Source organism: Anguilla anguilla, chromosome 4, assembly GCF_013347855.1.
Source record: "Anguilla anguilla isolate fAngAng1 chromosome 4, fAngAng1.pri, whole genome shotgun sequence".
Lineage (NCBI taxonomy): Eukaryota > Metazoa > Chordata > Actinopteri > Anguilliformes > Anguillidae > Anguilla > Anguilla anguilla.
This window is the reverse complement of record NC_049204.1, coordinates 36,631,725-36,703,813: the sequence shown is the minus strand read 5'-3', so window position 1 is coordinate 36,703,813 and position 72,089 is coordinate 36,631,725. Positions and strand designations below refer to the sequence as shown.

At 39.4% G+C, this 72,089-nt stretch overlaps 1 protein-coding gene and 3 long non-coding RNA genes across 8 annotated transcripts in view; 1 reads left to right on the top strand and 3 right to left on the bottom strand.

The window, feature by feature from the left end:
• LOC118225335 overlaps nt 1-12,851 on the bottom strand; it is a 19,463-nt gene extending 6,612 nt beyond the window's left edge. The window contains exons 1-2 of one of the 4 annotated variants that reach the window (XR_004764810.1): nt 12,679-12,851; nt 2,035-2,117 (exon numbers count right to left, since the gene is read on the bottom strand). This is a non-coding gene — a long non-coding RNA (uncharacterized LOC118225335). Of the gene's footprint in view, nt 1-622; nt 1,053-1,113; nt 1,270-2,034; nt 2,118-4,452; nt 4,666-12,678 lie in introns of those variants that run through there. The other 3 variants (XR_004764811.1, XR_004764807.1, XR_004764806.1) reach the window with 3 other exon arrangements.
• LOC118225336 lies at nt 6,425-10,533 on the top strand. 2 transcript variants are annotated; one of them, XR_004764813.1, is made up of 5 exons: nt 6,425-6,629; nt 8,932-9,034; nt 9,605-9,724; nt 10,156-10,239; nt 10,381-10,519. It is a non-coding gene; the product is annotated as an uncharacterized LOC118225336 (long non-coding RNA). The 2 variants fall into 2 exon arrangements; XR_004764812.1 differs by lacking the exon at nt 6,425-6,629 and having other exon boundaries at nt 8,741-9,034; nt 10,381-10,533.
• A 19,023-nt stretch (nt 12,852-31,874) lies between the features above and the next one.
• Nucleotides 31,875-36,992, bottom strand: LOC118225333 (eotaxin-like). Its single transcript, XM_035413539.1, has 5 exons — nt 36,918-36,992; nt 36,701-36,790; nt 34,995-35,115; nt 33,334-33,404; nt 31,875-32,777 (listed from the first exon to the last, which is right to left on the bottom strand). Exons 2-5 carry the CDS (start codon nt 36,771-36,773, stop codon nt 32,758-32,760), a joined length of 285 nt encoding a protein of 94 aa, XP_035269430.1. The 5' UTR covers nt 36,774-36,790; nt 36,918-36,992; the 3' UTR covers nt 31,875-32,757.
• An 18,135-nt stretch (nt 36,993-55,127) lies between these two features.
• LOC118225338 lies at nt 55,128-56,556 on the bottom strand. Its single transcript, XR_004764814.1, has 4 exons — nt 56,329-56,556; nt 55,822-55,933; nt 55,620-55,698; nt 55,128-55,328 (listed from the first exon to the last, which is right to left on the bottom strand). It is a non-coding gene; the product is annotated as an uncharacterized LOC118225338 (long non-coding RNA).
• Between the last annotated feature and the right edge of the window lie 15,533 nt (nt 56,557-72,089).

Here is a 72,089-nt window from a genome sequence, read left to right as displayed (position 1 = left end):
AAAACCAACGGTAAGATTGTATATTTATTCAATACTTAGTCCCAGATATTGACAGGTAGAATGACATGGTATCATTTTTTAAAACGTCTCGTTTATTTCGTTACTCAGTGAGCAGCGTTTTCACTGCCGTATTGGCATATCTTAGGGCTATTGTCGGGTTTATCTTGTTGCTATGACGGAATACGATTTTTTGAGTGGTGAAAGAATATTTTTATAAATGCCCAGATAGATAATATTGTCCATTATGAAGTTCAGACCCTCCCCTCACTGATAAAAACTAGGCCCAACGGTGTCGGATTACTATAGTTGCCTCGCCATGGATGTCTTCTAGCCGCTTGCCATAAAGGAGTTTACTAGATGGCGCAACACTTTAACTACTAACAAGTAATAAAAAAAGTCCAAATGGCAGGCAAACAATATGGCGGACATGGGTGGTCCCAATAGCAAAGTTGTAGAGCACATTCAGATGCATCGATCGATGACGTTTTATTAATTAATAATAAATTAATATTTCATATTAAATGTTGTTTTCAATTAAAATAAATATGTACAAAAACCATAAAACAGTGTGCAATTCTCATTTAAAATAAAATAAAATACAAAATAATGTAAACTCACATACCTGCCTTCAAATATCAAAAAGACAATGGTGAGCAATACAGGTCTCGCTCCCATACATGTGCTCCACCGCACATACCAACCACCAACACCACCACTTTCAATACATGACAGAGGTAGAAATCTCATGAACAGTGCATCTTCACCTACAGATCGACTGGGCGCTTGCTGGTGCGGCTAATACCGTTGATATTTTCTACAGGTTTAATCCATGAAAATAAACACACAGTGCGTGAAAATTGCAACACAAAACATACACGAGTTGCAGCGAATGTCAATACCAACGATGTTAAGAAAGAAATACAATTTACGTGGTAATAAAAATAAAAATAACAGAGCAGAGGAATGCGCACCTTCTCTCCCAAAGTCCAGAAACAGAATGAGGGCGAACTAGCACGGAGAAGAACTTCCGCCCACAACGGGGGAATCCATTACTTTAGTTTCTTCCTAACACAAAGTACTAACTTAGAATCATACTCCATGGATTCTACTTACCTTATATAAAGTACAGAAAATCGCTTTTGGCAAATAAACAACATAGCGCCTTGTAAAAAATAAATATAAAAACCAGGAAGTTCACCCCAACAATTGTGAAGTCAAACTTGCCCACTTTGCTCCTTCAGAATAAAGGTTCGCTGCCCATCCACTAGTTCAGGTCAAAACAACGGTCTCTGTTTATAATCTAGTGTAACAACATTTCACTGCTACATTTTTACAATATGTATTTTACATGCAGTATTTATTGTACGTAACAATAACTTGTACATGTACTCAAATTCAGTTCAGAAGTATAAACATATGTTTTCTGGAGAAATATGCTTCCTGTAGTTACTCAGCAGCAGTTTTGTACATTAATTTCAATGTGTTCCATGAGGCAATTCGAAATATTTGACTCTTTGATCTGATACAAAGTTTGCATGATATTGTTAAATGGTAAGATTACAAAACACAGGGCCAAGTGACTTGAAAGAATTGAGGAAATATTGGGTAGCATTGCTTTGAAATACATCTTATGTCATTTCGGTGAGGCAAGATAGCCTATATTGTTTGTAGTACCGTAACTTGGCGTCATTTTGATATCAATACTTTTGAGTAACTTGGCATTTTTGTACGTTGAAAACGTGTTTTTTATGAGATATAATTTCTTTTTGCAAAGCGTTTTATTATGAGAGTGAGTAATGCGAAGTGACCCTGTAAGAAACGGTTGTGGATTATGGCTATAATTGCTTCCTTGTATGACGACACATTGTTTTCTGCTATGAAGATAGGAATTGAACCAAAGTAAAGCATTACGTGCAAGACCAACAGCAGGGACATTAATTTTGATTTAATTGGGAATGGTGTTGAACTGAAGAATTAAGCTGTATAATTTAATTAAATTAAATCCAAGGGTGTTAAGGAGTTTCAGGGCCTCACAATCTTCTCCATGTACTGATGGCTGAGGTGGTGTCATCATCACTTCCTTGGAGTTCCTGTTCAGCATGTTTTGCTCCATGTGCCTTGGGGGGAGAAAAGGAAAGCGGGTGAAGATGAAAAGAAACCGGTCTGATGACTCAATCCTGGTGCTGAAACCATCTACCCAACCTCACCCGCCCACTGTACCATGCAGCTCTATCTGGAGCCAGAAAACGAGGACTTGGAACCGGAACTTCCAGCACTCTCTCTCAGGTCTCAAAGACCAGGCATATTACTTTTATTGCTTTAATGAATGTATACTGTATATCTGTATCAGTCATAATTAAATTACAGTATTTTACCTTGGATGTGGGTGTCTGCAGAGAATAGCAATGTAAACAAAAAAAAACAAAAAAATATCTTATCCCTCTTCTGATCTCTGATGGAAGAAACCCACAGATACACTACCGGTCAAAAGTTTTAGAACACCCCCATTTTTTCAGTTTTAATGAAATTTAAACTGAAATGGTACAAAGGTAAGTGGTAAACTGCCAGAGGTTAAAAAAAAAAAAAAGTTTAGGTTACCAAAAACTGAAAAATAATATCAATTTCAGAGTTATAAAAAAGGCATTTTTCAGGGAACAAGTAACAGGTTAACAACTTACAGCTTTTCTGCAGCAATGAAAATAAATTAAGCCTTGAAATTGATGCAAACAATTCCTACAGGTGTCCCAACATTTGTTGATCACTTACAAACCCTTTGTCTGAATAAAATCAGTGTCGGAACAGACTGTATTACTACACCCTCTGAAGGATTATTTGGACAATATTGTACTGCAGGAAGTAGTATACTGCCATCATAATGGCGAGAAAAAGGCCATTAACAAAGGAAGACAGACAGACCATTATAACCCTTAAAAGTGTAGGTCTTTCCTTTAGAGAAATTGCAAAGAAAGCCAAGGTGTCAGCGAGTACAGTTTCCTACACCATTGAAAGGCACTTGGAAACTGGAGGAAACTCTGACAGAAAGAGGTCCAACAGACCCAAAGCCACAACAGAATCAGAAGACAAGTTTCTGAGAGTCAACAGCTAGTGTGATAGGCGGCTCACAGGACAACAGCTTCAAGCACAGCTTAACTTAAAGGGGTTGATATAGGCAAGTCTCAGTTTCAACAAGAAGAGAAGACTTCGAGCTGCAGGTTTGACAGGTCGAATGGCAGTACGAGTATGAAAGCCATTGCTAAAATGGCTAAATAAAAAAAAGAGGCCTGCCTGGGCCATGAAGCACTGACAGTGGACTACTGAAGACTGTAAGAAGGTCTTATGGACCGATGAATCAAAATTTGAATCCTTCAGTTCATCACACAGGGTTTTTGTACGCCGTCAAGTAGGTGAAAAGATGGTTCCTCAGTGTGTGACACCAACTGTCAAACATGGAGGAGGAAGCGTGATGGTCTGGGGCTCTTTTGCTGGATCCAGAATTGGTGACTTGTACAGAGTGATTGGCACCCTGAACCAAAAGGACTACCACAGCATTTTGCAGTGCCATGCAATTTCCTCTGGTTGACTCCCAGTTGGTCAGGGGTTCATCCAACAGCAAGATAATGACCCAGAACATACCACCAGGTTATGTCAGAACTATCTTAGAAGAAAAGAACAAGATGGTAGGCCTCAAATCATGGAATGGCCAGCACAGTCTCCGGACTTAAACCCCATCAAGCTGGTTTGGGTTGAACTGGACTACAATTGAACTGGAATGTGCTTTTCTTTTTGATTTACTTTGTGCTGTTGAATTGAAATCTTGTTTACGTAACTTTACATGCCCCCATTCAAGCTGTATCAGTTGAATGTCAGAAGTTTGCCCATCACCATTTTTGTATAGATTGCTAGAATTAATGCTTACCTTGGGTTTGGTACCCCTTAGAAAACTTTCTTTTAGCACTCATTGTTATCATACCATGGATGAAGGTGAGGTTGTATGAAAGCAAGGCACTGCTATTGTACCTCCATCATGATCTGTATTTGTCAGAACTCCATGGAGCTACAGTCGCAGTCTTTTGCTTTCCAACCTTCGCCAGGTACTATGCCACTCCCTTTTGCCGAGTGATGGGTTTGTGGGTGTTGGACCCGACATGCCCATATAGCGGGATTGTCTGGGGCTGGGCTACCTTCATGGAGTTACAAGGTAATCATGGCCTTTTTAAGATCTAGTCAAACAGTAGCCCTCCAAGGGCAAGCATGTCCCTGGACCCGTCAATAGTTTGGTTGAACGTTTTGCATCACACACTAAAAAATACACAGAAAGATATATTGTGGATGTCTTATCACATGTCTTCAGACCATGTCCTTTCAGTATAAGCAGCACCTGTCGCTGACTGAGCACTGTCCCCGCGGATGCACAGACACAGAGCATGAACACCATCTGTTCTAGGAGTGTACCCTAGCCAGGTGGGTCTGGGCCCTGTTGTTTCTTCTGTCCCCCTCAACTGATTGCTGCCAAGGTCCTCCCTGACTGCTGAGGGCATCCTCCTCTACAGTCCCCCAGGAGGCTGTAAAACAACTGAGCTCCAGCGTTAGTGGAGGATCAACAACACCATAAAACAAGTCCTGTGGGAGACAAGGGACATCAAGGTCTATCAAAAAACATCTGTAGGCCTGGTCACTCTGTGGAGGAGAGTTCAAAATCTCCTCCAGGATGGCACTGTGGTGGACTTGGTGAGAGTTTTTTGTCTTTTGTAAAGAGACGCCAACACCAATATCACCAACAAGAGAGACACCCATGACACATCCACTATTAATTGATGAACCCAGCAAAGGTTTAGATTTTCATTTTGATTTGCATAAATTGATTTTAACCATTACTATGTTTTTTCTGATTTTAATGTTTTTGTAAATACAGTAACAGGCCACTGACAACAAGGCAATGTGAAAACAATGTGAATTCTCTTTTTCAACTGAACATCCTTTTATCCCCAGTCCAATTTCTTTCTCATATTATGTCACATTTGGATTGTCATGCATGCTTTCAAGCATGACTAATTTTTTTTATGCAAGGCCAAATTAATTTACTGTTGAATTCAGTGTAATAGTGTAGACATATAGTAATCACTTCTATGCTACTTACGCAAGTATTAAATGCCTCACAGAAAAGTAACTGAAAACCTCACTGAACTTCCGCTTTGTGGTCTGTTTTTAGACAGGCCTAAAAATAGACATTGCTAAAATTTGCACGCATCAGCATTGTTGTAAATACAGGAAGTACAGGTATATCTGTTTGACAGTTCAACGAGCTGAAGTCATGCCAGGACCTCTTCACAATGGACTGTAAAAGATTGTAAAGGAGGTGTGTTCTGGCGTAAGCTTCACGTTGATAGCAGTACCTCTATTGTTTGCACTGTGGACTGCTGTGTACTACCGTTGATAATAGAAAGGAAATTTCATGGATTTTCCAGACTTTGTAATATGACATTTCTTAAGTAGCACAATCAGAAATAAGCTGTGCATAGCCCAGCATTTTCAATATATTTAATTGTGTTTTTCAGTAGATGCAAATGCAGACACTCCCATTCAGGGGCATGCAGTCACAGGTGACAAAGGGTGCCATTGCACACCCACAAATCACCATCTCTCGCTTTTGAGTTACTTATTAGTTTTACCCAATAAGAATTAGCTGCTTTTAAAAAGTTGCTTTTAGAATATGCATCTATAACTTAACTCAACAAAATAAATGTTTTTAAAATGTATGTAGTTCTAGCCTCTCTGGCTAGAGTGGCCACAGGGCATGCACTGACATGTCAGCGGAGCCTGTCAGGGGTTACTTTCTCCTTTTTTGCTAGTGGGGGCACTATTATCCTATGAAAATCATTCACTTTTATTCTAGGTAGGTCCAGCAGACATTGAGTGAAAATGGCATTGAAGCAGTAACTATGGCTGTTAGCCTAATTAGTTGGGCTGTGACAACTGGCTGATGGACCCACTTCATGTTTGTAAAATTGTAAACAACCCTGGCGCAAAAAGTGTATCCCTGTTCACAGTAGCTTGCTTGCTCATATACAACCAGTGGTAAAGGCAGGTTAAGCAGCAGAAAGAGAATTCTGTACATTAACATCAAGATAAATAGCACCGTTATTTAACAGATGCACCATTATGTAATATCTAATGAATGTTGAATGAATTGTCACCAATTCAGTTTAGAGAAAAATGCTTTAATAAAAATGTGATGAGCATTTGTCCCTGTATATGCCAGTAGTATGCATTGGTTTCCTGTAGAGCCATAGCATCTTGTTGCATTTTTGGAAATTTGCAGTCCTTAGTCCTCATGGGGCGACATAGCTAAGGATGTAAGAGCGGTTGTCTGGCAGTCGAAGGGTTGCCGGTTCGATCCCCGCCCTGGGCGTGTCGAAGTGTCCCTGAGCAAGACACCTAACCTCTAACTGCTCTGGTGAATGAGAGGCATCAATTGTAAAGCGCTTTGGATAAAAGCGCTATATAAATGCAGTCCATTTACTATTCATAACTTTTCAACTTCAGCCAATTTATTTCCACCAAGGCAAAAGATACAAGGGATCATAAATTAAGGCACCAAAATGCATCAGAATGGATTACAGACCCACAGGGTGAGTAGTTAACTAGACTGAACAAAACAAACTATACCGTAGAGGTGTTATTGCACATGACAGTCAGGATTACGAGAACTAGGACCCAAACGCAGAGTGGGAAGACTCAAAACTCCAAAAGGCGAATCCAAACAAAGAACAAAAGCAGGGAACGAGAAATGAGGCCACGCAGGTCAAGTTACAGGAACACATTCTCCAAAAGATAAGTGGAACTTCCAAAATCAAAAAACACGCAGAACAAAACTCGGGCAGGACAGAACACAGGAAGGCAAAACAGGCAGGCAGAATAACAGACGAGCAGAAACGCACAAGTGGAAACACAAGGAACCTGTCGGGGATTCGGGGGGCTGGACCCCGGCGCCGAATGGAAGAGAACACGGGAGACTCAAAAGGAAAATTCAAACGAAGACTTTACTAAATTACAAACAGGAACAAACAAAAGGCCACGAGGGGCAAAAACACAAACTCCAAAATATGTAAGAACAGAAAACAAAAGTAACTCAAAACACGAGCAGAGCAGAACACAGGCAGGCAGAGTACACAGGCAGGACAACAGCAGAAAACAGGCGGAAACACAAGCACAAACACTCACATGAAAAGCACAAGCAGGACCAAAGCGAGCAGAAACATAGTCAGAAAAAGAACACAAAGTCAGAAACACAAAGGCAGAAAGACATCAAGAAACAAGCAGGTCAAACCACAGGCAGAAACACACATGAAACGCAAGGAACCAGCACCCAAGTCAGGAAACAAAGAACTTAAATAGACAAGGGTAACAAGACGCAGGTGAACTCAAAGAACAATCAAACCAGAAAAAGGAGGGGATAACAAGACACAGGTGAGAACAATGATAGAATAATTAAAACCAATAATACAATTAACACAGGGAGGGAGAACGAACTGAAACACAAAACTGAAGTGCCGCCATCTGGCAGCCCAACAAGGAAAAACAGACACAGAAACACAGAACCGTGACAGAACCAGCACCCGAGTCAGGGAAAGAGAGAATTTAAATAGGCAGGGCAACTAATAAGACACAGGTGAACTCAAAGAACAATCAATCCAAAATGGGAGGGGATAACAAGACAAGAACAGAAACAATAATTGAATAATTGAAAACCATAATACAATTAACCACAGGGGAACGAGCAGAACACAAAACAGAAGTGCCGCCATCTGGCGCCCCAAAAAAGGAACAACAGACACAAAGGCAGAATCCTGACAGACACACTTTCATTACATTGCATTACATTACATTACACGAACTTAGAAGCACCTAGCAAATGCATTTATCCAGAATGACTTACAGGATTGGACAACATCAGTGACAGTCTTAAAAAGTGCAATATCACCAACAAGGCACAGAAGTCCCTTTTGTAATCAGCAAGTTCAATGTTAACCTAACAAACAAAACAACAAAATTTGTATTGTAAAAAAAAAAAAAAAACACCACTGGAATGGTGGCTTTCAAACTGGGCCCTTGGGTACCCCTGTGTATGCTGGTTTCCATTCCAGCCACAATTTCAATCCCAGAATTTAATGAAATTTTCAGTTTAACTAAATTTTTCATGATTAGGTGATTCTAGAAAAATTGTTTGGGAATTTTAGCACAAGCACAATATGAACATGGTAATGTTATACTTCATCTCATGCAATTATTTCTTGCATATATTGGCTTAAGAGGGTAAATAATACCTCTAAACATGAAATTCACCTACCCATAATTAATTTAAAAAAAAACAAAACAAAGAGAGTTGATGAGGAAAAATTCTAAAAATATTATAAACAATAATATCAGATCAATAGCTTCATTGTAACATTAAAATAGCAATAATGTAACTGGGCAGGTGCTGTGAGCGGGAGGCACAGATATTGCGTTAATGATAACAATGTGTTATACTACGGTGTTACACTAGTAGTATGAACACTGCCCATTCAAATGTACTGTCAGTATTGCATGTCCTACATGGTTTGATGTGTACAGCTGCTAATTATTAAGGTGGGAAGCCCCTTGTGCTTCAACGTTTAACTTCCCCTACACTTGAACTCATTCCCTGCATTCATTTCCTGCAGCAGAATGCACCGTATGAGGGCCCCTGATCCACACACACACACACACAAACCCCCTGGCCTTCAGCCCACTTTCCAAATTTTTGGGCCCTGAAAAAACTGTTTTCAGAAGTCACAAGGTCATACCGGCCTGTTAATAAGTTTGGAATATGTGAAGGCAGGACCTGTTGGGTGTATTTAACACAGATTCGAAAGCATTCTGTTCTAATAGTTGAGCTTATGCTTGCACCAGACACAACGTCTCTGTGGCAGAATGAAGACCTGGGAAATTAGCCTGACTGGAGTCCTGTTACAGGCTCTGATTTGTGTCTCAGATAGCGCTACTGGTGTGGCAAGTAAGCTCACAATTATGATCTCTCTCTCTCTCTCTCTCTCTCACTGCTAACCAATTTTTAAAAATGAGTTGGGCAATTTTTTTTTACATTGGTAGCATTAATGAGCTTGTGTGGCCTACCGCTTTGCAGTTGAGCTACTAGATGTTTCCACTTGACAATAACAGCACTTACATTTTGCCGGGGCAGCTCTAGCAGGGCAGAAATTTGACAAATTGACTCGTTGGAAAGGTGACATCCTATGACAGTGCAATGTTGAAAGTCACTGAGGTCTATAAAGATTGCATGGCTGTATGCTTGATTTTATGCACCCGTTAGCAATGGCTTCGGTTGAAGTAGCCAAACTTGCTAGTTATAAGGGATGTTCACATACTTTTGCCCACGTAGTGTGTGTATGTATATACAAATATATTTTTCTCTGACTCATTAATGCTTTTGAATTTTGTGAATTTACTGTCGAGCAAGTCTCTCAGAAGTGGCTGACCCCAGATTTGAACCTGGAGTCACACGCCTAACTCTCCGCAATGCACAGTTTGATGGTCTGATGCATGACTCTCTTGTTTATTCTTCAAGGGTCGGTCACTGTTGCACACGCTACACCAGACCATCTCTCATTAAGAAGCTGCCATTGGAATACATCCAAGGTTACAGGAAACAGCACAACAGAGAAGTCTGCAAGATAGATGCTGTTGTGTGAGTCAAAAGCCTTCCATTTCATTGTGCTTCTCAGTGTTATGTGAGAAACACTTACATTTGGTGGTACCAACTGCCAAGTTATGCCTCTGTGAATGGAATTCCTGCAATATATTACATTTCACTTAAATATTTGTCAAACAATATTTAGTCAAGCTGCAGAAGTTAAGTGCCTTGCTCAGAGGTACAATGGCAGAGCCCAGGCTGGAGAATTGAGTACAAATTTCTGTAAGGACAAATGATGGGTGAATTAAAACCAAAGTGCAAAAGGTAAAATAATAGCCAGGGAGGGGTGGTTTGACATGTTGGCCCTGTACAATACGAAGGGGTTGTTGCCTGGATTTGAGTGGTGTCAGCCTTTTGTGTTTCAGGAATGATCCAATGTGATTGGGTCAGAGCTGCATGATAACATGTCACCTGATTTTCTGCAGGTTATTCATGACATACGGGCGGAGTTTCTGCTCAAATCCGAGTTCAAAGGCAGTGAGAGAAATACTCAGAGCCCTCAGGGACAGGTAAGCCCCCCTCCCCTTTCCCTATAAATTCTCTCGCAAACACCAGCCAATCAAAAATAATGTTCTCTCGACTGGTTGAATCTAGAAACACATTTGGGAAGGAAAAAAATGTATTGACTGCTATTGTTATTTGCTTTACAGAAAAAGAACAAAGAAGTCAATGCTTAATACGAAGTTTAATACAGGGACAATGTAGACCTGTTGTGTTTAGTGTGAAGACACCTTCAGCAAACTAAACTGGGTGTTGTTTTGTACAATTACAAAGTGCCTTACACAGTATGTCTAATGTCTGTCCTTGTTAGATAAATTACATTTCTTTAAATGAATTTCTGCATGAAAAATGGGTAATTTACCTTTAAGAAACTGCTCGTCCTTTTGATGAGTTACTTATTTGTACAGTCTGACTGTGATGAGGTAACGAATCTGGTGATGTCAGCAGAGGCATGCCATTGTTAAGTTCCATAGGTAGCAAGTGATATAAAACAGGATGTCAGACCAGTGAAGCAACAATTGGGGAAAACATACTTGCTTTACAACTCATACGCACAAGGTGCAAAATAAATATTATTCAAACCCACTCCTGGAGAAGTGGTGTCTTCTTGATAAGAATGCCTTTTCCCACAAAGTCATGGATATCTTTAGATCCACTCCACTGGCAAGTCCTTGAGACTTATGTTTTGGAAAAAAAATCCTTAGAAGGAGCTTTAGATACACCTCTTATAGCATTTTTGTGAAATTCACCTCTTAGAAATTTGCCTTAGAATTCCCACACTCACTTTCAACCAGTTTGACTCTTTGACTATAGCTTGGCAGCCTCTTTCTTTAAACAAATCAGGCTAAAAGGGAGGTGGCATACATTTATGCTGTTTTGGTACAATACAGACACACGCACACGCACACGCACACGCACACACACACACACACACAAAGACACATACACACAAACACACAGTTTCTCACAGTGACCACATGAAACTATCAAAGAAAGCAAAGAAAACTGACGTGGTTGATAGTTTTGGGAATATCTAAACACAGTATAGTGATGAGCAGGGGTTAAATTGGGATTTGGGAGGTGGGTGGACCCTGAGACCCAGTGGGATGTGGGTGAAAAAAGGTACAAACCAATGAATGTCTCAGCTCAAAATAGTTGTATCTTTAATGTATTGTGCCCATAATTGTAATTAAGGAAAACAATGTTTTAAAAAGAGTGTATACTATTGAAACAAAATAAAACCAGCGGTGACTGGTGAGCTGAAAATTGGTGATGCGCACAACATTCCTTTAAACTAATCATTGATCTCAAATTGTTTTTATTAATTTTCAGTGATTAACAAACATGCAAACGATCTGACTAAGCAATTGAAAAGGGACACACAGCTTCTTCACATTGTGTTAGGGAGATTAAATGATAAATGCGATTTAGAAAAATCCGTTTTAATCACTAAGCAGTGGCGGAATCTTCCCCTGATTTTGCAATTAATCCACAAAATAGGCTACTAAATAGCAATACTATCATATATAGCCAGCTCTCCCCAAATATGCAGTTTTAGCGAGTAGCCTAGGCCTTATAGCCTTCATTTATTTTCATTTGCAGTACAAAATTGTGCCCATTTTTAATCAACATTATTTGTGGATACATGCATTTCTTTCTCCGTACTCGAATTCATGGCGAATATCTGCAATGCATAGATTGTAAACAAAACTGAAGTCCAGGTTTTGTTTTTGGTGGTTATTTTGAAAGCTATCACGGTAGATAACAGACTGGTGTATCTTGTTTGTTAAGTGTAGACTACTTGGTGATTAAAACAGATTTTTAACTTATAAATTTAATTTATGATTTAATCCCCTTAACACGGTATGAAGACGCTGTGTGTTAGGCTACTTGCACTTTGATTAGTCCGATCGTTGGCACGCTTGATAATAAAGGAAAAATCACTAATGAAAACAGGTTGAGGTCAATGATTAGTTTAAAGGAAAGTTTTGCGCCACCCCAATTTTCAGCTCACCAGTCGCCGCTGAATAAAACGATATGTATGTGGGAAATATTAAATCCTAGCTTAGCTACTGACCAGCAACCTGCTGATTTTGCTCAAGCAATCAAAGTTGCTGTTAATAATAGCCGGCGTTCGTGGGGGCTGTTTATTCATCTCTCTTTAAAATGTTGCATAGATGAAATTACACGTTAATGAAATTACCTACCGTGTCCACTTCCAAACAATCAAGACAGTCAACAATATTTTTCATTCTCTTTTATTTTTGATTGGTTGAGCGAGTAACTGGCTAGAGGGAACACATAGACTGGAGCATATGAAAAATGGACTGGATTGTTATTTTATTTGTAAAACTGCCAGTCAAAATGATTTATTTATTTACCAAAGGTGGGTGGACGGCGTCCACCCGCGTCCGCCCCTAATTTAACCCCTGGTGATGAGACACTACATGTCTGAGCTCACTGCTGAGGTCCACTATAAATGGGCCATGTCCAAAAGATGTGGAAAATCAAGGTTCAGAAAGTCCTTCCTAGTATTTTCTTCTGATCACCTGGATTTGGTAAGTAGCACAATTCTTCAGCAAGGAGGTAGAACTAAATGGTGAAATCAGCTGGCTGAGTTCATGGGTAGAAGAAGCAAATTGCAGGACCTTTACTTTCTGACCCCTGATCTTCCACTGCTGATGACCAATAATGGTAACCTTGCAGACTACCAATCCTGTGCCCATATTCCAGGGGAGCGTAAGATCTGGGCCTGCCTGTAGGCCAGTGAACTGCTAAGCTGCAGAAAAATGTATTCAAGCATGCCAGTCAACTGACACCCTCTGACTTACGGAAGCAGTGCAAGCTATAGAATGACTAAACGGTGTTCACTTGCAGTGCTTTTCAGACACATGCATTGTGAGCTGCAACACAATACATGGGGTTAACAAAGCAACTCCTTGTTTACTGAAATGTTTAGTGACAATTGTCAACAAAATCTGACACTGTGGTATGGATTTCAAAAACCTTTATTTCAGTTTGTCATCACTTCACTAGTCGCAAGATGCAATATTATTTTATCTGAATGAAAAGTGGTTTGGTGACCTCATTTGTTAACCACACTTGTTGAAACCAACCCAATTTTATTTAAATCTGCCAAATTAATAACATTACTTCATGTGATACTGTTTACCAAGAAAAACAGTACATATAGGATATGTGCACATGTAATAATAATAAATAAATAAAAAATAATAAAAATAATAAAAAGATTTTTGAACCTCAAATATATTTTTATGGGGTAGGTTGGCGTTGGTCATGATCTGTAAATTTCTTCATTTGTTTTTTCTGCAAATGTATCCTTAGAAAGGAAATTAAAGTTTTAAAATTAAATTTTCAGAAGGTCTTTTGTTCATCACTGCAAAACCCTAAAACATCAAATTTAACATTCTGAATAAAACTGTCTTTCAACAACTTGTTTTTGTGCTTTGTCTTTTATTCAGATAAGATTCAACCTTAAATTGGATTCAAAATTAAATAGTAAAATGTGAAACTAAATTTATTCATTGAATCTGCTTTGTTGGTGAAGATAACAATTAAAAGTTACATTTAAATGTTAAAGTTGCAGACAATTGTTGATTGGCTATCATTAGAATTTTATACTGTCATATTTGTCAAATTAAATGGAATGAAGGTGGGCACACACTTGCTGACTTCAGGAGATGCTGGCTGATGGCGGTCAGATTATTAAACAAATAAAAGCTGCACACTACTTAAGCTCCAAAATACTATTTATTTACCAGATATTTATCAATGTTTCGGCACATAGTGCCTTCATTAGGGTGTGTAGTGTGAAATGCTGAGAAGTCTTTTTAAAGAGACAGGTAGGAGACAGGGGTAACTCAATGTAATTTGTGAGGATTAATAGATGAGAACTCAAAAGGATAAGTAGCAGGATAAGTAGCAGTTAAAACATACAATAGATAGTGATTTATAAACAACATGGTGCTGTAACTAGTAACATACATAAAAATATTTTTAAATAGTAATCGCTTTGGTTATTCAGCAATATAAGTTTAGGATACACATAATAGTTTTCTAATTGAATGGGCTAACAACAAAGCACATAGACTTACAAAAAAGACTGCATGTTGAAGTCAACATTTGATCCATCAGGAGTGAATGTTCTCAGTCTGAAAATCCAGTAAGCTTCCCTTTGAACTTCCCTTGGGAAGTTTGTTGAGCAAGCTGGCATTGTTTCATTTACGTGATATTCATCCGGGTGGTGTGAGGGCGTGAAACGGAGCCTGAAACCATGTGTCGCACACCCAAAGCGTGAGAATTGGCAACCCTGGACTGCAGATTATCTGTTACTCAATTACTTTGATTTCGCACTTCAATCCTGAAACACACCAAAGAGCAGCAGACACTGGCCCATTAGGACTGGATTTTTATTAGTGATGGGCATTTTGTTTATCCAGCCTGTCATGTATTTGCCTCCCCACTAGTTGTCCACATTGAGCTCAGTTATATGGACATTTGTAGAAACAATATAGCAAGAGTGCCATATAGCAGTACATTACAAGTAAAGTGCCAATAAGCTAAGGGCATTGATATGCAAAGTTATAATCAAAAAGAAAGTGGCATTCATGGTCAATGCCACAGACAGATGTATGAGGCCAGGAAACCAAGAACAAAAGACAAAGTCCATTTCACCCTGCAATAGGATGCCAGACCTGAAGTTTATTCTGATTATCAGTACATGGTTTTAAGCAATATAGCAGCATGTGAAAAATCTTTAGTCCACATAGCATATATGCTCCATTCTTAAAAGGAATATTGCCCCCAGGAAAAAAGTAGTTTACGTTTTGAACCAGCATATTTCATTAAATAATGGGTTTGAATATGATGTGTGTCCAAAGTGCCACAGTCTTACATAAAATATTTGTCTTCTACTATATAAATAAATAAATAAATAAATAAATAAATAAATAAATAAAATCAAGCTTTGTTGTATTTTTTGTTCAGCCAAAATCTAAGCCAATAGGCATTTGTTGTATGTTTAACGTCTCTCATACAATTTAATTTTTAAGTTGAATTTCTGTAAATAAAATGGGTCATTTAGCTTTAAGAAACTGCTCTTCCTTGTAATCAGTTACTTATTTGTACAGTATCCCAGTGATGACGTAACAGATATGGTGATGTCAGAGGCATGCCATTGTAAAGTGCTATAGGTAGGTAGCAGGTAAAACAGGAAGTTAGACCAGTTAAGCAACAAATGGGGAAAACCCAACGTCGATCTGCTAGTTCTGCAGGTCACAGGAGTGTGTGTCTTGTAAACTTCACAACTCACACGCACATTCCTATATGCGCACACATTTGCGTGCACACACAAAAAAAAACATACGCACGCATATATGCACACGCACAGACATATGTGCATATATAGGGCCTACACAAATAAGCATGCACACTCATGCACACACATACACGCACACATGAAAATGGCCACACACTTTTAACAGCGTCCTTTTAACATATTCTTTAAACCATGAAGATCAAATGATGTATTTTAAGTTCATTTCAGTATTTAAAGATTCAGTAAATTTGGGGAAAGTGTGTGATTGGGCCTGGAGAGTACGGGATCCTGACAAGACTTGGGCAGATTCATTCACTTTGCCTCCACACAGAACGGCCAGGATTCAAACCAAGGATCTTGCTGTGAGGCAACAGAGCTACCCACTGCACCACCCTTGTTGAATCCACTCCAAATTAATTCAAACCTACGAACGGTATCTTATGAACAGCATTACTCATTATCATCATGTGACACTGTTTACCAAGAAAAACAGAGCATGTACGATAACTGGACAATAACTGGGTAATAATAATAATAATAATAATAATAATAATAATAATAATAATAACACTGTGTCTCATATCAAACACTTCTCATTGATGATAGCTCCCACAGGCATATGTGTGCAAATGCTCAAATGTCACATTTATCAGGATCAATACAATACACTTTGTACAGAGGGTACATTATTTAAAATTGCTCTTTACCTTAAAAAATACAAACGATATATACAGTTATCACCGCCTCACCATTCTATGGGTTTAAATCTAAAAAAAAAAAAAATAAATGACACCATAAAATGCAAGATGTACTGTATATAGGCAAAATACTCTGAACCCTGTATGTAATACATGGTTGTAGTACTTTCCATTGAATGGAATGTGTTTTTTTCTGACTGACAGGGAAAAGGACCTTGTGAATGTCCCAGTATTTTAACTCCTAGAGTGCTACGGTGTCTGCAGATTTTTATTGTTAACTTTCAATCACCAGCCAATTTCGGCCTTGGAAACTTGGTGTGAGGGCTCTGTTATGTCAATTGCTTCAATTTAGCACTTAAATCCTGAAACACACCAAAAAGCTGTAGACACTGTAGTCCTCCAGGACAGGAATTTGCTGATATGCTGATAAAATTTTAAAACACTGCTGTGCAAATCCATGAGAATTGTCAGTAATCGGAGGATGATTTACTGATGTCTAAATAGTTAAAGTATTTTAAATGATTGCTTAACTCCGTACTGTTTGTGATGCAAACTCCACCCTTGATACGATGTAAGAATTATGGATTGTCATACAGTGAGGTCATTGGCACTCATAAAAATCTCACTGCAGGCGTGTAAGACTGGTTCTCAGTTGGGTTGGGGCAACAGCTGTTTCATCACATTAGATAAACTCTCTTGGAAGCCAATGATTCTGGCACACTTCTGCTTTTCTTATGACAGGAAAATTCCAGAAATGTTCCATATTTTCTTAGAGGAACCTGTTTGGTTTATCTTTATTTAAACACGAAGGAGCTAAATGAAAGTTCATCCTCCTTTGCTTCGGACTAATGTCCTCTTAAATAGACCCTGAATCCCACTGCTGCTTCAACATTCTTCCACCCATCTCCTCACTGCTTGCCACCTGCTGGTCAAACATGTTAGCATTCCTGATAACACCAAATGCAGTTTGTAACCATGAACCCTAATTTTAGGTCCAAAAGTCTGTCTGCTTTACTGTACAGACATCCTGTAATATGACAGAGAGAGAGAGAGAGAGAGAGAGAGAGAGAGAGAGAGAGAGGAATGGTAATTTAATTTAACATATTCTGAATTGGATCTGATTTGCTCTGTAATGGAAATATGTGATTTGTTTCCGCCCTCTTGTGGCCCTTTGGCTGTAGTACACCCTGTTCTTATGCTTTTGTGGACAATCATCTGAAATCAAAGCCTCCCAGCCTAGTCTCACGTTTTACTTTTGAGACTCACATATTTCTGCCCTGGCCACAAATGTGAAATGTCAGTGTGACGGTTTCACTACCCACCTAACAAAATGTACATTGTAGTTCATATTTGATATGCTTCTTTGCGACTCTTTCAGTCAGGAGTTTAAGAAATGATTATTAAATACATAAGGATAACCATTTGCTAGTTCTTCACTTCTGTTTTCCTTGAGCGCTCGCAATACCACATTAACTATGTGATTTTATTCCTAACCCTATGAATGATCTGGGGTATTACTTTGATAAAGGAGGATTGTTCAAAAAAATCTCTCTGGGGAGTATGCCCAGATGCAAGGCATGGTCCCGCTCCAATTTTGTAAAGGTGTTTTTGGGAAATTGTTTTCAAGCTTTGAAGAATCAAAACCAACAAAACAAAAAAATTGAAAGATTTTAAAATAAATAAATAAATAAATACATACATACATAGAAACTCCTGCATACTCTGGCAGACAGAGTTTGCAGTCTCACAGATTTCATGTCTGCTGACAATGACATTGACACTTCCTGATGCATTTTTTGGCTAAAAAAAGTGTGAGAATTACAATTTGTCTCTCACTGAAATGATCTGAGAACATCTGCAACAGAACATCTGACACATTTATGAAGAGAACACAGAACATTGTAGGTGTTGCTAATCTCTCTCTCTGATATTAGCTACTGTAGCTAATGTCTCAGCCATATTGATGGGTGTGTTGAAGGTTTGCTGTTCTGGGTGCCATATGGATGTACAGAATGCATACTGATGTTCTTTCTTTTGGCATCACTCATCTAGTTCCTTTGAATGTGAGTGTGAATGCAACCAGCAGTGCATCTTTGTAAATAGTGTAAATACCCATTGTAAATTCTACCTTGTAAACATTTTCACTTGCACTTTGTCACTAAACTTATTTCACGTACCAATTGTTGTCTAGTGTTTTCTGTCCTCCCACTGGTTCATCCACCCCAGATTACATCACAATAATCCTTTTATGTTAAATACCCCTTTCTCATATCCCCTTGCCTATTGGGATTGTAACAGTTATTGTATAATGAACCAAACTCTTTTAAAGTGGACCAAAAAGTGAACCAGCTGCAAATTCACATTGTAAGTGGACTTGAAAGAGAACTTGGCTCGTTTTCTGGTCCACTTAAGCATTTATACGATCTCAGACCACTTGCTGTGCACACAGCAGCTCCTTTAGAACACAGACCCCACTGCTGTAGCATTGGATTATGGACAGAGGTTGACATAAGCGGTACATAAGTATGCATTAATGGGAAAAAGATAAAAATACATGGCAATTTTATGTCCTAATGGAATGCACATTTAAAAATAGGCAGGCATTTGCACCGTTATGACATAAGATTGGCATGTATTTGAAACGTTTTGCCATTAATGTGCACTTGCTTACCACTTATGTCAGCCTCTGATTATGGGTCATTTTCTTCAAGGTGGCCTCTTCAGATGTGTTTATCATTTGGATGTGCCACAATTAGAGGACGCTGATGCAAGGAGAGCACAGGTTTCTTCTGACCACACAATCCCTCAAACACTGCAGCCTTTCTGCTATTTCTTTTTAGCCAGGTTGACTCAAAAGTCACTGAAGCTGTGTAGTATTTTCCAAAGAGTAAATTGATTTTGAATAGGGCTGCTCTCTTTGTAGACCTTTGTATTTCTAAACTCAATGAGACTAACCTGGTTAAATAAAGGTTAAATAAATAAAAATTTAAAAAAAATTATTGATAACTATGAATTACCCCCATTTTTATTTCATCTTGATTTTTAATTCCCGGTTATGTTTTAACAGGAGGAGCACGCTATCACTGCAACGTCCTCCATCTTTGAGAGCAGATGCAGCTCATGTTCCCCTCTAGAGGGCGTGCTGCTAGCCCCTTCTTTTTACTCACCAATGTGCTGCACCGTCTTCACATTTTCAGAAGTATGTGACAAGAACTGGTCACTGTTCTAGCCTGTTGAGATGGGAAGAGTAGGGCCCTAATAGTTTCAGCAATATCATGGGATTCCATAATTGATATGAAATCCAATCTGGAGCATAGGAGTGTCAGTTTGATTTGAAGGGACACTACATCAGACTGCAAATTACAATGTTTCCAAACGACAAAGTGTAGCGCTAAGCACCATAAACCGGAGAGAATTGTAACATCTGCCTCCTGGGTGAGTGAGGCTGTAGCAACATGCTGAAATGGCTGCCTGCTGTGATCTCTGCAAAGCCCTCAAAGCTTCCCACAGTACGAGACAACGCCAAGCCAACTCATTTTTACTGTTTTTCAGCTATCATTCCTTGAATTACAGAATGTTCTAGAAAATTGTGTGGCGCTCACTCTACCATGCTTGAACTACAAGGTGCAACGATGCATTCATGGGGGGGGGGGGGGTTATTTAAGACATGAATATTTATTACAACAATGAATAAAGTGAGAACAAAATTTTAGTGTAATGAATTTCAGTTAATGCATTTCCTGATTTAGGAAAAAAATTAAAAATAAAGAAAAAATAAAATGGGTTTTCCAGGGGCCTATAGGACAATCGTGTCAAGTGGAGCTAGGAATAAATGTTTTAAGGATTACTAGTCTCCTGGCAGCCCGAATTTAACATTTATAAGTAAAGGAAAGCAGAGAAGTTTGATGATGAAACAAACCAGTAAACAAAACAAAACATGTGCTTCTACAGAGGCAGTGGTCTATTCATGAATGTGCTGGTGTGTATGTGCATGTATGTGTTTGTGTGTGCCCACAAAGGGTGGGGGGTAGTTGGATTTTGACAGCTCTGATCTTGCTGCAAAGACAGGAAATCATGGTTTTCTTGGTATTTCACACTCAACAAGTGCTTCTGTGAATTCCCCTGCAGCTGAAGACCTGACCACCGAGGCAGTGACATCGACCACGATCAACATCATAAAGTAGCACTTGTGTGGCTCGGAAAAAGAGGGGACATTATAGATCTATGGGTGAATGCAACCACAAGGATAATGACAACAGGAAAATGAAAGATCACTTCTAGTGGAAGATAATTATTAATAATTAGTGAATCACCAGTGAGCCAAATATGACACCCACAGCACGTTCCCACTATGCTAAGCATTCAAAAAAATGTGCATAGATCAAATATGTGGTTTATGTCTAGCTTGTATGCTGTGAAGGGTATAATAAGTCAAAGTGTAGACCCAGGGCCACAAAACAAAACCATTTGGTAGATAATGAATTCAAATGATCAATGGAACAATGCTTTGTGCTAAACCGTTTAAGGTTAAATTTATTAAAGAAATTATGAAAGAACTTAAACACGTGTTAAACAACCTGTAGGCCAGTGAACTGCTATGCTGCAGAAAAATATATTCAAGCATGCCAGTTAATGAACACCCTCTGAATTACGGGAGCAATGCAAGCTACAGAATGAATAAACGGTGTTCACTTGCAGTGCTGTTCAGACTCATGCATTGTGAGCTGTATCATAATACGTGTGGTTAACAAAGCAGCTCCTTGTTTACTGAAATAGGTTTAGTGACAATTATCAACAAAATCCAACACCCGGTATGGATTTCAAAAACCTTTATCTCCGTTTATCACGTCACAAGAGGCAATATTATTTTCTCTGAAGAAAAAGAGGTTTGGTGACCTCATTTTTTAACCATCCATCCATCCATCCATCAATCCATTATCTATACTTTCCTATTCCTGGTCAGGGTCATGGAAGGTGCTGGAGCCTATCCCAGCATGCAAGAGGCAGGAATACACACTGGACAGTTTGACAGTCCATTGCAGGGCACATGCACCATTCGCTCACACACTCATACCTAGTGGCAATTAAGACTCTCCAATTAACATAACCTGCATGTCTTTGGAAAACGGAGCATCCAGACCCAGAAGAAACCCACGTGGGGAGAACAGGCAAACTCCACACAGAACGGCCAGGATTCAAACCAAGGATCTTGCTGTGAGGCAACAGAGCTACCCACTGCACCACCCTTGTTGAATCCACTCCAAATTAATTCAAACCTACGAATGGTATCTTATGAACAGCATTACTCATTATCATCATGTGACACTGTTTACCAAGAAAAACAGAGCATGTATGATAACTGGACAATAACTGGGTAATAATAATAATAATACTAATAATAACACTGTGTCTCATATCAAACACTTCTCATTGATGATAGCTCCCACAGGCATATGTGTGCACATTCTCAAATGTCACATTTTTCAGGATCAATACAATACACTTTGTACACAGGGTACATTATTTAAAATTGCTCTTTAAAAAAATACAAACGATATATACAGTTATCACCGCCTCACCATTCTATGGGTTTAAATCTAAAAAAAAAAAAAAAAAAATTACACCATAAAATGCAAGATGTACTGTATATAGGCAAAATACTCTGAACCCTGTATGTAATACATGGTTGTAGTACTTTCCATTGAATGGAATGTGTTTTTTTCTGACTGACAGGGAAAATGACCTTGTGAATGTCCCAGTACTTTAACTCCTGGAGTGCTACGGTGTCTGCAGATTTTTATTGTTAACTTTCAATCACCAGCCAATTTTGGCCTTGGAAACTTGGTGTGAGGGCTGTTATGTCAATTGCTTCAATTTAGCACTTAAATCCTGAAACACACCAAAAAGCTGTAGACACTGTAGTCCTCCAGGACAGGAATTTGCTGATATGCTGATAAAATGTTAAAACACTGCTGTGCAAATCCATGAGAGTTGTCATTAATCTGAAGATGATTTACTGGTGTCTAAATAGTTAAAGTATTTTAAATGATTGCTTAACTCTGGACTGTTTGTGATGCAAAATCCACCCTTGACATGACATAAGAATTATGGATAAAAATCTCACTGCAGGTGTGTAAGACTGGTTCTCAGTTGGGTTGGGGCAACAGCTCTTTCGTCACATTAGATAAACTCTTGGAAGCCAATGATTCTGGCACACTTCTGCTTTTCTTATGACAGGAAAATTCCAGAAATGTTCCATATTTTCTCAGAGGAAACTGTTTGGTTTATCTTTATTTAAACACGAAGGACTTAAATGAAAGTTCATCCTCCTTTGCTTCAGACTAATGTCCTCTTAAATAGACCCTGAATCCCACTGCTGCTTCAACATTCTTCCACCCATCTCCTCACTGCTTGCCACCTGCTGGTCAAACATGTTAGCACTCCTGATCACACCAAACACAGTGTGTACCCATGAACCATAATTTTAGGTCCAAAAGTCTGCCTGCTTTACTGTACAGACATCCTGTAATGAGAGAGAGAGAGAGAGAGAGAGAGAGAGAGAGGGGAATGGTTATTTAATTTAACATATTCTGAATTGAATCTGATTTGCTCTGTAATGGAAATACGTGATTTGTTTCCGCTCTCTTGTGGCCCTTTGGCTGTAGTACACCCTGCTCCTATGCTTTTGTGGACAATCATCTGAAATCAAAGCCTACCGGCCTAGTCTCACATTTTGCTTTTGAGACTCACATATTTCTGCCCTGGCCACTAATGTGAAATGTCAGTGTGACGGTTTCACTACCCACCTAACAAAATGTACATTGTAGTTAATATTTGATATGCTTCTTTGCGACTCTTTCAGTCAGGAGTTTAAGAAATGATTATTAAATACATAAGGATAACCATTTGCTAGTTCTTCACTTCTGTTTTCCTTGAGCGCTCGCAATACCACATTAACTATGTGACTCCTTATTTTATTCCTAGCCCTATGAATGATCTGGGGTATTACTTTGATAAAGGAGTATTGTTCAAAAAAAAAAAAAACCCTCGGGGGAGTATGCCCAGACGCAAGACATGGTCCTGCTCCAATTTTGTAAAGGTGTTTTTGGGAAATTATTTTCAAGCTTTGAAGAATCAAAACCAACAAAACAAAAAAATTGAAAGATTTTAAAATAAATAAATAAATAAATAAATAAATAAATAAATAAATAAATAAATAAATACATACATAGAAACTCCTGCATACTCTGGCAGACAGAGTTTGCAGTCTCACAGATTTCATGTCTGCTGACAATGACATGGACATGGACACTGAATTCTGAGAAGTAAAGGCTGATGCATTTTTTGGCTAAAAAAGGTGTGAGAATTACAATTAGTCTCTCACTGAAATGATCTGAGAACATCTGCAACAGAACAAGTGAAAATGTTCTACCTTGTAAACATTTTCACTTGCACTTTGTCACTAAACTTATTTCACGTACCAATTGTTGTCTAGTGTTTTCTGTCCTCCCACCGGTTCATCCACCCCAGATTACATCACAATAATCCTTTTATGTTAAATACCCCTTTCTCATATCCCCTTGCCTATTGGGGACGTAACAGTTATTGTATAATGAACCAAACTCTTTTAAAGTGGACCAAAAAGTGAACCAGCTGCAAATTCACATTGTAAGTGGACCTGAAAGAGAACTTGACTCGTTTTCTGGTCCACTTTAGCATTTATACGATCTCAGACCACTTGTTGTGCACACAACAGCTCCTTCAGAACACAGACCCCACTGCTGTAGCATTGGATTATGGACAGAGGTTGACATAAGCGGTACATAAGTATGCATTAATGGAAAAAAGATAAAAATACATGGCAATTTTATGTCCTAATGGAATGCACATTTAAAAATAGGCAGGCATTTGCACCGTTATGACATAAGATTGGCATGTATTTGAAACGTTTTGCCATTAATGTGCACTTGCTGGTTTAATTTTCCAAATACAGTACACAATTGCATGATCACTGAAGCAGTCAGACATAACCCCTGCTTTTAAAAATCTATTTGGGTGTGAAACCAGTATCCAGTCAAGCAGAGATTGTAGGTGTAGGTGTAACATGAGTGGGCTCACTAATTAACTAAGTTAGATTCAGATTTCCAAAAATGTTTTTTTCTTTACTAGAAGATTTAGCAATCCAATTCTTATTGAAGTCACCTAATATGATAATTTCAATAGAATTTATAGTCGAAATCATATAGTTAAAGGATTCAGCAGGTGCAGAGGGAAGTCTATAGATCCCTGATAGTTATAGTTATATACTTATTCTCATGCAGAGTTACCTTTACAAATATACAATCAAAATGTAAAGGGTCAACATGAGGGATAATTAGCTCAGAGACCAGATTAAAGGACACATATGTGGCTACGCCACCAGCCCTAGAGCTTCTGTCAGCTCTATACAAGACATAGTTTGTAAGTTTAATTTCATTGTTAGATATTCTGGTAGTGAGCCAAGTTTCTGATAAAGTAATAACATTAGGTTTGTATTGTTCAACCCATACTCGAAGTAAATCAATTCTTGGTAGAAGGCTTCTGATATTCAAATGAATTATTTTCAGTCCTTTAACACCATCCAATTTGACACTTGAAGTTTAAAAGGATACTATCACTGACCAAACTTAGCAAAGCAAAGCAGATCCAGAGAAATAGGTTGTAAGGCATAAAGATACCAAATACATAATCAGTTACAGCTAAACACACAGACAAAACACATAACACACACACACAAAAAAAAAAAAAAAAACCCAAGACCAGCCGATTGACCCTTGACCCCATAGGCCCAAGGATTTTGGCGAATAAGCCAAAACCACTTCCACTCTGAGCTTTTGTCTGTTTCAATGAAGAGAAATATATGTAGCTCAAAAAACTAGATTAGTAATTCATAAACAAAGTGCTAGTGCCTTAGATAGGAAATCATAAAGGCTGCTTCGTAGGCTATAACTAATGATAACAGAATTCATTAGAGAAGTGTTTGCAATACCTTGTTGGTTTAATTAAGGGGAAGCAAGAAAAGAATAAAGAAAGAAAGAAAATCGTTCACCATTGGAGAAAAGTATAATCTACCTCAAGAAGACGGAGGAAAAAAAATTCCTCACAGTACAGCCAGTACAACGTTTTGCGACACTAAACTTCCGCTTTATGGTAGCTATGCATAAACGAAACACGAACCTTGTTTTTCACTTACAAGAGCTTGTAAATCAAAACGTCACCAAGCCACTCCCCTCGTTCTCCCGCAAATTTGTCAATGGGAAAATGAATGGGGCAATTCTCAATAAGCGATATTTTTAGTTACAAGTCGGGAACCAGTTAGCTATTAGTATGCGGTACTCATGACATATATGACTCATGAAATATAATATCAGCAGCACGATTGACCTATGACAAGTACAAGGTACAACGTTGTGTACGTTTAGTACGCTTAGGAACTACACATACCGGTACTGTGCTCACGACGCACGCTTATATCGTCACGGCTCAGCAGGAACACGCTTGCACCCTTCTACTTCTAGTGTCACTTTGATATCGTATTTCAATTTAAAATTACTGGAAATAACAGATTTATTACTATTAAGTTATATTGTTTATTTCACATCATAATTGTACGGTCGTGATGACAACAGGTTTTCATTTCAGGGATCTATAAAGTACAACCATAGACCGTATAAAAGAGTACAAAAAAAAAAGTATTTTTTACAGTCTCTGGTACAACCTAACCTAAACTAACTTAAGAAATGATTTAAAATGGAGTCATATATATTTTTATCACAACACAACAACAATATAGCTAGCCAGCATGGTTTTCGATAAATTACCGACAATATGTTTACTACTTACTATGTTTTAATAAAACTGTTCATTAGAAATTGTCTACCTCTTGCCTACCGCAACTGTTGCACCTTTCTTGTCTAAGTGCAACTGCAGTCATTCTAATTTTCACAATGTATTCCTTCAGTGCTGTGAGCAGACTGAAAGTCTATTATTACACCCCTGTACGGTCTATGGTTACACCGAAGCCTTGCGAAACGAGGTTTAGTTGCATCGTGCACTGTACAGCAAATACGGTTTGTAAAGACAAATAAAACTGACTTTGACAGCTAGCTAGCTACCAGCTGATCCAGCCCTTCTTAACGTTAACGTTAGCTAACCGAAACTTCATAAACCATATCTTTCATGCTGGCGCTGACAGACCCGCTAATCTACCCTGGCTGTATATGACCAACTCTACATGGTTGGATTTGGAATGATTTTCTCACTTCTTAACATTATTGTCCTGACCATTGAAAAACTGCCTTAAGCTAACCAGTGACACCGCGTTTGTCGTAGGGATAGCTAACTAGCCATCGGTGTTGGGTGAAGTTGGCCCTAGCTGCTGGTCCAGCGTCAGTTATTTTCTACCCCTACTAATGGTTAAAGTTAGGACCTGGGAAGGGAAATCTGATCCCAGACCAGTAGTTAGGGGCAGCTTAGGCACCGCACTTGGCGGGTAGACTTACAAGCACACGTGGTTGTGACGTGTATTCTTGCGACTTTGATTTAGTGTAGTTCAGGACCACCAACAGATCGTAAATCGACATAAATCCGTTTTTTTCCCTCCAGAGATTGAAATAAATATAACCAAGCACATGCTATGGCAGAGATTGACGATTCCAAAAAAACGTGAGAAATCCTTTATTTTTAAATGCTATAGATATTTTACAATCAATGATTTTTAAAAAATCAATAGGATTTTAACGTTGGGCTGTGACGTCACGAACCAGTCGCCCCCTGGAGGCAATTTGACTTACAAGCTCAATTCACGGCAAACCATACCAGTGAACCGGCTGGATGTAAACACCCCAGCAGTAGCAGCCAAAATAACATAAAATTAGTAATTTCATCAGTTAATTTCGAAAGGTGCTCAACTGTATCTCGAGAGAGTGTCGTCATGGTTCATAATGGGCAGTCTTCCTAAACTTTGTGACGGATAGCTGGCTAAAGTTAGCCAATAGCCTCGGAAGGGACTTATGTTGGAGAATTCACGGAGGACATGAAGACAGCTTCAGCAGCTTTGTGGTCACTGAATAGTTGCTCATTGTCATCAACCAACACACTCAGTGTGCAGGGATAACGAAGGGAGTACTTTAGTTTAAGTTCCCGAAGTCTCCGTTTGACCGGGTCGAAGGGCCGACGTCTCTTCGTCAGGTCAGCGCTGTAATCGGGGTATATGAAGATTCGGTTCCCGTTGAAGATCAGCTCTTTTTTTCACGGGCAAGTCGAAGCATCTTTACCTTATCCTGAAAGTGTATTAGCTTTATCAAGATAGGCCTCGGACTGGATCTGTCATTCCGTCGGACAACAGGAGTGATGAGCCCTCTCTATAGCCGGCGGAGTTCGGAAGTTGTCTTGCCCAAGAAGCTGTGGAATCAAACGGGCCATAAACCTAAGCATGTCACGGCCTTCTGCGGATTCGGGTGCTCTGACAAAGCGGAGATTTGCAGACCTAGTCCTGTTCTCCAGGTCCTCAACTTTATCTATTAGGTAAGAGTTATCTTTTTCAAGTTGTTTGACCCGAGTGGAGAGATCATTCATGTGTCCTCATTTGCTCCTATACACGCTGTTCCAGTTGTGAAACATGTTCTCCCAGTGTAGATAAGGAGCCCTCAATACCATTTAAAGTGCAAAGAATGGGATCCACTTTAGTATCAAAGTAAGTCATCATACCCGTTTTAATCTGTTGGATGGCATCATATAGGGTTTTCATCTGGTCTTGATCCATTGTTTGGCGACTTGGCTTGGAAGTTGGTAAAAGTAGAAATAATCTGTCTTTTTGCCAAACAAAGTTAAACAGCTTTTAAGTAATTTAGAGCCACACGATTGTTAGATGTGACTTTAGCTCAAGTCAGCTCACTCACTCTGCGGCTATCTTGGGTTGCGGTGATTATTGTATCGACTGCTGCTTTCTTGACCAGGTCTCTCTTGAAAAAGAGATTTCTAATCTCAATGAGATTAACCTGGTTAAATAAAGGTTAAAGTTACAATCTCGAAGATTTCCGTTTCGTTCTCTTTGGCGGTACCAATGGCGAGAAGCGGCAATTGCAGGTGTGTTTTTGGACCTCACTTCCCATAGATCCAACCGGATCCAACCAGTGTCGCCTGTGTGACATCAGTCAGTTGACACCTGGGCCACGCCAACTATAACACTTACTATTTACTGAATAAAAAATGGTTGTTATAAAAGTAACGTTATGTACATACTCATTCATTGTCTATAGGCTAACTTAAGCTGTCTTTACACTGCTGATCCGGGTTAAAATGCTGTAGCAGACCTGGGGTAGAATTAGTGATGATCAATTTCCATAAACGTTCTTTATCCACCTTTTACCCGGTATGAACATCTTTACAGTGCAGAGAAGAATTCGCGGTGGCTCGTGCAATTATGTGTCTCGTGCACAATAAACAGTCTTTTTCGTGAATGATTGTTGTGTGATATTTTTGAAACAACTGCCTTGCAAAATGTTACCCCTGGTCTTTCTGATTTTGCTAGCTAAACTGTTCGAGGATAAAGCTGAACTGGGTGTTAAATTAGCAATCAGAACAAGAAAAATAAAACAAAAACAAAGGAGATTTCATCAAAAAGGGCATCACGGCTGAAGGAACATATAAGGAAGCGTAATAAAATAATAACAACGCTAATCCATACTGCCGTATTCTTTTATTTAGTTTTATTTAGACATCTTTACACAGAAATCAGACCCGGCTCTGCTCCACCTATACCCTGGCTTTATTCCGATCATTATAAAATGATGAACTTGATGGTAATGTAAATTACGGTAACCTTAAGGCCAGTTCAGATCAATGATTCCCAACGAGACGAAACGGTTTTAGAATGTTGCCAAGAAAATTGCAGCGGTGTGAACTGGTTAGTTGCAGAGCGTCTGAAGCCGTTGCCTGGGGTCTCAAAAGATCCACTTTGTCAAATCGCCAAGTGCAGTCTTGGAATTTTGCAAGTTGCATCCAGTCTCGTTGCGAATCATTGATCTGAACTGGCCTTTAGTTAGCTACATTGCAACGTTGTCATAAAATTCCCGACCGTGAAAACTGCCTGACTTGTTTACATTTTGGACAGATGTGGCTACAGAGTAAATCCATCATTGTTTCCGTCGTAGCACTTTAGACACGAGCAATATCGGAAAAATCCTAAAAATTCTTCTTATGGTGAAGAGTGCCTGACCGGCAACATGGTTAACACAGCGGCAAAATTAGGCTATATCTAGAAATACCTTTGGGGGAAAAAAACTACGGTTGAGGGTCATGGCACTCTTCACTGTAAGAAGAAATTTCAGGATTTTTTCGATATTGCTTGTGTCTTAAGTGCTGCAACGGAAACAACTATAGATTTACTCAGGACATGGTCCGGTAGCTAGCGTTAGCTGCTAGCGTTAGCTGCTGTGCAAATAGCTATGCAATTTAGTAATGTTAAAATGTCATCAAATGTAATATGAAATCTACATAAACAAATAATGACCTCTTATGTTACACATAAGAGGTTTAGCTGTTATTGTAACAATAGCAGACACCGGGAAAAACAGTACGCCGCTCACACACAAATGAGTTGAAGAGCGAGCCTGTTGCGTTAGCTCCGCCTACCCTCTCTGGCGGACCAACCACTGATGGGTGATGGAAAACGCGTCACTAACTATGCGCCGCTTGTGATTTTTTTCCCCGGGAATGTCGCCACAGACACCCAGTTCTTTAATCATAAATTATTATTATAATAATAATATAAATCAATATAATAATAGGCTCAATCACCATTGTGTTACCTAATTCGGCGATAGATAGTGACTTAACAGACATTTATTTTAATGAAAATCTTCGAGATTATTACTTTAAATTAAAAATAAAAATCATTAATAACTATGAATTACCCCCATTTTTATTTCATCTCGTTTTTGAATTCCCGGTTATGTTTTAACAGGAGGATCATGCTATCACTGCAGCGTCCTCCATCATTGAGAGCAGATGGAGCTTATGTTCCCCTCTAGAGGGCGTGCTGCTTGCCCCTTCTTTTTACTCACCAATATGCTGCACCGTCCTCACATTTTCAGAAGTATGTGACAAGAACTGGTCACTGTTCTAGCCTGTTGAGATGGGAAGAGTAGGGCCCTATAGTTTCAGCAATATAATGCATATCATGGGATTCCATAATTGATATGAAATCCAATCTGGAGCATAGGAGTGTCAGTTTGATTTGAAGGGACACTACATCAGACTGCAAATTACAATGTTTCCAAAAGACAAAGTGTAGCGCTAATCACCATAAACCGCAGAGAATTGTAACATCTGCCTCCTGGGTGAGTTAGGCTGTAGCAACATGCTGAAATGGCTGCCTGCTGTGATCGCTGCAAAGCCCTCAAAGCTTCCCACAGTACGAGACAACGCCAAGCCAACTCATTTTTACTGTTTTTCAGCTATCATTCCTTGAATTACAGAATGTTCTAGAAAATTGTGTGGCGCTCACTCTACCATGCTTGAACTACAAGGTGCAACGATGCATTCATAAGGGGGGGGGGGGGTTTATTTAAGACATGAATATTGAACAACAATGAATAAAGTGAAAACCAAATTTTAGTGTAATGAAATTCAGTCTATGCATTTCCTATTTTAGGAAAATATTTTTAAAAATAAAGCAAAAATAAAATGGGTTTTCCGGGGGCCTATAGGACAATCGTGTCAAGTGGAGCTAGGAATAAGTGTTTTAAGGATTAGGCTACTAGTCTCCTGGCAGCCCAAATTTAACATTTATAAGTAAAGGAAAGCAGAGAAGTTTGATGATGAAACAAACCAGTAAACAAAAGAAAACATGTGCTTCTGCAGAGAGGCAGTGGTATATTCATGAATGTGCTGGTTTGTATGTGCATGTAGGCTATGTGTTTGTGTGTGCCCACAAAGGGTGGGGGGTAGTTGGATTTTGACAGCTCTGATCTTGCTGCAAAGACAGGAAATCATGGTTTTCTAGGTATCTCACACTCAACAAGTGCTTCTGTGAATTCCCCTGCAGCTGAAGACCTGACCACCGAGGCGGTGTCATTGACCACGATCAACATCATTAAGTGGCACTTGTGTGGCTCGGAAAAAGAGGGGACATTATAGATCTATGGGTTAATGCAACCACATGGATAATGACAACAGGAAAATGAAAGATCACTTCTAGTGGAAGATAATTATTAATAATTAGTGAATCACCAGTGAGCCAAATATGACACCCACAGCACGCTTCCCACTATGCTAAGTATTCAAAAAAACGTGCATAGATCAAATATGTGGTTTATGTCTGTAGCTTGTATGCTGTGAAGGGTATAATAAGTCAAAGTGTGGACCCAGGGCCACAAAACAAAACCATTTGGTAGATAATGAATTCAAATGATCAATGTTAACAATGCTTTGTGCTAAAAAGTTTAAGGTAAAATGTATTAAAGAAATTATGAAAGAACTTAAACACGTGTTAAACAACCTAATTTTGTTACCTTTTTGTTATCCTTTTTATCAAATTGTTTGCAATATAACACAACAAGCACAATTTGAAAATGAGAGGTTTATTCAACATGGCATACACAGCTATTTATGATATAATGTGGCTCAAGAGGATACACAATTCCTGCAAAAATGAAAAGCATCTAATTAAGAAAAATAAACTGCTTGTTAAAATTCTAGGATTTCAACTATGGTCAGAACAAAAACCAGCATACACAGGGGGACCCCTGGACTGAGGTTCAGAACTACTGACCTAAAGTACCACAAGAAACTTTATATTGGGAGTTTAAGATCTAGACAAAGTGCTTCAGTTGCTGAAACCAAAAGTGATATACTAACAGATCAAACAGCGCATTGAGAAATTATATTTATCTATGTTCAGGATAAAAATGTTGACGAGTAAATAAAAATGACTTGTGAAGAACATGCAGCTGAACGCACACATGGAAGATGCTTAAATATGCAAAAAGAAATCAGCTTCAGTGAGGTGATGCTTACAAAACCTGGCAAGCCTGTTAATCGCACAAAGCCTGCACAGGATTTCAGTTGGGCTGTTATTAAGTCTTTAGCTTGCTCCGGTTAAATGTTATGTTTGCAAAGTCCCAACATAAAGCTAGTTCCAAGGATGTGAACAAGTACTTAGGATCAAAATTGAATCAACAGGCACATTTTGTTGATTGAAAAACTAAAAACTTGGGTTTTGCTTCACAGATGCTAGTAAAGAAATACAGTAAATAAATACAGTATAGTGTACAGTATAAGCACATATTGGCGTACAGCATAATCTAAGAAAAACAAATATAGAATTTAGTTTTTTCTTAAACTTAACTAATAGTCAGGGCTAAAGTAAGATGCAGTAATAATCAGGGAAAAGAAATTGCCTGGAAGAAAACCTTGAATCCATTCCAAAGCCCATTTCCACATTGTCCTCACGATTGTTTCTGCAATTCTGAGAAAAAGGAACCAAAATCACCATATAATTCCCATCGTGCTGACAGGGCACATCACCCAATCTCCCAGGTCCACTAAAATTCTCACACTGTTCCTGCATCAATTACTCAGTCACAACAAGGAATCTTCGAATGATGAAACAGAATATACATTTTAAAGTATGAAAGGTTATATTAAATAATTAAATACAAACCAATAAAAACTTCCTGGCAGCCCCAATTTAACATTTATAAGTAAAGGAAAGCAGAGAAGTTTGATGATAAAACAAACCAGCAAACAAAACAAAATATGTGCTTCTGCAGAGAGGTAGTGGTCTGTTCATTAATGTGTTTGTTTGTGTGTGTGCGTGCCTGTGTGTGTAAGTGTGTGTGTATATGTTTGTGTGTGTGTGTCGATGGTTGTACTGGTGTGGGTCTATATGTGCGTGCGTGTGTGTGTATGTACATGTACATTTTAAAGTATGAAAGGTTATATTAAATAATTAAATACAAACCAACACAAACTTCCAATTTTGCTAAATGGTGTCTATAAAATATACTGCATTATTATTGTACCTTCTAGTTTCTTTTGTACCCAGCGTGCCTTGGGGTCAGTGCAAAATTTTTTTTTGTTCTTTGCCTGAAATCTGGAGAGGTGAAAGCAGATGTCAAACAACTAAATTCAACAGTAATTCTAAATATATATGCATGTTTAGTAATAGTCATTGTTTGCACATTTTTCCAGCATGCGGCACAAATATTTTAGGACACTGTTTTTATGACATGGTTTTTTATAAAAATTATTATTATTAACGTTATTAATTGACATGACTTTATATTCCTAGATATTCCCCAAGGACTGAAGGGTAAAAACGTTAGGGATTGGATTGGTTGGCAGTGGCAAACTCAAAGTTTGGGAGCTTATAATATTAAAATATGATACATATTTAAATTACCTGGCACAAGTCAAAAGGACTTACAATATCATGGTATATTAATTGTACATGCATCACAGTGCAATAACTAACAATGAACTATATATGTGAATCGGTACAGGGCAGCCAGTAACAAATTAATGAGAAACAAGGTGAAATTCAGTAATTTGCAAGAATAAGTAGTGAATACGTAATGCATAAATATGTAAAAAATATGTTATACTTTTTTTATTCACAACTATCATTCCTGCTTTCAATGAAATAGATTTAAGAAGACATTACATTACATTAGAGGGATTTCGCAGACACTCTTATCCAGCAGAATGTATGCTGAAGCAATGCAGGTTAAGTACCTTGCTCAAGAGTACAACGGCAGTGACTGACCGGGGAATCGAACCTGTGACAGGTTACAAAACCAACTCCTTACCCAATATACACTGCCTGGCCAAAAAAAAAGATGCACACTAATATTTTGTTGGACCTCCTTTAGCTTTGATTGCACCACGCATTCGTTGTGGCATTGTTTCGACAACCTTATGCAACGTCACAACATTTATTTCCATCCAGAATTGCATAAACTTTTGGCCGAGATCTTGTATTGACGACGGGACAGTCAAACCACTCCGTAAAGTCACATCCCAAAGACTTTCAATGGGGTTAAAGTCAGGACTCTGTTCTGGCCAATTCATATGTGAAAATGATTCCTCATGCTCCCAGAACCACTCTTTCACAATTTGAGCCCGATGAATCTTAGCATTGTTGTCCTGGAATATGCCCAGGGTCAGGGAAGAAAAAATCCATTGATGGGATAACTGAATCCCAAACTCTACCATCTTTTTTATATTGAAATGTATTTTGAAATGAATTGTATACTACATTAATGATCCTGATAATCAGACAATCTGGTAATCTTGAAAAGTCTGAATCTGGATCAGGGTGATCCTATCCTGAATTGCTTTGAAATACCAGGACAAAATGTGGCTGAGTTGTCTGAACTTGGATCACAAAATATGGGATTTCAAAATCTGATCGGATCTGATTGAGATAAAAAGTTTTGAACTCCTGAGCCCATATCATAACACTGCCTCCAGAGGCTTGTACAGTGGGCACTGTCCAAACAAAAAATCCAAATGGCGACTTTTTTTTGGCCAGGCAGTGTACCACACTGCTGCCTCACTCAAGACCCGGCCCAGTCATGCATTTTTAGCATGATCGTGGGTGTGCCATTTTTGCGGTGCATGAAATATAAAATATAACTGTGGATAAGGACAATTAAGAAGCAAATAAATAATAAGAGCTCACATGATGGCATCCACGCAAGGACCCAAGGCGTTCTGGCGTGTGTAGCTGATAATCTTATGGGGGATTTCGCTCTTCGCCACTGACGTGCAGCACCGGGTGGTGATCTTAGACGGACGACGAGCTGAAAACAGATCAGAGAGTCAATATCAGTGGCTTTGAATTGAAAAGTTTTTAAATTCCAGCAAGGGGTCCAGAAAGCCAGTCCCCTGATTCTGTTTTATATACAGTACCAGAAACTAGCTTGCTCTGACAACCATCTGAACAACACAGAACCATGGGGCGGCTGAAACCGGTTAAAGAGTTTAAACATTACAGTCTGTGGTTTGATATTTTAACAGTGTAGTAAGATGCACATTGTATTGCCTGGATATGTCAGATTAAAAGGCCACTCCTCCACATGTACACACACACACACAGTACACTCACATATTTCCACAAACACATTCAAACTGTCCGGGATATAAGAAGCAGAATATCTGTTTTCAAAAGGAATCCTGTGTTTTACTATTTATAGTCCTGCTGTACATGATTGCTAGGCATGATACTTACAGTTGGTCAGCTATGCTGCAATGCCACACACAAGTGGAATAAGCCTTATTGCAAATCCCCAAAAGCCCTTCCTGTTTAAAAGGTACTGGAAGGATGGATGAACATATAGGCAAAAGATGTTTTGAGCTGAACACATTTCCCTTATCAGTACAAAAGTAGCAAAAGGCACTCACCCATCCCCCATCACACTACCCATCTTGCCATAAAACCACAGGGCAAGGGCAAAACATGCCCACACTGATAGGAAGAAAAAACTTGACTATTTGGTGAAGCCAGCATTAGGTGTGAGTGTGCATAGTTAATGAAAACCTATGTAATAATTATATATAATATATATAATCCTAATAGCCAATTTAATATAAAGCATGAATGAATATCCATGGAAAAAAGTCTTTCTTAGTTATTTTGGCTTAATAATGTAAGCTTGTTCTGGGTCTCATTATCTACAACTGTTCTTTGGTACAAGAACCTGCACTGATTGTGCAGTGGGATTTTATACCCTCTGAACCCTGTTAAATCTTTTTCAGTGAGTCAACAGTGTTGGCCTGCCTCTCCAAATGTCTGTGAAAATGAAACGACTGAAATTCAAATGAAACACTTGAGAGGGACTTGTATATGACCCCCACTTTGTGCTGTGAATTCAGTATCAATATTAATTCCCTCCATTGTAGGAAAGGCTTTCCAAAACCCGGTAGGATTTCTGTTCTAAAAGAAGAGTTGAATGAGATGACACGTCAGCCAGCTGGTGATCGTCACGACAGCCACGATCGGCATGCGCAGAAAGATGCTTGGGAAATTAAATTAAACACTTTGTCTGTGTACTGTAAAGCTGAACAAGGTATGAACTAAATGGACATATGGAAGACGCACTCTTCCAGGCTGACTACAGAAAGCATGTCTTGCATTTACAGGTCCATCGCCCTTACAGTTAGATATAAAAGCACTCCCGTAACGAGTACAATAAAAATCACGAATAATATTCTGTATATGCACAGAATGATCTATCGATGTTTTATGTCTCTAAATCAAATATATTCTTGTAAGAATAATGCATTTTAAATGCATTTAAATAAATTATTTGAAACTTAACTGCATGTTTGATTCAGGTGATAGAAGGAGTGGTACTTCAATCAATTGAAATAAATATGAATACTCACGGCTGGCTGAGGCCAGGCATCCAAAGATGACGAAGAGGGCAGCCAAAACGGCAAGCTTGCGGGAGTCAGACATTTTTTCTTTGATCTCAGCTGGCAGGAAGAGCAGACAAAGTGAGTTGCTCTTGATCAAATGTTTATGATGATTTATATAGGCCTATACGTATGCGCTCATTCAATTGCCAAGAGCTTATGATCAGGGTGGAAATGCGTCACCCACCGTGCCATGACACTGCGTATAACGCCTCCTCCCTTTGGCCCCAGCCCCCCCAACACCTCCACCCATATTCATCTAAAACCTACAATGGATAAATATAGTTGCCTCTGATGTGCCTGTGATAAGGCATCGCACATCGATGACCGCAGTATCGGTTGCACAAAAAAGCATTTTTTTCCATTAATTGCATAGGTTTACAAGTCAAATGGATGGTGTGGAGGAGAACCTCTTCTTAGGTTCTGTGGGAGTCGGCGATGTAAGAATAAAGACTAGAAATTATGATTTCTTCTAATAATCTTTTTATTCTCTTTTAATCAATAATCCTTTTCATGTACGTAGGCCTACGGGAGGTCTCCAGTACCATAAAGACACACAGAGAGCTTCTTCGAATTATGTTTTACATCCTTTTTATACAGCCAGATCTCCTCCTACTATGATGTATCTTCCCTTTAAAATAACCAATCCCAGCTTAGGTCTAACTTATCTTTCACCAGTTAGTTTAACAATAACTATTATATAATCTTCAATTTTAATCAATGACAGATATTTCACTACACACACTTACAGAGGAATGTATATGCATGACTTGAATAACAAGTATTTGTTCTCATAATTAACAATTGTTTAATATTCCAGTTCCAAAGTACATGCACTTTAAATGCATTCAATACATGCTGTAATCCAAATGAAATATTTACTCATATACACACCACCATGTTCTAACAAACTTTGTTTATATCATTACCGTTGCTGTTATTACTTTGATTTGCATTAATTTATTTTAATAGAATATAATCTATACAATTACTAGATATAGCAAATCAGTTCTTTCTAGGTCAGTATCCTTTCTCTTCTCTTGCAACTCAAAGGTCTTCTGCACAAGACTGTTTCCCAACAAAAGTTACAAAATTCCACTAAGTAAATGTTCATTATTTTTCCTGCTGCAACTGGGGTTCAAAGATTCTCTAGTCAGTATGCATTAGTGTACAAAGAGGCCACTGTCTTTCCTTAGTTACAAATTCTTAGACATAACACAGAATACCTGCTGTTCTTCATTGATCACATCACATACATTTAAATATATTCTTGATCAGTACAGTCTTTAATAAGAAGAAATTTAAAAACATTAAAAGGATGATGGAGAAGCATTATACTTCCACAATGGTCTTATGTAGGTTTCAGTTTACTACCGCCACTCATACACACGTGCACGCGCACACACATACGCGCATCGTGGTCTAGCTCAGGGGTGTAAATCCTTGCACATACTGACATGCATCTTACATGCAGTAGTGGTGTTATGTGTGGCACAATGAGTCTTTTTTAATTGGGCAGGCTGCTGTGGAGATGGGTACTTTGTTGAATTCTTGCTGTTCAAAATGGTCAACAGTTTGTACTGTTACATACTGGACACAATCTGCAAGACACCTGAGATAAGACACTGACACTGGTGCTGGTCTACATTTAGCATCCTGTTCCATGCTGAGAGAAGCCTGAACAGCTTTTCACCACAGAGACTGACTCTCATTTCCTTTACCAACACGGCGGTCAGAAATATTATTTTACATTATTTTTTTATTAGTATGTCCTGTCCGCCTTCTCTGTTCTTTATAGAAAGAAGTACTATTCATTGTAAAAAATAACCCCCTTGCCGCACTTAAATGTTAATTCTGATGTAAAAACAAAAGCCAATAAAATATGCAAATGTGTCACATCTTCATAAATAATATCATGCTGCTTTGAGCATGGGTGGCTGAAAATCACTAGACAAACCCCACACCTTCCTCTTCACCACAGCAGACAGTTTCTGTATCTTTTTCTTGTTTCAGATGTGTGAACCTTGAAATGCAGCTCTTGCACTGAGTTGACTGGTGCCCTGAAAACAGATGACTTGGTTCAAAGATAAATCATTCAGTGCCGTGGCATTGATCCACTGCGAACAAAGGGTGCCTCTTCCAGTGAAATAACATCTACTACTTGTCCTCAGCATTAGATTTTGCTGAGATAACATCTGGGATCTCACGTATATTAAATGACAACAGTTGACAACTTTTTTTCAGGTCATGTGAATTTGCGAATTGATGCCATTTTGTGCTTCAAACATGGAAGAGAATATATTACAATTCTAAAAAATTCTAAAATGAGATACTGAAAGTTTGTAATAAAAAAGATCTAGCGAAATATTTTTTCAGAGCAACTGTCTGAATAATAACATAAAAATAACTTAAATAATAACAGCATAAATAGTCTGAAATAATAACTTTTTCTAATTTTTGAGCCTACACCATACAGTGATGTGATAAAAACAGTAATCCCTCTTTCAATTCTATGGCTTACATATTTGAACATAATTAACCCTCATCTAGTCCTCACCAAAACCAAGCAGTCGATACATCTAACCTCAACACAAACTTTACTTTGCCATTATTTTTGAAACACAAGTAAGGCCTGCTGTGAGTGATAACGACATGAACTATTTCATGCCTAATGCCGTATCACACAGAATGTAATGTTACAAAATTATCTATGTGTCTTTATAAAGTGGCATATATGTTTACTGTGCTAATCTGGAGTGCAGATGGAGCACGGATAAAACTAAACAAATAGCTTGTGCTGTGTGAGGTGACAGAGTTCCGACACTTGCTTTCAGTTTTGTACCTGATGCATATGTATGTACAGGCTTCTGTAATGTTGCTAGGTGCTTGATCAAACCATCTGTTGAAGACTACTGTTTTAGAAGGGTTCTTATAAATGGACTAAACCAAACCCAGCCCTGCTCCACTCATTAGATCAGAAGACGCTGGTTTACTAGCAAACTTAATTGGACGCATTAGCTGTTTAATAATTTAGTTGTTAATGGCTGTATGAAAGACAGACCACATCATTCCATTATAATGAAATATATTTAAACATTTTCTTGCATGCTCATGTAAAATGTTTAATATTCCATTTTTTATTTAGTTTCTGAAGGTTGCTAATTGGGTGCAATGTAGAGCCCAACCGATGCCAGATTTTTGGGTCCGATGCCGATCCCGATTTTGGAGAGTCCTAGCCCACCGATTACCGATGTTTTGACCGATATTTTGTCAAAAAGAGCAACATCTTCAAATCAATTTGAAAAACTTATATTGTATTAAAGTTTCTATATTTAAGAACATTTAACTTATAAGCATAATATTCTTATTATATATTCTCAGTAAGTTAAATGAATTATATTTTCTTATTTTATTTCTACTACATGATCTCAAAGAGTAAGACATTATCTAGCGGAGCTAATGAGTGAATCAAGTGTAACGTTAGATGAAATTAAATTGACTGGATGAAAATACTTGAAAAAAAAACTACAATGCGCTTTCGTGCAGGTTACCCGCGCTAACTGTTTGCTGATTGCCTTCTCCAACAGCAATCCTTCTCTCATTTTATCACGACAAAGCTAGATAACATGGTTTAAAATGATCCACGTTAGAAGTGTTTTATCGGCGTTTTTACTGTCTGGTTAGCTTGCTACGATGACTCGTGACTAGATGACACACTCGCTTGCAATAACGCGTTGGCTATTGACACAGCATCATATAGTAGCTAACATCATTATCTCAGATTTAAAAAAAACAAATGTGTGATGCATTCAATCACCATTTTATTTTGGCTGGTTATTTATTTGAGAATACAGCGATGTCCTCTGTAAATGTAGATCCTACGCTGCTTATGTGCTCACTGCCACTTCGTAAAGGCTTGCTAGCCAGCTAGCTTGCTAAAGTGAACCGAATATGTTAGCTAGTTCGCTCGCTTGATAATGAGGATTGATAAACATAGTGGTCGTATAAACGCATTTAATTAAAAACGTTCACTAAATATACATACCTTTATTGCGGCAATCAAATCTGTGCAGACAAGTCTTGCAGTGGAGAATATTGGATGAGGCACGAGTGACAAACGTCTTATTAGAGAAGTAGCGCGTCAGCTGCTGCAGTTCACACTTGTATTAGAGCTCCCTCTACTGGATAATTCTAGTAAATAGCAACTACAACGTTCAAACAGACAAGTACAGATAAATCATCGTTTTTTTGTTTATTATACTTATTAAAATATCGGGACACATCGGCGGCATAACTGCCGATCCCGATGTCGTCAAAAAAGTCAAATAATGGCCGATATATCGGTCGGGCTCTAGTGCAATGTCTAATAATGTGCATGAAGCGTAAGCGTCTTGACTTGACGAGTTTGGTAGTCCATTAAATTGAATCACCACTTTAGCGGACGAATTACCACTTCGGTGGATTTTCACGCTATGGACAGACAGTAGCCTGAACCTCAGCGCACATCCAGAGCTCGTATTTGTAGATAATCAATACTATTGTGACCTATTCAAATGTAATTACTTGAAATCATATACCGAAATATACCACAAATGATGCTATTTTAATAGGCTACACGAAAAATTATTTTAAAAACATCAACATGAGCCTAGGCTACTGCATACTGGGTGATATAGTTCATTTCAGTAGCCTAGTAGTCAATGGGCTACCAAACTCGTCAACCGAAGACACTTAAGTCTATCCAACGCGTCGAATAGTGACGCCAAGCTGCAATACTTGAAGAGTTGGGGTGAGTATGTGTTCTTCTGAAGGTTGCTAATTGGGTGCAATGTCTAATAATGTGCATGAACTGTGAATACAACATGTTTTTTACACAGCAGTTAACAAATTGTCGTTTTAAATAAATTAATTAAATAAACTTGTCTTAAATAAGTTTAACACCTTTAAATACAAATACACTTCAGAATCGATAGAATAAGCCTACAATAAATATTCTAAAACATAAGTACCCCTGAGTATCATAACTAAACAATTTAAATGAAGTGAAAAAATTTGAAAATCTAGTTGTCCATAAGGATTCTACACCAAGCATTCTCAATAGAACTCAGGTCAGCCCTTACTGTTGTTTGCTTTCTAAATAGAATTATTAGTAGTCAATTATGTGGCTGGCGCGTGTGAGTTCATTGGTTGGTCTTGTTACTTCAGCTGTTTGGCTAGAGCGTGTCAGTTCATTGGTTGGGCTTGGTACTTCAGCAGTTTGGCTGGAGGGTGTCCGTTCATTGGTTGAGCTTGTTACTTCAGCAGTTTGGCTGGAGCGCGTCCATTTATTGGTTGGGCTTGTTACATCATCTGTTTGGCTGGAGCGTGTGAGTTCATTGGTTGGGCTTGTTACTTCAGCAGTTTGGCTGGAGGGTGTCCGTTCATTGGTTGGGCTTGTTACTTCAGCAGTTTGGCTGGAGCGTGTCCATTCATTGGTTGGGCTTGTTACTTCAGCAGTTTGGCTGGAGGGTGTCTGTTCATTGGTTGGGCTAGTTACTTCCGCAGTTTGGCTGGAGGGTGTCCGTTCATTGGTTAGGCTTGTTACTTCAGCAACTTGGCTGGAGCGTGTCCATTCATTGGTTGGGCTTGTTGCTTCAGCAGTTTGGCCTTTCAGTATATTTATTGTGCCAGCGAATGATTTGCTAGGTGCTTTTTGCTCTCTGGTTGAGACAGTAGTTCCTGTGGAGTACTGTGGAACAGATGATGTTGGGGATATCTGGTTTCTGCGGGATCTCCTGAGAGAGAGAGAAAGAGAGAGAGAGATCATAATTGTGAGTGAGCATAATATGCTCTATCACCAGGTTTCCAAGGTTGACCTATTTTTTCTTGTTCTCTGTTAGTCTACTATCATTTTCATCAGCTTGAAGGCACAACCTAACTAAACATGGAGATGGGCTGCACATATTCTTCTTTTGGACTCAACTAACACCAGTGACACTGGAAACTGTGGAGCTGTTTTCATACAGTTTCAGTGACTTACTCAAATTGGCGAATCTTCCGAAGAACCCAGGCTTGTTTCACATGGATGCAGACCTCACCTCTCTCTGTTTCAAAGCTGTCAATACAAAGGGAAGACTTACAAGTTGATATTTTCAGCAACAGTATCCACTGTATATAAAACTAAATATGGCATAAAAAAATGTATTTGAAAAAAACTTTGAGGGAATTTTATTTGTTGGAAAATTTTGCCTTGATTGTGAAAATGTGTTATATTTTCTGTTTACTTAGCAGGCTCCAGAGAGACGAAAGTACAAGATCTAATAAAAGCAGAACATGCATATAATTTCTGTTTCTACACCAGGATTCATAAGCAATTGTAGCCATGCACCTTGCATAGTGAACCTGAATTTCCTCAATTTAATGATTTAATGCCCCCAACCCAGCCCCCCCCCCCATATTTGTTATAATCCCACTTTCATAATCGCTAAACCACAGCTGCTGCCACTGAGCGACAAGTGAAATTGTACAGTTCTTACATGACAGCTCTGACACACGGGGGGTCCCATTTCTGTATTCTGTAGCCAGTGATGGAGCCACTGATCTCCATCCTAGATACCTCCGTGCAGCAGGTCTGAAACTTCTGTGCATCTGCAGAGGGTGAAATCCATAAGACTACTGTATATCAAGAGTATACATTGGTACAAAGAGTATATTCCGTGAAAAAAATATTAGTTTTTACCCCTCAGCCATTTCATGTGTTACAGCTGTGGCATAAAATTACCTATAACAATCTGAAAGGAAAGTATCACGCTTCGATCACAGCTTAAACTCAAACCATGAAATGCACTGTCACATATCATATCATATATAGACCATATCACATATATAAATGGTCAGCACATTCATGGATGTATGGATATCCAAGTTTGTTATCTTATTCAAACTGCAATTGAATATAGTTATATAAAGATAAACAGCATAGTCATTGAAACAGATTGTTACAGATTGTTTGTGAAACCAAAAAATTTAACAAAGTCAAGTAGGCAAGCTGTAGTTTTGGGAGAAAAATGCACTGATAATGTTGAATTAAAATTCCATTGCAATTCTCATTTACTGTACCTGTCCCGGCCACAATAAACGTTGCAATGACTCCAATTATTGCAATTCCGCTTAGTTTCTGGTGGTTCTGCATGTTGCCCGGTAGAATCTTTCCTTGATTTTTGGGGATTTGTGTCTGGCTGTCGACTACAGTAAGTACTACTGTGAGTGGTCAGACAACCTTTATAGCACAAAATACAGAACTAACTGGAGATGTAAATGATCCATTTCCGTCTTTCCCTTTTTGTGAATGAATCACCGTCTTTTCTGCGAAGTCAACAAGTTGGGATTTAGAGGAAATTAACTGTTAGGATGTGTGGTCATTTCATATTGTTAAAAGGAGAAACCAGTCCAGTTGGTCTGTGCATTAGCTTTTTTAAGCTAAGATACTGTTTTGGTCAATGCTGTGATCTGATCATCCAGTCAATAATCTAATGCAGTGACTTTCTCCAGAGAGACATAGCTGTCACCTTGGGGTGTCACCTTTCCTGACTGGGCCAGCGTAATGAGGTTATTCTTAATAATCAAGAACTTTGCTCATTGTATGGAATGCTTATAATTAAAAGCTTGTTCTGGTAGCCAAAAAAGCATGTTTAAGGTGTCAACAACAAGGCTGGCGTTTATATTTTATGACGTTTATGAAAACACAATCCTTATTTAATGACACAAGTTGTGATTTACAAGTACAATAAACAAAGCAATACACAACTTCACACTATAAGTAACAAACATACACAGCAACAGACGTCTAGGTTTACAAATTAACTATTAAAGAAAATAGTTCGCCTATATTGTAATATAGAGAAAGCTACATTCAAACCACGTAAGGAGTATGTATTCTTAAAATTCATTAAGCACATGAAATAACTTGAGCTAAACATGTGACATGGGCCTGAACTGAGTCAGCTGTGTCTGAAAATCCATTCTCTGGAACTTCATTGAAAGCAAGAGTTAAGGACCGGACATTAATTGAGTCCAGGCCATTGTGACTATACACAAGAGGAGTTTCCAGCCGTTTGTGGTCATGCCATGTGCTGTGCTTATGAAAAGAGGAAGGAACTCAGTTTAATCGGAAACCAGTCACATTGCACAACGACAGCAAAAATGGGTGACTAGGGTATGGTTGGGACTGGGTGGTTGGGAACACATATAGATTGGGGAGGAGTAGATTAGCAATGGGGGTTTCCAGGATTTCATTATTTAAAAATCTGTGTAACCCAAACCCAGATGAGACAGAGGTCACCATAAACTCCTTGTCCATAAATAAAATTTATCACTGTATTCCATGTCAAACATCAGTGCTTCATGTAAAAAGATTCTTTTAATTTCCTTCATTTATTGGGATGGCAGGTATGCCATCTGCCAAGTTATGCCTGGGCAGGCACGCTCCATACCTATACAGCACTGAGAGTTTGGCGTTTCAGGGTTTAAAATTTGTCAAACAAATAAACAAATTTTAAAAGCTCAATTGCAAAGCAATGCTAGTGCTACCCAATGTTTCTTAAATTATTTCATGTACAGTAACTTGGCCTGGTTTTGTGATCTTACCATCTGAAAAGAATGTGGTTTAATTTGTGAGCTAAAATAACTTGTAACTTGGCCTCATTTTGATATCAATACTTCATATCACTGCTTATTCACAATTTTGAAGTGCCTTTTTGAATCCCCCAGTGGATATTTTGTAGAAGCCCTGCTATATGTGTATTGATTCCTATTTTCATATATTAAAAATGTAAAAATATTTTTATATATTTATGATTGTTCTTCCCCACACTGGACATCTCTGGTTTATCAAAGGTGGTGGTAGCATTTACGCTACTCACTTCTGTAACCCAAGGGTACACTACAATTTGTGTACAAAGATACTGTTTTATCTGTTTAGTAAAATGGCCTGCTTGATGTTGTCCTGTTTTCCGTTATGAACCAAAAATAAGGGGTGGAAAATATGAGTTCACAGCCACAGAACTTCCCTTTTCATTCTCAAACCATTCTGACAGCAACCCACTGACCAGGCTGAATATAATGTAGGGATGACTGTTCAAACACTGCCGACTGAAACAAATTCACTGTTGAAATAAACTGATTTGCTAGTGTGCTCTGAAATTAAGAAAAGTGGAAATAGAATTAAGTCTGCGGTGGCGTGTGCTCGATCGCCGTGCTTTTAGAGCTGAGAGCTAGGGCAGCAGACTGAGGCTTCCACTCCAACAAGAGGCTGCAATTAGACAATTAGAACCTGAGGTGAAATTAAGACCAGAGACCCACTGATTCTCACTAGAGTGGATATGACACTGTTTGACCAATTCTGTGCTGGTGTGTGCATAGTCCTGCAGCTTGTGACACCTTTCTATGAGGACCAAATCAAAAGCCTGAGTCTCAAATGGTTGAGTGATGCAAAGATTTTAACTGGAAGTGAGGCAGCAGCAAACTGTCTGTAAGCATATTTTTGTGGGCTGGGCTTGCAACCCACTGGATTTGCATTCTGAGAAAAATATGTTTAGGGTAAATGTTAAGTGGTTTTGGGGGAGTTCACACCTTCTACATCCTTCAGAATGATGCATAATCAGAATTATTTCTGTAAGTTGCCGACAGATTCAACGTACAGAAAAAATGACAAACTTGACCCCACACAGGGATGCCTACATTAGCTATGCTAACTGGTGTAACCACTGGAAAGGGGAACTGTGCCCAGTTTTCTCTGACTGTCCCAGCCCAGACAGGTCTTCCTGTACTTCTGAATCAGGTGGTTTTATTTTGCTGTACAGTAGTTTTCATCACTGAAATCGCTATTCATTGTGAAACTGCTTCTGTTAGACCGGCAGTTAAACTTAAAATGGGAGTTTTCGTTCCTTTTTGGTCCAGACACGACTGAGTGTGTTCCATTTCTCTTGATGTGTGCCCATTTTTCTGCCTCTCTCTCTAGCTTTCAGTACAGTATATATACAGCAACTATTATGTAATTCTGTACACTTGGAGGAAAATATTCCTCAGGATAGAACAGAAAAGACTGAATTACAAAAGACAAATTCCAGATAAACTGAAGAAGAATAAATAACATATGCTAATATTAAATTACATATAAATAACATGGGGTTCATGTAAACATTTTGAGCAATAGATATTGCACATACATGATTAAATTACATTTTACAAGTAAAAATGAATATTACAGAAAAACAAAGGGAACATTCATATGAGATGGAGAAATGAGTCTTCTTGGAATTATGGAGTTTCATTTTGTTCATCCTTCATTGGAAATTAGAATACAATTCACACACACCAACACAGAACTCGCATATGGTTTGACGTGGCTGTCAGATTTGGGTTGGTTGGAGGAAGTATACATTAAAATTTGTTCAAGAAGATGGATACTGCAATCCCAATAGAAGATGGCTGCTGCAATCCCAATAATAAAAAAAACAGTATTTTGTTATTGATTTAGCACTATTTTTGGAATGGACAGACATTGCACTCACTTACCAAGCATGCACCACCAATCCCCCAGGTCCAATGCAATTTCTCATGGGTGTCCTCAGATGTGTTTCCCAATAGACGTTTCCTCCTACACATCACATCAGTCACTGGGCGACTTCCCCAGGAAACCATGACCTTGATGGTGTCACTCACCACTCTCCTCTATACTGACCCTTACAGTGATGTTCTCCACTTTTGTACGTCACCTTGGATAAGAGCATCCGATAAATAATCACAGTGTAATTTGATGTAATGTACTCCTACATCAGGGGACAGCTGCCTCAGTGCCCTGCAGGTTGTAGATTTCATTTCATTATGAAAATTATTTACACCTGGTTCCCAGGGCAAGGTGAATTTCTAATAAATGCCGTCCGAGAAATGAGTGAAGGAGTTTGCAAGCCAATTCAAAGGGCCTCAGGCAGTCTGATAATCAAGTTATGCATTACCACCCCACTTTCCTGGGGCTGGCACTGTGCAAACTCTAGAGAACACTAAATTTGAAAAACCTTGCGTGTCATTTTAAGAGAAATTATATAAACTATAAAATAAGGATCACAATACAGCATAATCATCATTCTTAAGAAACTACTCTCACTTTTGGAACTTTTTTACAAGTAATAATGAAGATTTTGCAGTAAGATATCCTTGCTCTAAAAAAATAAAGGGGAAACTCATAGGGTTATTTGAAAATATAAAATAATTATGCTAAGGCATATCTATGATGCATTGGAAATCTCAGTCTTTGTGCACTATAGCCAAATTTGTGCACCATTTACCTGTATTTGTTATTCCAAAAGGTGTTCGGGACATTTCTGGGCATGGTGCTCTGAACCTGTTGTTTGGGATCAGATTCCAGAAGTGCTTATTGCTTGTTAGCTGCTGCAATGGCAGATGCTAAGAAGCCTAGATACAGCAAAGCAAGAAGACAAGCCGACAGGGCTCCTTCAACAACTAGAGTCAACCTTGGAACCTTGGAATTCTCTTTGGTGGTGTTAGCTGAAGTTATCCAAGGGGAGGAAAAGCGATGCTGAGTTGGCCTGTTTTCTGTTGCACCTGTGAGTAATGTTTTAGCTACTTAGCATATGCAGCTAGATGCACAAGGTTGGGTAGCTTTTGCATCAAATTCTGTTCTTCTATCAAGATGTCTTCCCCCCCCAAGAGAACGTCTGTTAATGTTTATAGTTGCAACTTAGCTAGCTCTGTAGCCTAATTCACCTGCATTAATTTAAATCAGTGGAAGTAAATTCAATACAGCATGCATGCTATCTAGCTGGCGGGTGTGGGCGCAAGGAATTGTGTGTTATGCATTCAAATGACAAAGCGCTTCTCGTCACATTAATACCGCTAATTAAATCAACCGGCAGTACACTTCATCAGAGAAACTAACTAAAACATTTTTATTTATTTTTCTTAACTTTTGATTGGGTGGGCAAGACCGCCGGCTGTGTCTCTGACCATCTTACCTCTTTGCTTGACATTTTGCTTGTAGTGCTCAAGTGTGTGTCCTCAACGGAGGTGTGGGTGGTATTGAGGACTAAGGAGGTGTGAGTAGGGTTTACAAACGCAGAGTCTACAAGGGCCACAAAATCCTACATGGTATACCTTTAATGTTATCATTTGCAGACAAAAAATAAAAGCATATAAAATTGGCAGCCTGCTGAAATGCTGTTATGAAAATTTGAGAAATAGTAATGCTAGAAATAGATCGAAATAGAAATAGAATGCTAAATAACAAAAGCTGTGTTTGGTGGTTCTCAGAACACCCTAGATTCTTAAAAAAATCTAGTCAATCAATAAATGTGAGTAATTGGTAGGCAGTCATGTGACCTTTTGAACTTTCCATGTGCTACAAAAAGTGACTAAATTCTATGGTATACTGTGGCTTTGACAAAACTGGAAAGTTAAGAAAGAGATGACCAACATGTTCAGGGAATGTTCTCCTGCCTCTGTTAAAAACATAACATAAAATGGTCAACTAAACTCCTTTGTTTTTGCCTTTTGCGTCATCGCCCAAACTTGACCTTTGACTTTGGCATTGTTTACCACAAATAAGGGCTATACAATTAAATATTAAAATAAGGTTCCTTTAATCCATTTACTGACTTCTGGTTTGGACAGATGGCCAAATGACTATGACTCAGCCAAAATAGTGGCTAAAAAGGTGGAAAAAATAGTAAGTCACTTAATAGGATGCTGGGCCCCCAGTACCACCAGCCCTCTGGATAGGGGCATTATCATTCTGAAAACAAACCTTCCAAAAAGAAGAATATGCTTCAATATGAGATGAAGGTGATCACTCTGAATACTGTACCACTGTACTTGCTAAAATGCATTACCAAGTACACTGCAGTGGCTTTTGCACTGCAACCTGACCATGGCATCCTGCTCTGTAGAGTTCTCCATATACTGATCTTGTTGTGAACCTGCTAGCAGATTGAAATTTGCAGTCAATTGTTTTTGTGTGGCTCAGTCTTACTCCTGTTCAGTCTGACTCCTCAAATGAAAGCTTGGACGTCATGATCCAGGAGTGCGTGCTTCTAACCACAGTTTCTGTTTGTTGTTCATGTCTTTCCCACAATATGTTAAGCATTTCTCTGTTCATTGTCACATTCTTTGTTCCATTCAATTATTAACGGTGCAGTATGTTTGTACAGTAAGTTTGTTATAGAACATATTTTTCATATTTCCTTCACATCCTGACAGATGTTTACATTAAAATGTAAAAAAAAAAAAAAAATCAGGTCACTCTCACTGCCACAGGCTCTGAAATCAGCCACTCCAAATTTCACTGCTCCTGAATCTGAAAGAGCTCTCTGCTATGCCTGCCTGTCAATCATGTTGCTGCACGTTCACAATGCTGCCAGCAGTGCCAGAGCACCGAGAGCAGGCAGGGCAGGGGGCACACAGATTAGAACAGAGCAGCACTAGCTAGACTACAATTATTGCAGAGATACTGTTAAAAGCAGACATCCAAAACCATGCAGAACTAAGATACTACCTTGTTATCTTACGCTTAAAAACTTTGTTTCACACTGAATTTGACATTGACATACAGATCATTAAAGCTAATGCCCTATTCGGACGGGACTAGTATTACCTGGGGACCTCAAGTAATTTGTAATAATTGCGGAGGCCATCTGTGATCTTAATCCCGTGCGAATCTGCCATGTCCGTAATGTGTAAAGTAAAAATTCCACCGCAAATTACCTACCATATTTCGGGGTCATGTGATAATATTAGTCCCGTGCGAATCGGCATCTCGTTGTCGTATTTTACTGTTATGCAGAGCAGAGCCTTGACATTTTCAATCATATCCGGGGGGATAATGTCAGTAAATTCATAGACATATATACATAGACGCCGCATTGGCCTTTGGATCGTACGTCAACGTCGCCGCCACATTGGACCAGGCAAGACTGGCCTGAAAACAAATAGCCTACAAGTAAACGGGGGAGCTGCGGTTTTTCTGGATAAAAAGCACTATAATGTTTACATTTCTCAACCGATTTCAATGAGTCGTTTTTATATTCAAGGGTTTATAATCTACGTGGAGTACAAAAAAAAAGTTTTATCTCCAGTTACTTAGAATCTCGATAGTTAGGCTGTAATCGCTGCTAGATGCTCAAGAGAGGAGTATGCATCAACGTTAGGTTTACATGAACTGAATTACTTACGTGGTGGAAAATAATTCATTGCCACAGTTAATTTTAACCTGGCAAGGTGGCTAGAAAGTAATAAATGCATTGCTAGCTAACTTGAGTAGGATTGTAAGCATCAAATAACCTTGATTGTAAGGCTAGCTTTGCTTGTTACCTACCTACCTACACACTCCGCTCTTGAACTTCTAGCAACGATTATAGCCTAACTATCGAGATTCAAAGTAACTGGAGATAAAACTTTTTTTGTACTCCACGTAGATCATAAACCCTTGAATATAAAAACAACTCATTGAAATCCGTCGGATCAATTGTAAACGTTATAGTGTGAAAAACCGCAGCTCTCCCGTTTACTTCTATTTGTTTTCAGGCTAATCATGTATGGTCCAATATGACAGCGACGTTGTTGTATCCAACGTCAGATTGGATACAATCTGGGCGGGGGGGGTAATTTCTAAATCACATGAGATCCCCAGGTAATACTAGTCCCGTGTGAATAGGGTTTAAGACATTAGACGTGGCTAAATCCCAGATCTGGCTCTTGCAAACTGCCACCAAAATCATCCCCAGATTTAATTGGCTAAAAAAAATATGTTCTCTCCCTCTCCACCTTCGCTAATGTGTGGTGAGCTTTCTGGAACAAAATGGCTGCCGTGCACCACTGAGGTGGGTGCTGCACATATGGTGGGTGAGGTGAGTTCCCCCTCACTGTAAAGCATGTTGAGTATTCGGAAAGGTGCTATATAAATGTAAGGATATATATATATATATATCACAGTTTCCGCCAGTGTATTACAAGTCCGGTGACCCTCCGGTGCCTAAGTTGACATGGGCCGGGCCTAAGCATCGGGGTATTAAAAAAAAAAAAAAAAGTATTTTAAAGATGTTTTTTAAACTACCGTTACAGTGGGGCGGCTCGGTTGGAAAGCTCACCAGCGACATCTATTTATTAAAACGTGAACGCACTATAGAAAAACAGCAGGTGTGAGATCAGTGTTCTTTACCCTCATTGTGCATAGAGTGATGTTCAACACTTGAAGCTTCCAACTATCACAAGCTAACGTTACCTAGCAAGCCACCATTTCTTATTTAGTAAGCTAACTAACCTTGTTACAAACTTCCGTGTTAGCACTTTATCTCGTTGGTAAGTAGGCATACATTCTTTTTATATTCACTTAAGCAGTGTGTAGGTAACGTTTGATACATGACTTATTAATCGCCATCGAAATAACGACTTCACTTGTTTATTAATAACGTTAGCTTGATGACACTGATGTGCACGACAACGTTTCGCTGTTTCCGTCGCAGCACTTTCGACACAAGCAATATTGGAAGCGCTATCGTAAAATTTCTTCTTACCGAGTGCCTGACCCACAACTGTAGTAGCTTAATGTGTTAACACTAAATTTTACGACAACGCTAGCTAACCTTTTGAAAGTCACGTTAAACAAGTAGAAATTAACGCCATCAGCGGTGATTAACAAATCTACCAAGTATTTTAATAATGGATTTGCAGGCGTGGATTTCAAATTATTTGTATTTTCTTGTAGACCATTAAGAGCAATGGAGAAGAGCTAACGTCCTAATTGTCAAATTGTCTGTACGCACCGCTTACAGCAAAGTGCTGGTTTTTTTTGGCTGGACCGCAATAGCGGGGCAGTCCTCAAAACCATATACATATAAGTTTCGACCTGGTCTTGTTTTTAAAGTGAAAGAAAACCACTGGGTGCCCTAGTGACGGGTGCTGAGCTGAAAAATGAGCAGGCAGAAAATCCCTTAAACTGATTAACGTTATTATTGGTGTCAACTTGTTTTTAATTATTGTACTTGATTAGAAATGATATTACTAAATGTGATAGAAACAGTTCTCCTCAATTAGTTTAGACGAGAAAAACATTCTATTTTTGTCACAAAATTGTGCACAGTTCAATCGACATTAGTATATTAAAAACTGGATACACGTACACACTCCGAAAATGTTCATGGCAAGATTTTGTCATTTGAACGAGCACAGGTTAGATTGCGTTTTTGAGTTTATAATTTATATTGAATTTATTTGATATTCACAGCATGGCGTGACGAAGGAAACTGTGTTTATCTACAATTGAATTATTCAGATCGTGGGCAGACTTGTTAATCAAGGAAAATGATTGAAAGTCAAGACTAATAATCAGGGGAAGTTTTCTGCCGCCTCGATTTTCAGCTCAGCAGCCACCACTGTGCCTTAAGTTAAACTATCAGTACTAGTCAGTTAAATAATGTGTGTAATAGAACACACCTGGCCACACCATATTGCCACTATAAAAACTCTCTCTCTTTACCAAAATATAACATAAGCTGTGTTTTCCATTTGATTTGTCAGTTGTTGTGCATATTGTGTTTTTGTTTTGTTTGATCAACTTTATTGTATAGTGGATGCAGTACAATTTTGGACCCGGCTCTGCACTCTCTTGACTTCAAAAAAAAAAGAAATTTTAAGTGCCCAGAACTGATGACATTAGCAGTAAGATTACATTAATTGTAGGGTGAGTTTTTCCCTATATCCTCATAGTAAAATCTACTGTAAATCCACATTTTAAAGCTGATATTTTAAAAAAATTTCATCGTGGGGGAGCATGCCCCCAGACCCCACTAGGGGGTTTGCATCTTTGTCACCCTTTTCACCCCTGATGAGTTTGCAGGTCTGTTCACGGTAAGAAGAAATTTCAGGATTTTTTCGATAGGCTATTGCTTGTGTTGAAAGTGCTGCGGCGGAAACAACAATAGATTTACCCAGGAGCCACATCTTTCCAAAATGTAAAGTCAGGCAGTTTTCACGGTCGGGAAAAATTTTATGACAACGTGGTCATTTAGCTAACTTACTTTTTTTTAAAAAATGTGTGTTGAATAAATGACTTATTTATAACAACATTCACATTACGTAGTCATATTTTCAAATCTCCAGTCAGCTTTTCGCATTGACTTAATGAAGGGCCCTATGGAATCTGTGTTATAGCTTTTTTAAATTCTCAATTCTGCGATTCCATCTGTGATTCTGTTATCACAGAAACTATAGGGCCCTACCTTAATGCTGCCATCAGTCTGTCGCTGGCCCGCACCGAGCCCCCGTCGAAAAAGACACTTGGCGCCGGGCCATCAGCCCCCGTCAAAAGATACTTGCCACCGGACCTAACAACTTTTCTGGGGGAAACCCTGAATATATATATATATATATATATAAAGTAGTCGCTACGTGTGATTAGTGCAAAACAGCAGTTGCTATTCATCTCAGTAGTCTAATGAAACTCCAGTGCTAGCTTGTCATCTAAAACTATAATTACACTGAATTTGATACGAAGACATGCAGGTCATGAATACCAAGACATTTTTCAAATAAATTCTGATGAAGCCCATTAGCTAGCAGCCGTGGAAGCAGCTGAGGAGACTGTGTGACTGGTGATAAGCTGGCTAAGAAGTTAGCTTCCAAACGATGCAAAACTCTGGTGCTGCAATCTTACATTTAAAAGCTTCAGAACTACATATTTACTCTGAATTTGGCATTAAGGCATACAGATTATGACAGCCAAGATATTGTTCTGCTAAAATAAGATGACATAAACACCGATTTATATGAAATTGGCCATATCGATTTTGATTATGATACAACGGGTCATGGGACTCATGGCTGTCTCTCCAGTACTCAGATGTAAGACAGCATGTGTGCATGCGTTTGGAGGGAGGGGCTTTGGAGCGAGAGCGGAGGGGATGGGGTGGGTAGATTTGAAATTCTAGCTCTCTTGCTAGTTTCTCCAAACTTAGATATTGCACCTTTAAAAAAATGTGAGTTCCTAAAGCTCAATATGCTGATATCTTGGTTGTGGACAACTAAAACCATCTACTAATTGAATGAATCTGCCATTCGACCCATTAATCTTGCTAGTGCCCTTACATTATAAATGCTGACACAAGTTTTCATTTATTAAAATATTGTACGATTTAATAAGAAGCATGAACAGCGAATTATAATTGTATTAGCCCTTAATAAATAATGAAACAATCCGTTTTTGTTGGTAGTGTCTTTTGGCAGAATTTTAGTCCTCACTGTATTTATATTTAAATAGAGAAGAGAATAATAACACACAAATGTTTATTTCCAGCATGCATTTAATTAAACAATGTTTACATTTAAAAAAATAAACATATAGTCAATAACATATAAAAATAAATATGACAGATTACATTTTTTCTGTTCAGTCAAGCGATATAAATATGGGTAGGATGTTGATAAATAGGAGAAGGGGGTGATGAGAAATGGTAGAGGTCACACACAGTGGCTTGCAGTGTTTGGGCAGCGTCCATTCACTGTCACATGTTTACTCCTGTTCTGCTGTTTAAAATGTGCATGCAATACCATCCTGTTGAACAGATGAAGGTAAAAGAAAAAAAAAAGTAAAGAAATTATAAATCCAGTCATATCACCAGAAACAAATTAGGAGGGGCACACTGACAGGGGGACAAGTGGCTGTCTCAGTAGATGGCTGTTTCTTCTATACAGTAGATAAAGAAAATTATATTTTACTGCTGTACTGATCTTTTTAACTTATCTGGATGAAGTTGCAGTATGTATTTCATTTTGTAAGTCACTCTCGATGAATGTCTGCTAGGCATTCGTAATTGAATGAAAAATAGGCAGGAGCTGTACTGACCCTGCGGAGCTCTTTGACCTTGGCTGCAACCCATGGAGCTCTGGGATAGCTGCAGAAATGTGTGCCTTCACTGGTGAATCTATGGGGAGAGAGGGGAGAGAGTGCAATGAACTTACCGGCGGTGAATTTCAGTGTTAAAAGTTTACTATGTTCAGTAATGAATGGACCTGAGAGAGAGAGAGAGAGAGAATGTTGCCCTTACACAACAGCATTGACGCAGTGGTGGGATGCTCTCTGGAACCTACAGCTTGTGACGGGAGTTGTAATGGGATAAGAGCTGGTTTTTGTACAGCATGAAGTCAACTTCATTGAATCTGAACATAAGAACAAGGAAACAGCAAAACACACAACATTGAATTCAGACCCACCAGCAGAATATGGACACCTTCAAAGCATTTGTTGCAATCCACTATTTGATCTGTATTTTTTCAGTTCTTCAGAATTTAAAATCAATGGTTTTATTATCTAAAACTTTCACTGATACCCCCTTTGTAGTGCTAACTACATTTGAGACTCTGAACCTAATACAAGAAAAATGTTCATTTTTTGCTTGTGCGAAAATAGTGGTAATTTACATACGCTGCAGGGGTGGGTGAGTTATGAAGGGTACTGTATATGGAGTTAGTATGTTTTGGTTGGTAATTGAGAATACAGAGCAAACAAATAAATAAACAGAAAAAAACATGGATGATACCAAGAGGGCACTCACCGCAGGACACAAGGGTGCACAGCAGCATCGCTGCACACAACAGAGCTGTTGATTGGTTGAGGTGCATTGCAGTCTGAGGAAGTTGCTTTTTTCCAGCTGTGAAGAGATTTAGTTCCCTTAGCTGCTTGCTTTGTGAATGAACTAAGGTGTCCACAAGGCAGTTTTTATAGCTTAAATGGAAAGAGGAAGTAGCCTATGACAGCTCTATGTATGAAATCACTCATGTGTTCTCTACACGGAAATTGTTAGCCTATTTTACTTGTGATACTTAAGGAAGTGATGCAGACGTTTCCTGGTCATCTCTGAAGGAAAGTTAGCACAGCTATTAATATGCATCAGTTGCTCAGTTAGCAGATGATATCACCCATATTAACCTATACAATGAGCCAGAGTAAGGAGGAACAGACATTTTTGAGTTTGGAAATTCAGGAAAGTGACACCACTGGAACAAAAAGGACTCTACCAAATACTTTCTGTTGAAAAAATGCCTTGTACATATTTTTGCTGAGTACAAGGTGGATTTTCATGCACTGTTGGTCACTAGTTCTTGGTTGGTTTAATATCCTTGGAGACTGAAATGTTTCCTTTTTTGTCTTAAAGTCTGTTTAAAGGATTTTTCTCTAAATAATGACTACATGTCCAAAATTCAGTGAAATATATAAAACTAACAGAATAGATATTCAATGGGCACAGCCTGGCAGTGGAGACAGGACAGAACAGGATGGAGAAGCTGGAGAAACAGTTGCATGACTAAATAACAAAAAATACTATCTTGTAGGCTACTGGGTGGTCCTGGGTGGGACTGTTGTACTTTATGGGTCATGAACGTGCCTCAGGGATGGGGAGGTTTCTGTTGGCTGGTTATACAGTGTCTCATCCTTCACTAGTGACCCCTGCAGGTTGATTGGGTCTCTGGAAGTCTGCATGTTGAGTTACACACACAGAGTCCGATTTACTGTATGTTACGTCGTCTGCCGCGCCTTCACCTTGTAGATCTTTTAATTTTGTACAATCTTTGGAGCCGTGATTTGTCAATGACATTTGGAAATGGACTGCATTTATATAGCGCTTTTATCCAAAGCGCTTTACAATTGATGCCTATCATTCCCCAGAGCAGTTAGGGGTTAGGTGTCTTGCTCAGGGACACTTCGACACGCCCAGGGCTGGGTTCGAACCGGCAACCCTCCGACTGCCAGACAACTGCTCTTACCTCCTGAACTATGTCACCCCTACATTTCTCAGCTGTTACCGGTTTCTCACTCAGCAGGCATTTGCATGCCCTTCACTCATTGCTGTTATTGTGTGCACCTGTTTCCACTGTTTATATTCCCTGTTCACCAGTCACTCAGTGCGAGATTGTTGCCCCAGTTTACTGAGCCAGTCAAGCGTTTGTTCCTGGTATTCTGATGCCTGTTCGTTTTGATCCTTGCCTGTTTCCTGACCACCGATTTCTGCCTGCCTGTTTCCCGACCAGCCTGTCTCGTTTTGACCCTGATTCTTCGCCTGCCATTTATGTACCTTTGCCGCGAACTGCCCTGTACACCAACCTTCGCCTGTTACTGGACTACGGACCTGCTTCTGCCCCTTTTGTACTGTTGCTCCGCTGCCGGACTTATTGGATTACGAACTTTGCCTGGACTTTGATTTACAAGACATATTGGTCCCTTTTGTACTGTTGCTTTGCTGCTTGATTTACTGGTTTACAAACTTTGCCTGGACTTTGATTACGAGACTCATTATTCCCTTTTGTACTGTGCATCACTGATTGATTTCCTGGATCACAAACTGTTGCCTGTTATACTGACTATGAGTGTGCTTATCCCCAAAATAAATCTCCGTTTTCATTATAACTTCAGTTTCGTCTGCATTTGGGTCCTAAACTCTCTAGTTCGTCACACTGTAAGCATTTAGCAACTGGTTTCATATGCAGATATGACACATCCTGTCTCAGAAACGTGTGTGTTATGTATCAAACAGTTGCCTGGGACTGGAAGTGCAGTTTGTCATCTACGTGAGTCATCAGCAAGGTGCACTTCTCTCCTTAATGCATATGTATTTAAGGAAGGATCACGTGAATAATTGGCAGAGATATTATAAGTGTGGCTGATTATATTTTGTCAAATGACTGAAGTTCATGCAGTTACTGTATGGAGGGTTGCAGTAATGAAGCAATGCAGGTTAAGTACCTTACCACGGCAGTGCCCTACTGGGGAATTGAAGCTATAGCTTTCAGTATTGACTGTAGGCTGCATTTAGGCTGCCAGTTACCATCCAAAACTGCCTAAAAAAACACAGAAAGCACAAAAAAGTCATGTAACTGCGAAAAATGGCAAGAATCACAGAATCCCTGCTAATTCTGTGCACCCAGCCATAGAAATACTTTTTCTGTAACAAATAAAAGATGACCTGAAACCTCCCACACAACATTCCCATTCCATCGCGGCAATGGTCAACCTCCTTGCAACATCTTACAGTCTATCTTACATCTGGATAATTTCAATTGACAATTACTACTGCAGCCAGAATATCACAGTCTGCAGTATGCGCTGTTCATAGCACTGAATACGCTCTTAGGTACACCAGAAGACACACCAATTTCACTGCAATTTCACTAAAAAGCGGCAGCAATGTCATGTGATTCACATGCTTTTCTGTGTGAATTATTTGTAGAGTTTGCAGCAGTGAGCACTGATAGGCTATATATCAATGACTGGGAATTCCAAATTTGGGAGAAAAACCAGGAAAAGACCTAAAATATATATCGTTTCTTAAATAAGAAAATATATATAATTGAATTTGATATTTATTGTTTGTTACAAGGCCTAAAGAAAATTTCCCACGTAAGGTGGCTTTTATTCTCGGTGTCCAGTGCTTCATGAGATTGCTGTAGAAAACGATCAAATAATTTGATTTAACGAGTCACACACACCGAATCTTCCATTTTCAGTTTAGTATAATGTGGAGGGAACTGGGCTTGGTAGCCGGTTGAACTGAACACTGAGGTGCCCCTAATCAAGGTTCTTAACCTGAATGTCTTCAGTATAGTGTATGAATCTGGCTGTATAAAGGAATAGTATATACAAAAAAGTAATCAATGTGTGTCAATCTGGACTGGAGCATCTGCTAATTGCCAAAAGCAAGTGTATACTTATTCCAATAATACTAACCAAAATAAATTTGATGTGAGAAGACACTAATTTTAACACGGAGTATCCCACACTTGCTGCTGAATGACTTATTTTTGGATTTACTCAGGGTGTTATGCAGAAATAGCAGTAGGAATTCCCCTTAAAATGGATGACTACAAGGGAGTAATCACTACCCCCATTTATTCTGAATCCTCCCACTGGCAGCGAAGATTACATTTTCCAAATGATTTTGTAATTACCAAGATGACGGATGGTTCTGCTTTCGTGCTTTTAAAGACCTTGAAATAAACGTCTGCCACAAGTTTAGAGGTTTTGTGCTTTACATTTGTAAATTTGGAGAAAGTTCAGCCATTGAAAAGAACCATGCTCAGCAGTTTCAGCATTACTGTGGAGTATACTGAAAATGTACTGAAATAAAGACAAGTTCTTGGTTCTCACATTTACAATTCATTGCAGGATACTGCATTTCCATATTGGATATACTGCAGGTCCTGCGCACTTCTGAACATGGACTGCAGAAAGATCAAATATCGATTTGCCTGTGTGATGTTAGGTTGGGTAAGAATAACTTAATAGCATAATTAAACAGGACATGCAAATGTCATATACTGTATGTGACATAAGAGTGTTGTTGAGTTGGTGCTCGTCATGGACCTGTATGCTTTGTGGTTCAAGCAGAACCATATGAACAAAACATGTATTTGGCTATGTCTGACTTTATTATATTTAGTTATTACTGCATATATGTGCTATGCACAAGAAAACAAAATAACAACAACAACAACAACAACAAAGGTTTCTATAGTGTTGAATTATTCCGGCACCTATAAACTTGAACTCTAAATGCAGTGCACTATAACCATAAGACAGTAGGTCAAACATAACTTTGATCACTGTGACATTAACTTTGATGTGAATGTAAATGCAAAGCTTTGTTTGTTTTTCACAAACCCATTACTGGCAACTGAAAAATCATTCTAAAGAAGGGAAACTAATCACTTGCTGCTATCTGTAAGCCATAGCCTATTTAAGGACATTTAATCCAGGCCAGTGAATTGGATGCAGTTCTCTGTTCTGCTCTGTTCTGAGCTTTGGAGAAGCTTGTGTCCCGTCATGCTGTTGTCTCTGCTGTTGACAGTCACCACTGTCATGTTTTGCCATTATGTCTTTCATATATATATATATGATTGTTCATTGTGCCCTCCTGTGTCTCGTCAGTATCGTGTCTATTTAAGTTCCCTTCTTCCATGACTCAGGTGCTGGATCCTTTTGTGTGCGTTTTGGATTGTGTTTCGGTTTGTGCTCCTTCGTGTATTTGTGACTCAGGGTTTTGCCCTGTGTGTTTTCCTCCCTGCTCGTGCTCTGTTTTGCATTGTTTTTGAATTTCTGCATTTTCTCTGTTTTTGGGGCCGCGGCTATGCCCCCTCTGGCGGAGAAGTACTCCCAGCCCAGTGCGCCGGAGCCTGTCGTTCCCGCAGAAGCCTCCTGCCCGGCCCGCCGTCCCACAGGAGCCTCCTGCCCGATCCGCCGTCCCACAGGAGCCTCCTGCCCGGCTCGCCGTCCTGCAGGAGCCTCCTGCCCTGTCCGCCGTCCCGCAGGATCTGCCTGCCCGTCCCGCCGTCCCGCAGGAGCTGCCTGCCCAGCCTGCCGTCCTGCAGAGGCCTCCGGAGCCGCCTCGAGCCCCGGAGAGGCCCCTTGCGTCGTCCAGCGCCCAGGAGAGGTCGCCTGTTCCGTCTGTTGTCCCGCAGGGGGCGCCGCGGCCTGCCTTGCCCGCTGTCCCGCAGGCGAAGCCACCTGCTTTGCTCAGTGTTCATGCCTTGCCCAATGTCCATGCCTCGCCCAATCGGTTCTCCCGCCTGTCTGCCTGCTTGCCTGTCTACCTGTTTGCCCGCCAGTATGTTGGCCTGTTTATCTGCCTCCCAGGCCGTCGGCCCGTCGGCCAATCGGTTCTCCCGCCTGTCTGCCTGTCTGAGATTGAGGAACCACAGGCTATTCCCAGGAAAAAAACGGCAACTGGTGGTAGACATCCTATGTATCATAGACAGACGTGATAGCCTTAGCCAGCCCGCATAGTACCTACCTCGAGCGGTTCGACCAACGATGGGAAAACAGTGGGTACAGCTCCAGGCTTCAGACGGTCACCTTGGTAGTTGGTGCCTTCAAAGTGGTCGCTGCATATCCTTAGTCCTCTTTTGCGAACTTCTTCGGCTGTTATGTTGGGGTGTCTGATTACATCCAGCCATGTCTGGCACAAAGTTGCATCGCATGGAAAACTATGAAAAATGTGCTTTCAAGGCAAGTTTAACGGGGGTATTATAACAACCGGGTACAATGCACCTCATTATTACACAGATATCGCGTCAAACAAAAACTAGCAGACGTTAGTTTATTGATTATATTCCCCTTTAATCACACTTGCAATTGGTTTTACGCTTCCAAAATAAAAGTACAACACAAAAGACCCACTGCCCATTAACGTTAATTAATTGCTTTGGAATACATCTTATTTCATTTCGGTGAGGCAAGATAGCCTATATTGTTTGTAGTACCGTAACTTGGCGTCATTTTGATATCAATACTTTTAATGGCAGGCCTAGATTTTGGCAGTGTGAATGAATGAGTTAGAGATGGTGTATGTCTTGTATGTGTGAGTAACTTGGCATTTTTGTATGTTGAAAACGTGTTTTTATGAGATATAATTTCTTTTTGCAAAGCGTTTTATTATGAGTGAGAAGTGCGAAGTGACCCTGTAAGAAACGGTTGTGGATTATGGCTATCCTTGTGTTAATTTGGACAGTCTGATGAGCGTGTACCGTTTAGCAGTTTCGGTTTTCTATATATGTAAGGCAGTGGCTGTGACAAAGGGTGCGGTGGCGTAAGTGTAAACGCATCAGAAACGCAGGTGAAATATGGCCAGTGTATATACTCACGGATTTGATGGCCATCCAACGAGCCTTGATTGACAAAAGAATCAGCAAGCCCGTGGAATTAGAGCTCCCTAGGTCGCAACTTGTGTACCCTTCTGTCTTGCTCTGTTGTCTGTTATTTCGTGGAGATGCACTTTTAGTGTTTGTAAGGTTTATAGGGCATTTTGATAGGCTTATCTGTAGGTAGGAATCCTCTTTGCTGTTTTGCTAAGCTAGAACCGGAAAACTTGATAGTGAATAGGAGCAGACGCATATGTCCCAGCAGGCTTTGCATATGAGAAAATGATAACAGTGTGAGAGAAATTAGGGGAAATTATGAAATTGCGGAGTTGAAACAATATGTTTTTAGCAGAATGGGCATGTAGGTGAAGGTTGACATGATCACAGACTATAGTGCGAAGTAAATGAAGTGACCATGAGCAAGCTTAGTTTCCTTATCAAACGGTATATATAACAGTCGGTATGAACCATTAGTTGTTAAAGTGGAGGGTTAAGTAACACATGAAATCTATTGCACTGATGTGCTTTTCTCATGTTCAGTACTAGTAGTTGTAATTATGATTGAGACATGATTTTAAATGTAATGTTTTAATGGGGAGTTGCAGAACGTACATATGTAGTAATTGTTTGTATGTGGCTAGATAGAGAACAGGGCGAGGTAACATGAATGTAGAAACATGGCGTTTGCTGATAAGGTAGCCAAGTGAAGAAATATAGTTAGTAGAAATGGCACAGTGGTGAACTGGTGTAACGTTTTAATAAAAGGAATACATTTGCTATCATGAAATGCATATGGGTGGCCGTGAGTGAGTTTTGGTAAAGGAAATATAAGCGTAAGAAAACGTTAGTGTAAAAGAGGAAATTATCTGCCTGAGGGCGAGGCGGGATTCAATCCTTCAGCCGGAGGTTTACCATTCTGTGACTTTGTTAGTGCAGCACCATGCTATGCAATGCGTGAAATATCATTAGCAAACCTGTCCGTGGTTTTAAAGAAGAACACAGGCAAGTAAGCACAGAAGAGCTCCCGTTGAATCCATATGGCTTTGTAATATTGTAGCCGGTTAATAACTGAATGTGCAGACGGTACATCATAATGTTCGGTGAACGGCAGGTAGATATGGTGCAAATGCAATAATTGAGAAGTAGTAGACAATTATTAGTGAGGGTAAAAGCAGGTTAAAGAAAAGTGTCCCTAGCTCGGCTTGAACTTGGGACCCTATGTTCCCAAAACTGTAACCCTGCCCACTAGGCCACAGGCAGACTAGCTGTTTAAACTGGAAATGTTTCAGAGTAAAAAGGTATGGGTATTTTGTGTGTGTATGCGAGTTTTTGATTGGGTCTTGTAGGTGAAGATTTGGCTGGTGTTGGTAAAATGTCCAATGGGGAGACATGTTGTTAGTGGGATAGGCGGCAGGGGAAATAAGAACGAGAAGAAGAAGGAGAAAATGCAAAATCCCCTTAGTTTGGGGCTTTATTGTGTGGACATGTGAAGTTGTTTATGAAATCTGTCTGTTGAAATGGGGTCAGAATGTACAGAATTTAATGTTTTTAAGGGCTGAGTGTCTGTGACTGTTGTGGTTATTTATGTGGGGAACCCTGAAAAGTACTAAACTCTCAGCGCTGTATAGGTATGGGGCATGCCCCCACCAAGGCGTAACTTGGCGAGATGGCATCCCTGCCATCCCAATATAATGCATATTATTATCATATACAAAAGTATGAACCGTTACCCAGTTTAACCATTAACAGTCCACAAAACTTCACGGAAGGAACTTGTTGTACCCCTGCTCTGTACACATACGCACCGCCCCATCATGGTTATTTGTCAGTTCTGCATATACACACTCTGCCCTTAGATATGACAGAAAAAATAGTCTACAGAGCAGTCTTGCACATACAGGAACCATCTAAGTTTAAGATAAGATATACTTTTTTTGAACCTCGTGGGATAATTTGTCCTCTGCATTTGACCCATCCTTGTTACTTAGGAGCAGTGGGCAGCCACAGTGCAGTGCCTAATTTTGTAACTTCGCTTGACCGAAAATAAAATTAACTAAGCAGTATTTACACCTCCCGTTATAGGAATACCCCAAGCCAAACACATCCCCATCTCCCACACACCTCTTCCAACATAGAAAACAAAACCACCAGTCTGTGACAAAAATGTGAGCTGTTGTCTCATGCTCAGAACAGAAAGGACACTCCCCACTGTTCCCTGGGTCAGAGTGTGCTATGTGGGCATTGGAGGCAACTGCCCCATTGACAATCCTCCACTGGAAGTCCCCTGACGTTTTTGGTAGCGCTTGTTTGTAAAACACTCTCCATGCCCCTCTTGGAAGACCCGTCCTTCTGAGAAGCATGTGCTACTTTCTTTGTTTAGCATATTGTAATGAATTTAAGTGGTGTCTTTAAGTAAACAGCTTATAATAGTATCTTCCCCGCACTCTCAAAATCTCCAATTTTTTTTTTTAAAAGACAGTAGGTCACCCTCCTCCTCCTGCCATTCCCCAACTTCAGCTGATATTTGAAAACCAGGAAATACCAGCCTATCACTCCCCTCCTGGGAAGCAGACCTATTCTCACACAGTTCCCAAACTGCGACAGGCTCTGTCCCCCTTATCCCATCCAGGAATTTTCCTATGGTTCTGACAGAGTGAGACCGTATCTGCTCTGCCACGGAGCACGCTGTCCTCCACCCCACTGGACCCTGCAGTTGAGTCAACTTACTGTAACTGACAGAACTACCTTCTGTCTTCCTGATTACTGGATTTACCTTGCAGCCACCGTAGTAGTTTACTCCTCAGCCACACCTCCCAGGAAGCTAGTGAGTAGCTAACGCGTAATTAGCTTGATGTTCCATTTTGTATATATATGGGCTCCGTCAGACATGGCATTTTAAATCTGTCTCCCTTAGTTCTTCGTTTGCTTTCCTGCCCGCGGTGCGACCTATGCTGAAAGGTATGTGTTCCGTATTTGGCTCAATTACTTAACTCTTGTTGCGTATGGGTGCTTTAAACGGTATTTTTGGTAACAGGTGTTTGCTGGTCCACATCTGCTTCCTGGTGGTTTGTGAGTGGTTTGCCATGGAAGGTAGCTATGCTTTCCTTCTCGCACCCTTATTTTAATGAACTCGTGTAGCGACGGAATATGTTGTGCTATAACGGCAATGTTCAAATCTAGGTCTGCACTGTGAGAGGCCAAACGGAGTAGCACGTCATCACTCGCGTTGTTTGGAATGCACATAGAGGTAAAACAACACTACGGTTGCCTGCTCCGGTATGTGTGTGCGTATACAAAGCGATTTAGAGCAATATTTGTGTGCTTCATTACAATTTGCATTACTGTTAAAGGTGTATGTGTAACCACAAGTAATCTTGTGTTTTCTCCTTAGGAAGATTTGTCACTGCTGCTTTGCCTAGCATAAGCTTTTTGTTATTGTGGTGCCTACCCACAGCTCTCATCAGTCTGGGTAGTGAGTCAAGGGGGGGCTTCATGTCACTGTACGGTGAAGTATTAGGCCCCAGACTTTATTTGGCCCAGTGGCCTTTTTCTTTTGCTTTTATTATTGGATGGGCAATTGGTGTAGTACTGGCTGCCCCAGTATTTCCCCCCTTCATTGTTACTGTTTTGTAATTACTTATTCCTCTCCTCCCTCTCCCATAGCCTCCACAGTATTGGGGCTGGTTGCCGGACTCGGGTCCCCTTCCCTCACTGCATGCGGTGGTACTTTTGTAGTGGTAAAGTGCACTTCATAATTTACTGTGGTCACCTTTTGCAGTACGTGTGTGTGTGTGTGTGTAAGCAGGCACCTGGATCAAGAGCACGTGTGGTGAATCTCCCCTCCAGTGAAGGTAAACTCCCCGGCAGTCAGCCTGCTTCTTTCCCCCCTTCTCACTATTGCTTCTTATATCTGGTGGCAGTCAGTACCCCCCTCTCGTGTTGCGGCCCGTGATCTTTTATAATATTGTAATACTTTTAACTTTTGTATGAATAAACTATTTTTATACCTCTATTCCTTTGTTTGCAATCCTCTATCTATATATATATATATATATATATACACACACAAATAATTAAATTGCCCATCCAAACTGAAATACTATGTCTCTGTCCTCATTTACAAGCTTACCTGTGTGTGGGAACCCTCTTGTCTCAGCGCAAGATTGGGGTCTATTTAAAATGATTTCTTTGGGTGTAATTCCCCAGGTGGCGTAATCGAGCACCCTAGAGTTCAAGACCTTTACTACCTGTATGCCAGGTCACATTACACAGACCAGTTGAGTTGAAAAGATCCTGCTCTTCCAGGACCCACTATCTTAAGACACAGGTCCCCTTTTTTAGGCATCAGTGTCAAAACCACCCGATGACAACTTGTTGGTGGCTGTCCAGCCCCCAGGCACTCCAAGAAGACCTCCAGAAGATCAGTCCCAAGAGTTCCCCAGAAGTCTTTTTTTTATTTATTTAATTTTTTTTTATTTCCCCCACCCTAGGAGGACCAAAAACTTTACAGACTTTACATAAAACATATAAACATTAAACATATTTGCACACTTACATATATTCATATTCTCTCACTTGCTTTAGAGTCTCAAATAAAAATAAAAAGTAAAGGAAATGCAAAATATAAACAACTAAGACCAACCCTCCTGTGTTATAATTTTTTCCCACCTGGCTGTATGCTGTGCAAGTTTGCCAGCATTCATGGCAATCATCCCCTCCATCGTACAATGATGTTCTTAAACCCTGTTCTTAAATCTGTGCAATCTCAAATCCTCTATGTTTGATGCTTGAATTATAAATCTTTGGGCAAGTAATATAATTATGTTTTTTATTATAGGACATTTATCATCCAAATTTCCCAAGATTATATTGTAAAGGTCCAAATGACGCATGTCCTGAATATAGGTCAGCCAGTGCTGTATCTCCATCCAAAAGAATGCTATGACAGGACAGTGCCAAAACAAATGCACTGATGGAGATAAAATTAGTGAGTTTATCAGGGCAATTGTTCCATAAAGAGAGAGGTGTACGCCTTTCCATGGCTGTAATATTTTATCCATTTTACCGATTTAGAGTTGAAATTTGCAGCTACTAGCTACTATCACTTGGAATATGAATACCAAGGATGTCCACCGGTACATCATTCCATTTTATTGGAAGACTACTTGGTAGTACTAAATTTTTACCTTTTAGGGAGCCGATTCTAAGTAAGTTGCATTTTTCATAACTCGACTTTAAAACAGAGTAAATAGTGAAGTTATCCAAATCTGCCTACATATAAATTTTTGATGCTAACCCATTAATTTAAAACCACCCCCTAAACAATAATGCTATCCTGACTAATTTTTTCAGGCTCTTCCTCCAGTCTTTTAAACAGTCTCACTCCCACCGTTGGGGGCATATAGGTTTATAAATACAAAACAGAGACCCTTCATAGTAGCATTCACTACCAAGAAACGCCCTGGCACAATTTCTGTTTTTCTTTGAATGTTTAACTCCAAGCTTTGTGCAAAGAGTATGGCCACCCCAGCACTCACATTTGTTCCATGGCTTAAAACAGTGTTTCTCAACCCTGGTCCTGGGGACCCACTGCCCTGCATGTTTTAGATGTTTCCCTGCTTCAACACACCTGATTCAAATGAATGGGTCGTCATCAAGCTCTGCAGAAGCCTGATAACAACCCATTCATTTGAATCAGGTGTGTTGGAGCAGGGAAACATCTAAAACATGCAGGGCAGTGGGTCCCCAGAACCAGGGTTGAGAAACACTGGCTTAAAACATCCACTCCACCAAACCCCCACTCTAGCTCATTGCTACTGTTGGTATACATTTCCTGTAAAAACATTACACTTAGTCTCCTCTTTCGGTTAATTAGGTCAGAGAGCAAGAATCTTTTCTCCACATCCCTGCCATAGTTCATATTAAGTGAGCCAAGAGATATGACCTCTTTAAAAAAAGGTAAAGAATAAAGAAAGAAAAAACCACAAAGGGTGCTCTGAAACCGGTTGTTATGTGCCCCATACCTATTTTTTTCTTGAAGGAATGCAAAAACTGAATTAAAATACAATTCAATTTTTTTACCAGTTATTTACAAACAAACCCTTACGAACAGTCGTGCAGTGCTTTTTAAGCCAAAACCGCTTTTGGCGCAAAAGAATATCTAAACCCACAGTCTTCATATTGTGCTTTGCCAACTGCAAAAACTTTTTGCCTTCCAGGAAACAACTTTAAGACATTGACAGCTTTTCCTGTAGCGTAATCCAGATAATCGATTATTTCCTCAGGTGAATAAAGTCTCCTATTTGACTAGCTGCGATGTCAGAGATAATCAAGGAGTCTGATAACTCTCCCTCGTCTTCCTGCATATCATCCGATTTTTTAAACCCTATATCTGATCCCATAATTTCTACCTCTTCTCCTACGTCTGGAGCAGCTCCACCCGTCTCTGAGTATGGCCGCGAAGGCTCCACTACCTCCAAACACTGTTCTCTTACCCTTACACTCACATCGGCCCCTTCCGAAACCCATCCACAATCAACCCTCCCCTTCTTTCGCTCGGTAGACTGACCCGTATCTCCCCTCTGTCTGCGTGTGATACTCTTCTTTCTTTTAACCTCAGGCCGCCCCACTCTGTTCACAGCCTGATTCCCTTCTGCAGCCTTGCTGCTGCACTCTTGTTGCTCTACGTCCGATCCATATCACCGACCCGCTCACCGGTCTTACTTGTACCATCACCAACACCCTTGTTTGGCTGACACCCCAGCTCCGCTCCGGCCTGAGGATCAGCAACGCTGGCCTCCTCCCTTGCCCTATCTTCATTTCCCCACCATTTTCCCCACCTGGCACATTCTCCCAACCCTTATCTTTATGTGGGTAAGCTTGCCTCATCTGTGCTAAATCCCCGCACTCAAAACATCTCAGATTGTCCGTACTAGAAAACACCACACACAAACTTTCAGCGTGTTTTAAATGAAATGACACATCCAGTGTTGGTGAAGTTGAATTCAAAAACATAAAAACATCTTCAGAAAGACAGAACATGTTTTCATTCAGTAGTTTTACATCCCAAAGAGATCATTTCATGGGGCCAGCAAACTTTCTAAAGTGAGAAAGCTCCTATTCAGTGGCCTCATTCTTAATAAATGGGGCAACATTTGAAATTGTTACCCTCATAGCTGGTGCCGGTTACCTGCAAAATACCCCTTTAATCCATAAACCACTTTCAATTACTTGCGGAACAAAACTAATTTTTTTTCCAGAAAAACCATGGCCGCCTTGTTCATTTGAGATGCAAAACAATATTATCGCCTCCTACTTGTTCCGCAACGGCAATCAGCACATATTTAGAACAGGATGGGCACAAGCATTGACTCCTACAGGACTCTGCATGTCACTGTGATGTCATCAAACCTGGTGCCCAGTGAGAAATGACACCTCCAGTGAGTAAGATAGGAGGTGGTGTGGTTCAAAGTGATAGAGGAGGATGTTGTGAGCCGCACTGAGGTTGAGGAGGACCAGGATGCTGGGTGAGCCTTTAACAGGGCTGCTTCAGGGCTGTGGGCAGGCACAAAGCCAGACTGAAAAGCTTGTTAGCAGACAGATGTGATGGGAGCTGGGAGGCTATGACTTTCACCGCTGTTTTTGTAGAGGTTGGAAAAAGTAGCCTGTAGTTGGATGCGCAACACTCATTTTCCAAACAGTACTTAATTTTTCAAAAATATATTTCTGTAGTTTCAGGGAGTACAGCCTTCACTCATTAAGATCAATTTGGTAGAGCACATCCAATATTATTATTTAATGGGAGTTAAAGAAGTAATGAAAAGGTGAAAGTTCTGGAAGGGGGAATTCCATTTGCATGTAATGTGGGAAATGTGCAACTGTACTGCCACACAGCTGCTTATGTGCCCTCTAGTGGACATCTCATACTTTTCTGTTGAGTTTAAAAAATATATATTTTTGCATTTCTATTAATAGATAGGCAAGGATTGAACACACCAAAAAGTAAGCTGCATGGTATGATCATGAGATGAGTAGGATAATTATGGTGATGGTGTAAACCAGAAAGACTGGTCTTTATCTGGTCTTTATGGAGCCTTGCCTTAGAGGATCACAGTGAAAAGAAGTTTCAGTCACTGTAATTTTCTAATGCATATACTTCTACTTTAATGTAAAGTATTATAACGGTTGTTATTGTTAATTATCAAAAACAAAACGCAAAAAAACTTCATATGATATAACATGACACCCTCTAGTGGATTTCACCTACTCGTACACTTCAGTGGAACTTTTTAAAAACCATTTTCTTATAATGGCAAAGCATTACACTCATTTACAAATGTGGATAAAGATGTATGTTTTGTACAAAAGACCTTGTATCACACATGATGCATATATTCCCCCATGACATCTGTATAAATCATTGAGAAAACTGAGGGCAGGAAATGTGCTCTGAGGGTTGACCTTGCATTGTTAAAAGTCTGCTGTCATTTTTCAGAATAGTATTTTACACAACATGCACCATGCCATCATTTATAAAACATATTTATTCAGAATAAGGTAGTGTTGGCACTTCTTTCAGGAAAATTGAAATATAAAAATACAGAGAAGGTGTACTTATTAATGTGTACTTATTAATGATTTATTAAAAGGCTGATGCTATGTAATTTTAATGAAGCTGTTCAATATGCTTCACGACAGCTAAAGGAATTCCAGGTCTCACTCTCTCACAGTTTGCAAAAATTGCGGAAAACTTTGCTCTCCAGTGGCTCCTTTAGAACATTACATTCGACCCAAGACAGTTTGGTAGTCTCAGGGGCAGGTCAATTACCTATGCCTTTGTTAGCCTAGTTGACAGTCTGTTTAAAAACGCTGACAAACCACTGTCTGTCCATTGGTAGCTACTGACTTCAGTAAGGCTTTTGACCAAGTTGACGACAATATCCTGATCAACAAGATCTTGACCATGGGAGTCAGGCCTGAACTACACATCTGGATTTGTGATTTCATTTCCAAATGAAGGCAAAGGGTACATTACCATGGTGCCCTGGCACATTGGGAGTACCTCACATGTGGTGTGGCCCAAGTAACTCATCATAAAAAGGACCTGCTGTGTGTCCTTACTCCTAACTGTGTGTTCTTATTGTACCAGTAGGTGTCCCCATACTTATGTATGTATGAATCTACACAGCACAGATAGACAGGATATCTTGTGTTGTGACTTCCTGTAGAGTTGATAAGATATGAGCACCATTCCTCAACCTAATGGCTACTGCTATTTAATATATTAAATCCCTAACCATCTCACCCTAACTGTGTTCTTTACATACCTGAATACACTACAGGACCCATCCCTTTTCTCTCTCTGATTGACAACGTTGCTATTGAGGCTCAAAATACCGTCTGGAAGAATACTGACGACATCAGTTTTTTGGAGTCCAGACTGTGGCAACCAACCACATTTATGCGGAAGTGGCTCAATGTGTTTAACACCTGGTGTATTAACCATAGAATGCACCTCGTTGGAAAGAAATATAAAGCTATGCATATATATTTTAATAAAAAACCACCACCTCCACTTCCTCTCCCCATCATTAATATTCCCCTTTTATTGGAGCCAAAAATCTAAGTACGGAAACAACCAGTCCAGCACAATCTCAGGTGGAGTGATCATGTAAACACCATGACA

Bases quoted from the DNA above. Each gene is read 5' to 3' on its own strand.
- LOC118225333 (XM_035413539.1), bottom strand. From the start codon at position 36,773: ATGTCTGACTCCCGCAAGCTTGCCGTTTTGGCTGCCCTCTTCGTCATC. The intron at 35,116-36,700 runs GTGAGTATTCAT...ATCTGTTTTCAG, and splicing joins ATGCCTGGCCTCAGCCAGCC to CTCGTCGTCCGTCTAAGATC. The intron at 32,778-33,333 runs GTACAATAATAA...CCTTTTTCTCAG, and splicing joins GGTACAAAAGAAACTAGAAG to AATTGCAGAAACAATCGTGA.